The sequence below is a fragment of the Rutidosis leptorrhynchoides genome, chromosome 4, assembly GCF_046630445.1.
Source record: "Rutidosis leptorrhynchoides isolate AG116_Rl617_1_P2 chromosome 4, CSIRO_AGI_Rlap_v1, whole genome shotgun sequence".
NCBI lineage: Eukaryota > Viridiplantae > Streptophyta > Magnoliopsida > Asterales > Asteraceae > Rutidosis > Rutidosis leptorrhynchoides.
The window spans coordinates 640,805,687-640,877,775 of NC_092336.1; the positions used below are offsets into that span (position 1 = coordinate 640,805,687).

At 33.2% G+C, this 72,089-nt stretch overlaps 4 protein-coding genes and 1 non-coding gene across 5 annotated transcripts; 1 reads left to right on the plus strand and 4 right to left on the minus strand.

Moving 5' to 3' along the window:
- Window positions 1-33,313: 33,313 nt before the first annotated feature.
- Window positions 33,314-33,988, minus strand: LOC139843169 (histone acetyltransferase type B catalytic subunit-like). The gene has a single exon (XM_071833236.1). It carries the CDS (start codon window positions 33,986-33,988, stop codon window positions 33,314-33,316), a length of 675 nt encoding a protein of 224 aa, XP_071689337.1.
- On the minus strand, window positions 33,351-49,430 carry LOC139904325 (histone acetyltransferase type B catalytic subunit-like). The gene is made up of 5 exons (XM_071886260.1): window positions 49,360-49,430; window positions 49,237-49,278; window positions 34,608-34,683; window positions 34,344-34,501; window positions 33,351-34,054 (listed from the first exon to the last, which is right to left on the minus strand). Exons 2-5 carry the CDS (start codon window positions 49,276-49,278, stop codon window positions 34,037-34,039), a joined length of 294 nt encoding a protein of 97 aa, XP_071742361.1. The 5' UTR covers window positions 49,360-49,430; the 3' UTR covers window positions 33,351-34,036.
- Window positions 49,431-49,622: 192 nt separating this feature from the next.
- TRNAP-UGG (transfer RNA proline (anticodon UGG)) lies at window positions 49,623-49,694 on the plus strand. The gene has a single exon. It is a non-coding gene; the product is annotated as a tRNA-Pro (tRNA).
- Window positions 49,695-50,788: 1,094 nt separating this feature from the next.
- LOC139904326 (uncharacterized) lies at window positions 50,789-53,042 on the minus strand. The gene is made up of 3 exons (XM_071886261.1): window positions 52,931-53,042; window positions 52,315-52,503; window positions 50,789-51,207 (listed from the first exon to the last, which is right to left on the minus strand). The coding sequence occupies exons 2-3, from the start codon at window positions 52,494-52,496 to the stop codon at window positions 51,021-51,023; spliced, it is 369 nt and encodes a 122-aa protein (XP_071742362.1). The 5' UTR covers window positions 52,497-52,503; window positions 52,931-53,042; the 3' UTR covers window positions 50,789-51,020.
- A 733-nt stretch (window positions 53,043-53,775) lies between these two features.
- LOC139843170 (uncharacterized) lies at window positions 53,776-54,741 on the minus strand. The gene has a single exon (XM_071833237.1). It carries the CDS (start codon window positions 54,739-54,741, stop codon window positions 53,776-53,778), a length of 966 nt encoding a protein of 321 aa, XP_071689338.1.
- Between the last annotated feature and the right edge of the window lie 17,348 nt (window positions 54,742-72,089).

Here is a 72,089-nt window from a genome sequence, read left to right on the forward strand (position 1 = left end):
AACTGTTGTAACAATTGAAATGATTCCATCATACTTTAACGTATCCTCCTCTCAGACCAACTAAGGCTGAATCCAAACGATCATTTCATAGTTGAAATTCACTGCTTTAGCATTTACCTATACTTGTCTATGCGACTGCCAGATTATTCATGCTGAGTTCTCAAACTCTCACTATCACTTGAACGATTCAAAGTTGCAAATCTTATTTGAAGTTCTTTCATACATAACTCTAAATCCGAGGGATTTACTCATTTGATGATAATCATATTATCTTCCTTCTTACTTTAATGTTAACATTTTGAGTCCAAGAACTCATGCCCTGATAAAAGTCAATTCATTAGTTTTCACTACCTTGAAACAATTATTACACAATTATCCTCCAGAATTTTTAAAATCTTCAATCAATTTTTCTCAAACAAATAAACTCTTAAGTACCCCGTTTTTCAAAGATTTCTTACACGAGTCTTTATTTTCAAACTATCTCGGAATTTATAAAAATGATTTTTCACTTATGCGATTTATAAAATCTTATACATAAATTTAACTTTACGTACTTTGACTAGTACATATCAAATTATATTTTCGCTTCTATAAATTTCCACTTTGATTAAATCGGAATTACTTTACAAAATTTTACGTAACCCTAGTTTTACTATGAACATCATTTTGTCACCTCCTCTAAAATTACTTTCACTAATTATATAAACACTTTCGCATTTTATCAATTTACCTTTGTTTTATCAAATTAAACATTCTTCTAATCAACTCTTTTTTCGTAATGTTCAAATTATTTCACGTAAAATAATACGTGTTGTACATAACTCAAATCTTACTAATAGCTCCGCTTCGTTTATATTGTTATATCAAATGTCACAACTTTTCAAGAATTACTTTGGCTTATTATTAAAACTTTCGCATTGCTCTCCAATGTATTTGGATCACCTTTATTCTCATTCTCCGTACAAGAATGAAACTTATCTCCCTACAAACATCATCTCTTCCTTGCTGTGATAGTCATTAAGAAGTTTCTACTTCCGGTATTTCACGGATAAACCACAACACACTCGTAAACATCAATACTACGATCTTTTGAATAAGGAAGCAGAGGTTCCTTCATCTTATAATCAATTATTCACATTCGCATCCGCGTTTAAACTCATAAGTAAATAATAGGCAGACTCGCCATTTGTGCAAAAACACTTTTCTTACTCTGAAGGAGTTACCTTAAACATTTATGAAGATGCTCTAAACATTTCTTCCTTTTTTGGATTGCAACTAGATGGTATTCTAGTCAAATTTTAAACTATGATTCGACACGAAACTGAAATCATAAATCTGAAAGCTACATCCTGAAATTATTTCTAAAGACAAGTTCCCATGTATACTGAACGATGTCTTTTATTTAATCGCTCATATTATCCTGAGGTCAATGAATCCTCAACTAACATCTCATTTGTCTATTAGACATCTCTTGAAAACCAATGGTATTATGGTTACCTTTCGAAACTTGAAGCTGGTACTATCTCTAACAAACACCAGCCATACAGCAAACTACGTAACTGAAATCTTTACACACTCTACTCTATTTTATCTACCCTACTATTGTGGCATGAACACTCAAGACTCTAATGAGCTCAACGACGCATTTAATGCTAATATAGCATCAACTTTCCTTCTAAAGGAAAACTAGTCAAACGACACTCTTGTTATTCCTTGAAAAATCTCTGCATTTAATGCACTTTGTAAACGACCTATTAAGGTTAAGGATCATGAGATCAAACGTGTAAACAAAACATTATACTTATTGTTAACACTCATTCAAATTCACGTAAGGGCCCCGATTGTACCAGGGAATGTGAAAATCAAACTCTATTGTTAAAATCCGTTGGGATTCTCGTAGAAGCCCTTGATATACATGGGAACGCAAAGACCAAATGATACGGAAATACTTCCATCTCTTCTCAACTGCTGATGCAAACGAGAGCTCTACCTAAAACTTCGGGACGAAGTTTCTAATAACGGGGAGGTACTATAACGACCCTCAATTTTCCATTCTATATTTTTTCGATATTAAATGCCCAAACAATACTTAATAATTAAACTTTAATCGACAATTGTTAAGAATTATAAAACATAATAATTAACTTTGTGTAATGAACGACAAGTTAATAAAAGATAAAAATAATGAGCTAATAAACTTTCGTGAACAAAATTAAATACTCTAAAACTTGTAGCATTTAAACAATTAAATTAGAACCTTTAATGAGTCATTTAAGCTAATCTAAAGTACAAGGACTAAAATGAAAAATTTCCAAACTCCTCTCATGAAAACCCTAGCCGAATTTTTTAATAAAAAAGGGGGGAAATGACCATCCTACCCCTCAAAATTTTGGCCAAGATCACCTCCTCCCTAAACCCTAACTTATTCCCTAAGAAAATCTAACTAAACCCTAATTCTAGATCCTTCCTAGCTCAAGTATAAAAGGAGGTGCCAGGGTTTAGGTTTTCTCATCTCATTCATCACACAAAACCCTAATCTCTCTTCCTCCCTCTCTTGGAATTCGGCCAAGAAACACACCAACATCACCACCATCTTCAAGTAATCTTCAAGTGATCTTCAAGCTTGTTCATCGCATTCTTCGTGTTCATCAAGATCTTCAAGGTGTTCTTCAATAATCAAGTGTTTTAATCTTCGTCTTCAAGAGTTCTTCATCTTTTCTTGTTAATCTTCATCATCATTCATTAAGGTAAAAACCCTAGATCCAAAACTTTTAAATCTTACTTTCAATTCATGTTTATGTTCATAATCATATGCATGTTCTTGCTCTTATTCATAATCATATTTAGATTGTTCATGTAAAAAAATATAGTAAGCATATACATATACATACATACACGATTGAAAAAAAAAAAAAAAAAAAAAAAGGAAGTTTAGATCTTGAAAACCCTAAAAGATTGTTAAAGATTATGTTAAAGTTAAATAAGGAAACAAGTACACATACTTACTATAAATAAGTACATGCATAAAAAATATATATATACTTACTATATATATATATATATATATATATATATATATATATATATATATATATATATATATATACACGGCATATATATATATATATATATATATATATATATAAAGATTTTTGTTAAATCTTAAAAGCCCTAAAGATTTGTTAAAGATATTGTTAGTATTTAAAAAGGAAACAAGAATATATACACATATACATATATATATGATATATATATATATATATATATATATATATATATATATATATATTCTATTACACATATACATATATATACGGCATATATATATATATATATATATATATATATATATATATATATATATATATATATATATATATATATAAAGATTTTTGTTAAATCTTAAAAGCCCTAAAGATTTGTTAAAGATATTGTTAGTATTTAAAAAGGAAACAAGAATATATACACATATACATATATATATGATATATATATATATATATATATATATATATATATATATATATATATATATATATATATATTTCTATTACACATATACATATATATACGGCATATATATATATATATATATATATATATATACATACGATATACATACATATACATAAACATTAAATAAATAAAACCCTAATTAAATCTAACTCTAATTTATTAAACCCTAATACTACCTAAACCCTAAACATTAAATAAAACCCTAATCATTACCTAATCATTATTACACTAAACCCTAATCATTAAATACTACTTTAATTAATTAAACCTAATTAATTAATACTACTACTTACTACTTAACCCTAATACTACTTATACTACTACTTAACACTTATACACTTATACTACTACTTAACACTTACACTATTACTAACACACATGATATACTACTTATACTATAGTACTTGTATTATAAAACTTTAATCACGATTACCATAGTCATTCACGATAGCGTGAAATTACTTGAACATCGACGCTACTTAAGGCCTAGGGTGATCCTTGGTACCACTATGGGACGCTTATGGATTACGAATGCCAAACTTAGATTTTGGTCAAGAAATCCTGGGCCAACCGGTAACAATTGGTCATTCTGGTGACTCGGCAGTAGAATAGATGTTTGAGTATGGTGCACAATGTTAAACCCGACTATAGTAATCATACACTTAGTTACTTTAACACTTAATATGTGGTTGACTTATTAAGGACAACTCACTAGTGTTCGACACTAAGTTACTAAAAGTGGAAACTACTAAAAGTGGAAACTTGCTAAAAGTAGAAACTTACTAGGAATGGAACTTAGTAAAACGAACTATACTTAAAACACTTGCATACATAAACTTAAATTTGGGCAAAACACTTAACTACTCTTAAACGTCAATAGGTTGACTTTCTGCTCACGTTCATCCAAACTTTCTATTCCGAGAAATTACAATCTCTCATCTGCTTACTAAGTGAACTCATAGCCCCACTCTTTATTTCTAGCAACTTATTTAACTTTTTTTTGGGGTGAGACACATGCTACTTTTACTATTTACAATTTAGACACAAGTACCAACTGTTAAACTATGCTATACCCGGCTATGTCTGACTAAGTCCCTACAGTGATATTTTTAATTGCTCGTTAAATGCATTCTTAATTATTGGGGGTAGGCCTATCGGGAGTAACGTCCCCGATACATTTGACCAAGTCATTGTATTACTTAATAATGAAATTAAACCGACAAGTATAGACACCACTTGTCATTGGGGCAAACTTGAACGTTTAGTCTAAATATCACGAATTGGCATAACTTTTTGGTCCCTGCGAGATCAACTTTATAAACTAAATCTTGTGGTCTAAAAATAACGACATCTACTTTTGTTAAACCTATGATTTCACTCAACCTTTTTTGGTTGACACTTTAGCATGTTTGTCTCAGGTGCTGATTGATCAAGTTTACTTACCTACTGCTTATGTGATGCTATTTGGACATAGGATCTCAAGAACTATCGCATTTATTATTCTTACATTTGAAACATTTACATCATTGTAATTTAAATTCTGGTAACGACATTCTTCCGTTGCGTTATCAATAAAGTTTATTTTTATCATATAGAATTGTTCTCGTACTATAATATGTTGGTTTATTTGATATTAGTGACGTTTTCTTCCAGACCCTATCTGGAGGTCGTCACATCAGATAGAGATTCCCGATTTGTGTCTAGTTTCTGGAATAGTCTACAAGAAAATTTGGGTACTCGTGTCAACCTTAGTACAGCCTATCATCCTCAGACTGACGGTCAAAGTGAACGAACTATTCAGACTTTAGAGGATATTTTAAGGGCTTATGTGTTAGAATATGGTGGATCGTGGGATTATCATCTGCTATTGATCGAATTTGCTTACAACAACTCCTATCATTCAAGCATTGGCATGATGCCGTATGAAATGTTGTATGGTAGAAAGTGTCGAACTCCATCGTGTTGGTTGGAGGTAGGTGAGAAACAATTTGTGGGTCCAGAAATTGTGTAGCAGACTGCAGAAAAAGTGGCTATCGCACGTGAAAAGCTTAAAGCTGCTAAAGATCGACAAAAGATGTATGCAGATCCTCGCCGATGACCAGTGACGTTTACCGTGGGTGAACGTATGTATTTAAAAGTGTCACCGTGGAAGGGTGTAATTCGATTCGGCAAAAGAGGAAAACTAGCTCCGAGATACATTGGTCCTTTTAGAATTCGTCAAGTGCTGAACGATCAAACTGTTGTATTAGATCTCCCTCCAGAGTTAGCAGGTATTCATGACACATTTAACATCTGCTATATTTGTAAGTGTAAAGTGGACGATGAAAATCAAAATTCCTCCGCTCCAAGATCTGAAAGTAGATGCAAGTAAGAAATTGGTGGAAGAACCAGTGAGGATCGTCGACAGAAAAGTGACTAAGTTACGCAAGAAGCAGATTCCAATGGTGCTTGTAGAATGGAAGCATAGTTTAGGCACCAATCTGACATGGGAGACCGAGGAGTTGATGACCTCTAGATACCCTCAGTTGTTTAACCTTAACCAGATTCCGAGGACGGAATCTCCTTTAAGGGAGGTAGATTTGTAACAACCTCACTTTAGGCATAGTAGGTAATGACCTATTTACCCTTTTGTGTTATTAATGTGATTTTAATAATTAAGTGTTTTATAATTATTGTGTATGGGATAATGTGCGTTTTGTGACAAGGGTCACAGAACATATTTCTTTTTGTGAATTGGACTTAGAATGAATAAGTTATTAAAGATTTTGGGTTTCAGATAACTGGTACATACCCGTGTGTTAGACGGGAGAGCTTACCTTCATGTGAAGAAACCTAAATTTAAATATATATCTGTACGTTTCATTTCCTTACCACTTTTAGCAAGAACACAAACCCTAAACACCCTTTTGCTCTCAAATCCATAAAATCAAGAAATTCAAATCGAAGCTAGTGATTTCGTGCATCAAATTCTTTGTGATTTCAGAATCAAAACAAGGTAAAAATCTCAGGTTTTGATGAATTGAAATGGGTTTTAAGTGGGTTTGAAAAAGTAAGCTTTTTTATGTTTGATTCTTACTTGAATGTGTTTATTATGCTTGTTTGAGGTTAGAAATAGATCATATCATATATGTGTTATATAGTGTTCTTGGGTCATTGGATTTATCAAAACTTGCAAAAATCGAGTTTTTGGGTCAAAATGGCAAAAAAACAGCGAGCTGGAATGTTCTAACAGCTCCCACACTTCTGAAAGGTCACATGTACGAGTGACCACGCGTTTGAGGCTCAACCACGCAGTTGAGGACTCACTCGCACGAGTGAGGTCTCGTCCGCGCGAGTGAGCACTGGTCAGTTTTTGGTAAAATTGAAAAGGGTGTAACTTTCAAACCGTAACTCCGTTTTTGATGAATAAACTATCGTTGGAATCATCTTGAGGAGTAGCTTCTGATGATAAGGTTTTAAAACTCTAAATTAAACTTTAGGTTAGGTGTAAAAAGCTCGATATGCAATTGTGCTGCTGTACTTGCTCAACCGTGCGTCTGAGGCACTCACCCGTGCGAGTGAGGTGTCCATTCGCACGAGTGAGACACTTAACCATGTGAGTAGGTTTTATAATCACTATCATTAAGTGATAGGTCAGTCATGCGAGTGAGGATACTCACCCGTGCGAGTGAGCATAGTCAGTCGCACGAGTGAGACCTCATCCGTGCGAGTGACAGTGTTTCTATGTTTAGGTCAAGTGCAATTATGACTCATTTACTGTATTACTGTGATATTAATGCTAATTAGTAATTTGATTGAAAAGTGTACTAACTAGAGAACTGATATTCTCAGGTGATAAATGGGAAGGTGAAGGCTCAGTGATATAAGACAACTGAGTACTTGTACTTCCAGATGAGTGGGATTATCTTTATGGATGTGATTATACAGTGACAAGTATAGTGATCTGTACCATGCTTAACTACACTGTATAGTAGTCTTTGACCAGTGATGTGACTATATGTGATTATGTGCGCACCCAGTGCTAACGTTGAGGTGTTCTGTGCGACGTAGGAGGTCGAATGTGTTTACCTTTCTGGGGTAATAGAATTGGGTCCAAGCATTACTGATTAGTGGTATAGTATGAATGACGAGTGCGTCACGTCTTGAAGACTATACCAGTGATTCAGTAGTGTGGGCTATCGGTATATTTTAGCTTGATCAGCGATGGGTTGCCGGTCCTCTTGTTTATGGCCTTTAGTGATCTAATGACCAGTGCCTTAAAGCGGTGCTTGATGCTTGTAGTGATGTCCACCTAGATATTGCCATTCACTTAACATTATGCTAATTCCCCCACAGTGTTTTGCCCTGCAGGTGTGTATTAGCAGCTTTTGGTGAGTTTTGCAGGACAACCGAAGATGTTTGACATCGTGTCACTCTGATGTGTTTTGTAATAAACTATATGGTTAAATGGCTTGTAGTAATAATGTAACGCCCGTGTTTTGTGTAATCATGTGTTTGTGTTAATAATATATGATATGTAAATTAATTATTCTTCCGCTGTGAGTATTTAAAAAAAAAAGTACGGTGTTACAATATGTCGCATTCATTTCAAATGTAAAGATGTTTCAAAGTTTACAAAGTAGTTCAACAACTAGTTACGTTACAACGTTTTAAGTACAAATGCAACCTATGCGACACAATTTAAGATAAAGTCAAAAGACGCTCCAAATATGGATGTGTACTCGACATCCAAGCAAGTATCAAAATAGAGTGCGGAAGCATGTATCACTTAGCATTCAAAGACCTGAGAAAAACATAGAAAATCTGTCAACAAGTAAGTTGAACCACAAGATTTATAATGTTGAAATAATAGTAACCTATTCTAAAAGTTGTTGTTATTATCACGAGCACCCAATTATCAAGGCTTAACTTTCCACGAACCTCATTAATATAGTGTTAGAACCTACACTTATACTCAAAAATATATTTCATCCGATTAACGGTAGCGAACCGTCCGAATGAGGGTTTGTCAAACCCATATGGCCATACAGCATAAGTTCTTGCTTACACCCTGCAAGTGTAACTAAAGATAATTGAATTGAGGCATTTTTGTTCTAACTCGTACGTAGAATGGTTGTTTTCGTACTTGTGTTCACTTTGTAAAACGAAACGTTTATGTTTTCTCATCCCAAATATAAGTATAAAAGAGTAAAAGTGGGACTATGATCTCACCGTAGTTGCACGCCAAAGTATTTGAAATTAAACGTTTATGCAAATGAAAGTTTCTTAGTCTTGACCTAAACAAATAAGTTGTATCAATTACCGGTTATGACACAAGGTCGGGTGAAATGTGTTCAATTAGTCCTATGGCTCGTTACAACTCGATTATATAGTATGTGAGTCAAGTTCTCAAGTTTCATGCAAGATACAACTATAAAAGCAAGTTGGAACGATTGCATAAGTATTTGGTTAAGTTTGACTAAAAGTCAAACTTGGTCAAAGTCCAAGTCAAAGTCAACGGGGTCGGTTTGGTTTTCCGACTTTTGTTCCATGATAAGAAGTCATATATAAGCATGTTGGCCAAGTTTCTTTAACGCCATTCAAATGATAGAAAAAAAAAAAAATTTTGTTAAGTTAAGTGTCTGCCCAGACCCAGGCATTTGCCGCGGCGCGGCTTCTTATGTCGCGGCGCGACACATAAAAGGTTTTCTGATACTTTTTAACAGCCTTTCTGTCACCAAAACCAGTTCAATGCCACGGCGCGGCGCAGTTTGTTGTGGCACGACACATAACGTGTGCTGAGACTATCCTGCAACTTAATACCAAAATCCACATTTTAACCAATTCATTAACTCAAAACACATCAAATCATCATAAAGCATATTTAAACTTGATGAAACCAGTTTCTAACATCATTCGACGCTACAAACATCCTTTTAGTCAAGAAAACGCGTTTACACATTTCAAATATATCATTTGGTCCAAAAACTTGACGGAAGCATACATATCAAATACATAAAACTTGGCGTTGATAAGCGGTACCAATAGAGCTTGATTCAAAAAGAGACTTGCATTACCACTTACTCTAATGCCAATGCTCCGCTATCCTCAAACAGGTTCTTTACCTTCTCGATGACCTTTCATTCCTAAAACATAAAACAGCACGGGGGTAAGCTTTTACACTTAGTGAGTTATAGGCGAATAATATAGCATAATACTTTGGGCATAACAATCACATTACTTGTCTTTCAACCTAACGGTTGCTTACTTACTTTCGGATTCGACTCTTACTTACCATAGACATAACTTACTAGGCTGACCCTAGTAATCATGTCTAAGCTAACCATAGGCATACTCTTATGCCTAAGCTACTTTAATCACATTTCAATTATACATATGCACATAGACACCCAAGGTGTCTAAGCTAAACCATCCATAGACAAGATTACTAAGCAACCTTAATAATCTTGCCTAAGCTAAACATCAACCATAGATACAATTATTAGGTGACCCTAATAATTCTATCTAAGCTATTCACCTAGTGCACTTAGTCGTTGCTCTCTTGCACGGATGCAATCCGAGAACACTAAGCCACACTTGACCCGCCCATTATACCCCCTATAAACTCACCTTGATTAAACGAAATTCCTTGGTTACTTGAAGCTCTTTGGCCTTGATTAGCACCTATACATGAGCTAATCTCATCAATACCAAAATTCAACAAAAATTACAACTTTCACAAGCTTTCTACACATTCATATATTTACACATTGACTTAACCCCCTATATACACCAATATACACATGAACACTTATATACATAACATTTTAACTTGTCACTTCCAATACAGTCACATTAACATGCCAACATCATTTCTTCAATCACACAATTCTCTAAATCATATCTTACAATCATAGTTTGCAATTCTTTCAAATATCTCATTAAACATCAAATGTGCATAGAAACCCATTTCTACTACTAGCAACCCTAAATCATCACTTATCCAAATTCCATTACTTACAATAACCACAACAATTCACATATAAACTTTCTTCATTAAAAATTCTTAACTAAATTACAAAAACATTTCATTGAGGTATTTCATCAAACACATAGTATGCATGACTTGATTCTAAGCTAAAACATCACCAAATTCATCATATTCATATCATTCACTCAAAATGCAAGTTCATACATGAACTTACTTCCACAATTACTAACAAATTCGTTTTAAATCATACAAGTGTGCACATTTTCAACATACAACAACTTTTAAGCTTTAGATTCATCACAAACACCCAATAATAGTAATACTTAGACATAAACATTCATACATTGTCTCTAGGGGTTCAAGAACTCTAATTGTGCACAAAGGAGAAGAATTTGAAGAAATAAAACTTGCTAGAATGCTTAGAGTGCCTTAGATTTCACTAATTTATAATTGCATGAACACAATTTCTTAATTGGATCTTCCCTCTTCTTCCTCCTTGTTGAGTCGACACCCACAGCACACACACATACGTTCTGTATATTTTTTTTACAACTGATAATGATTTATCAGTATTTTTGTTCTTTTATTAAAATAACTTTGCTCAAATTGCACTTTCTACCCTCCCCACCAAAACTATAATGAGGGAGGTCCTTAGTTCTAACTTTGCACCTTTAGTCCCTTCTAACTTAACTAACAAACTTAACTCTTGTCCATTTATTTATACAAAACATACCATCCATATATATAACAATAAAATTACATAAAATAATACCTTAAATAATTGGGATGTTACAACTCTCCCCCTCTTGGATTGTTCGCGTCCTCGCGAACCATTCTTGATGCAACGATGGATAATACTTCATAAGCCATTCTTCGGGTTCCCACGTACATTCGGAGCCCTTTCTAAATTGCCATAACACTTTCAATAACATAACCAACTTATTTCTTAATTGCTTCACCTTATGATCCAAAATCTTTATTGGCTTTTCCGTATATCTTAACTTATCATCAACCTCAATCTCACTCAATGGGACATAAGTTGATTCATCCGCCAAACACTTCCTCAATTGTGACACGTGAAACGTGTTGTGAATATTACTCAATTCATCAGGCAAGGCTAAACGATAGGCTACCATCCCGATTTTTGCTACTATCTCAAATGGTCCCACAAACCTTGGACCCAATTTTCCCCTTTTTCTAAAACGAATAATACCCTTCCATGGGGAAACTTTTAACATTACCTTATCACCCACTTGAAATTCTATCGGCTTCCTCCTTTTATCTACATAAGACTTTTGTCGATCTTGTGCTGCCTTTATTCTTTCACAAATTTGATCGATCATTTCGGTGGTTTGTTGTACTACTTCCGTGCTTCCTAGTTCTCTTTGACCCATTTCACCCTAACATATTGGGGTTCTACACCTCCTTCCATACAACATCTCATAAGGTGCCATTCTGACGGTAGAGTGATAACTATTATTATACGAAAATTCAACTAAAGGAAGGTGAGCATCCCAACTACCACCAAAATCGATGACACACGCCCTTAACATATCCTCAAGAGTTTGGATAGTTCGTTCACTTTAACCATCCGTTTGTGGGTGAAACGCGGTACTCACATGCAACTTAGTGCCCATCTCTTCTTGAAACTTTCTCCAATATCGTGATGTAAATCGGGTGTCACGGTCCGAAACAATGGAAACCGGCACTCCATGCCTTGCAACAACCTCATTCATATACAATTTAGACATTGCTTCCAACGATGAAGCTTCTCTTATTGCCAAAAATAACGCACTCTTAGTTAATCTATCAACTATAACCCAAATGGCGTCGTGTTGTCGAGGAGTCTTAGGCAACTTAGTCACTAAATCCATTGTATTGTGTTCCCATTTCCAAACCGGTACTTCTAATGGTCGTAACTTACCGTAAGGCATTTGATGATCGGCTTTCACTTGAAGACAAGTAAGACATTTATGCACATACTTCACTATATCCCTCTTCATTCCCGGCCACCAATAGTCTTTCCTTAGATCTCTATACATTTTCGTAGCACCGGGGTGAATCGAATACTTAGATTTGTGAGCTAAGTCAAGGAGCTCACTTCTAACACCACTTTGTAGAGGTACCCAAATTCTTCCATATCTAAGCCTTAAACCACGAGAATCTACCACAAAATCACCAACTTGCCCCTTGATCCTTTCTTTTCTCACGTTTTCGGGGAATAATGCTTCACCTTGTGCTACTCGGATACTATCAAATATTTGAGGTGATATTACCATAGCCAAACTCGTTATCTTAATCGGTTGGTGACTCGATTTCCTACTAAGAGCATCCGCCACCACATTAGCCTTCCGGGGGTGATACAAAATTTCACAATCATAATCTTTCACCAAGTCGAGCCCTCTCCTTTGCCTATCATTTAAATCTCTTTGATTAAACAAATACTTCAAGTTCTTATGATCGGTATAAATAGAGAACTTAACACCATAAAGATAATGACACCAAATTTTCAAAGCAAAAACCACGGCCGTTAATTCTAAATCATGGGTGGGATAACGCTTTTCATGTTCCTTCAATTGTCGGGAAGCATAAGCTATGACTTTTCCATTTTGCATTAACACACACCCTAAACCTTTCTTAGAAGCATCACAATAAACCGTCATGTTCTCATTCCCTTCCGGTAAAACTAGTATAGGAGCTTGAACAAGTTTCTCCTTAAGGAGTTGAAACGCTCGTTCTTGCTTTACTTCCCATCTCCATGGCACATTCTTACGGGTCAACTTCGTGAGAGGGGTGGCTATTCTAGAAAAATCTTGTATAAACCGTCGATAATACCGCGCTAAACCTAGAAAACTCCTAACTTTGGTGGGATTCATAGGTGGTTCCCATCTCATTATCGCCTCAATCTTTGTCGGATCTACACAAATACCCTTCTTATTAATGACATGTCCCAAAAATTGAAATTCACGAAGCCAAAACTCGCATTTAGAGAACTTAGCAAACAACCTTTCTCTTCTAAAAGTCTCCAATACTTGTCGTAAATGCACCGCATGCTCCTCTTCCCCTTTTGAATACACTAAAATATCATCAATAAATACAATCACAAACCTATCGAGCATCGGTCGACAAACCCTATTCATCAAATCCATAAACGCGGCCGGAGCATTAGTTAACCCAAAAGGCATAACCACAAATTCATAATGACCATACCTCGTACGGAAAGCCATTTAAGAGATATCTTCTTCCCTTACCTTTAATTGATGATAACCCGACCTTAGATCTATCTTCGAAAAGAAACTTGCACCTTGTAATTGATTAAACAAATCATCTATTCTCGACAATGGGTATTTATTCTTAATAGTAACCTTATTCAATTCACGATAGTCTATACACATTCTCATTGTCCCATCCTTCTTTTTCACAAACAAAACTGGAGCTCCCCAAGGTGAACTACTAGGACGTATAAAACCTTTATCTATCAAATCTTGTAGTTGAGTCATCATTTCCCTCATTTCCGATGGAGCTAATCTATAAGGTGCTTTGGCAATTGGCGTGGCTCCGGGAATCAAATTTATTCTAAACTCTACCTCTCTTTCGGGAGGTACACCGGGCAACTCATTCGGAAACACATCCGGAAATTCATTAACTATCGGTACATCACTTATTTTAACAACCTTTTTCGAATTATCAACCACATGTGCCAAAAACGCACAACACCCATGAGATAAAAATCTTTTAGCCCTAGCATACGTGCATATAGGAATAGCACGCCTAGCCCGTTCCCCATAAATCCATATAACTTTCTCACTTGGTGATTGAACTAACACAATTTTCTTACGACACAAAATTATCCCTTCATTGTCATCTAACCAATCCATACCCACAATTACTTGAAATTCTCCCATATGCATGGGTATCAAATCAATGACAAACTTTTCATCATCCAAAACAATTTCACATCCCTTAAAGATACTATACACCATAACAGTTTTATTATCCGCTATCTCAACCTCTAAAGGGTGCTCTAACATACTTGGGGTCATGTTAAAATGTTTACAAAAGGAATATGAAACAAACGACCGCGTAGCACCAGAATCAAACAAAACATGCGCAGGTAAAGAGTTTACAATAAAGGTACCTGACACCACATTTTGGGACTCCTTCGCTTCAAGTGCGGTAATCTGATGAGCTCGGGCTCTTTGTTGGCTATCACTAGTCTTCGGTTCCATCTTAACCTCCTTCTTAACACTACCACTAACGAAATCCTTCTTATACTCCGGACATTCGGCTTGAAAGTGACCCTTTTCAAAACAATAATAACACTGTTTACCCTTCTTAGGACATTCGGCGGCCCTATGACCCGGCTTCCCACATGAATAACAATCAGTAGTACCCGCTTTACACTCACCCGCATGATTCTTACCACACCTATTACATGACTTCACTTCTTTACCACTACTCTTTCCCGACATGAAACCCCCTTTTGACTTGTGCGGGGACTCGGAATTAAACTTACCTTTCTTCGGGCTCATACTTTGCGTTGACTTTGAATCTTGTTCTAACCTTCGTTTAAATGCGGCTTTCTTCCTAAGTTCATGTTCTCTCACAAGAGCCCTATTCATCATCTCGGCTAAAGTCTTATACGTACCCTTATCAATGAACTCACTTATTTCGGGGTTTAACTTCTCATGATAGTGATCCATCATCAACTTGGGACTTGAAACAAAGTCCGGGCAAAACCGGGACTTATCATTAAACTTGGCATTAAACTCGGTCACCGATTTACTTCCATGTTCAATATTCATACATTCGGATTTCAACCTACTAACTTCGGCGGGTGGAGCAAATTGAGTCATAAACATTTCACGAAACTTTTCCCATGGAAAACTTGTAGCCACGTCTCGCCCATGTGACTTAACTATGAAATTCCACCATTCATAACCACTTCCTTTCATTTGGTGAGCCGCGTAGATTACTTTTAGGTTTTCGGGACATCCACACAACATAAATGTTTCTTCTATCTCATCAATCCACCTTTGACTAACAATTGGATCAACTTTCGCATGAAACTCCGGGGGATGACAATTCGCAAAATTTTTATACTCAAAACAATCATCTTTCTTCCTTGATGCTTCTACTTCTTCCGGTCTTACCTCACTTCCCCCTTCTCCTCTTAAAGTAGGGTTATTGGTCATAAGAGTCTTTAACTTCTTGTCCAATTGATCATTAATCAACGTCTTAATCTTCTTTAAGAGGGTTGGGGTGTATCGTATCAAAGCTTGTCCTATTTGTCCCGATATATCGTTTGGCATAGTAACCTCTTCGGATTCATTTTGTGAGCCTTCAATAGACTCCATTGACGGGGTGTGGACGTACTCATCGTCCTCATCATTACCTCTGTTTGGGGATACAATAGCCATTCTGAAACAAAACATCCATCTCATTAGTTCAACTACCTGCATCAAAACTTTACCATAACTAAGGTAACCGAAAGAATTCCTAACTCATTTCACCATGACCATAGTAGACGTCAATGCGTACTAAAATGAAGTAATGGCAATGGCCGGTCATCATTACCCCATCTTATTACGCATTTAATCTATCATGATCCATGGCTAATGAGTATTAGACTCTTCGTTCAAGTCATCCACAACCTAAACATTACACTAAAGGTCTCGTCAACAACTTCATCCTAGGGAGCATGGCACAATTATTCAACCTTAACATTCATGCAAGTCCTAAACCGCTTATCCTTTAACAACAATGGTTTAAGCCTAGATAATCCTCATCGTGGGTTATCCAAGTCCCTTAAACCACAGCTCTGATACCAACTTTTAACGCCATTCAAATGATAGAAATTTTTTTTTTTAAGTTAAGTGTCTGCCCAGACCCAGGCATTTGCCGCGGCGCGGCTTCTTATGTCACGGCGCGACACATAAAAGGTTTTCTGATACTTTTTAACAGCCTTTCTGTAGTGACCCGAACTTTTCCATGTTTATATATATTAATTGAGATTGATATTTACATGATTAAATGTTTCCAACATGTTAAGCAATCAAACTTGTTAAGACTTGATTAATTGAAATATGTTTCATATAGACAATTGACCACCCAAGTTGACCGGTGATTCACGAACGTTAAAACTTGTAAAAACTATATGATGACATATATATGGATATATATATAGTTAACATGATACTATGATAAGTAAACATATCATTAAGTATATTTACAATGAACTACATATGTAAAAACAAGACTACTAACTTAATGATTTTTAAACGAGACATATATGTAACGATTATCGTTGTAAAGACATTTAATGTATATATATCATATTAAGAGATATTCATACATGATAATATCATGATAATATAATAATTTAAAATCTCATTTGATATTATAAACATTGGGTTAACAATATTTAACAAGATCGTTAACCTAAAGGTTTCAAAACAACACTTACATATAACGACTAACGATGACTTAACGACTCAGTTAAAATGTATATACATGTAGTGTTTTAATATGTATTTATACACTTTTGAAAGACTTCAATACACTTATCAAAATACTTCTACTTAACAAAAATGCTTACAATTACATCCTCGTTCAGTTTCATCAACAATTCTACTCGTATGCACCCGTATTCGTACTCGTACAATACACAGCTTTTAGATGTATGTACTATTGGTATATACACTCCAATGATCAGCTCTTAGCAGCCCATGTGAGTCACCTAACACATGTGGGAACCATCATTTGGCAACTAGCAAGAAATATCTCATAAAATTACAAAAATATGAGTAATCATTCATGACTTATTTACATGAAAACAAAATTACATATCCTTTATATCTAATCCATACACCAACGACCAAAAACACCTACAAACACTTTCATTCTTCAATTTTCTTCATCTAATTGATCTCTCTCAAGTTCTATCTTCAAGTTCTAAGTGTTCTTCATAAATTCCAAAAGTTCTAGTTTCATAAAATCAAGAATACTTTCAAGTTTGCTAGCTCACTTCCAATCTTGTAAGGTGATCATCCAACCTCAAGAAATCTTTGTTTCTTACAGTAGGTTATCATTCTAATACAAGGTAATAATTATATTCAAACTTTGGTTCAATTTCTATAACTATAACAATCTTATTTCAAGTGATGATCTTACTTGAACTTGTTTTCGTGTCATGATTCTGCTTCAAGAACTTCGAGCCATCCAAGGATTCATTGAAGCTAGATCCATTTTTTTCTTTTCCAGTAGGTTTATCCAAGGAAATTAAGGTAGTAATGATGTTCATAACATCATTCGATTCATACATATAAAGCTATCTTATTCGAAGGTTTAAACTTGTAATCACTAGAACATAGTTTAGTTAATTCTAGACTTGTTCGCAAACAAAAGTTAATCCTTCTAACTTGACTTTTAAAATCAACTAAACACATGTTCTATATCTATATGATATGCTAACTTAATGATTTAAAACCTGGAAACACGAAAAATACCGTAAAACCGGATTTACGCCGTCGTAGTAACACCGCGGGCTGTTTTGGGTTAGTTAATTAAAAACTATGATAAACTTTGATTTAAAAGTTGTTATTCTGAGAAAATGATTTTTATTATGAACATGAAACTATATCCAAAAATTATGGTTAAACTCAAAGTGGAAGTATGTTTTCTAAAATGGTCATCTAGACGTCGTTCTTTCGACTGAAATGACTACCTTTACAAAAACGACTTGTAACTTATTTTTCCGACTATAAACCTATACTTTTTCTGTTTAGATTCATAAAATAGAGTTCAATATGAAACCATAGCAATTTGATTCACTCAAAACGGATTTAAAATGAAGAAGTTATGGGTAAAACAAGATTGGATAATTTTTCTCATTTTAGCTACGTGAAAATTGGTAACAAATCTATTCCAACCATAACTTAATCAACTTGTATTGTATATTATGTAATCTTGAGATACCATAGACACGTATACAATGTTTCGACCTATCATGTCGACACATCTATATATATTTCGGAACAACCATAGACACTCTATATGTGAATGTTGGAGTTAGCTATACAGGGTTGAGGTTGATTCCAAAATATATATAGTTTGAGTTGTGATCAATACTGAGATACGTATACACTGGGTCGTGGATTGATTCAAGATAATATTTATCGATTTATTTCTGTACATCTAACTGTGGACAACTAGTTGTAGGTTACTAACGAGGACAGTTGACTTAATAAACTTAAAACATCAAAATATATTAAAAGTGTTGTAAATATATTTTGAACATACTTTGATATATATGTATATATTGTTATAGGTTCGTGAATCAACCAGTGGCCAAGTCTTACTTCCCGACGAAGTAAAAATCTGTGAAAGTGAGTTATAGTCCCACTTTTAAAATCTAATATTTTTGGGATGAGAATACATGCAGGTTTTATAAATGATTTACAAAATAGACACAAGTACGTGAAACTACATTCTATGGTTGAATTATCAAAATCGAATATGCCCCTTTTTATTAAGTCTGGTAATCTAAGAATTAGGGAACAGACACCCTAATTGATGCGAATCCTAAAGATAGATCTATTGGGCCTAACAAACCCCATCCAAAGTACCGGATGCTTTAGTACTTCGAAATTTATATCATATCCGAAGGGTGTCCCGGAATGATGGGGATATTCTTATATATGCATCTTGTTATTGTCGGTTACCAGGTGTTCACCATATGAATGATTTTTATCTCTATGTATGGGATGTGTATTGAAATATGAAATCTTGTGGTCTATTGTTACGATTTGATATATATAGGTTAAACCTATAACTCACCAACATTTTTGTTGACGTTTAAAGCATGTTTATTCTCAGGTGAATACTAAGAGCTTCCGCTGTTGCATACTAAAATAAGGACAAGATTTGGAGTCCATGTTTGTATGATATTGTGTAAAAACTGCATTCAAGAAACGGATTTCGATGTAACATATTTGTATTGTAAACCATTATGTAATGGTCGTGTGTAAACGGGATATTTTAGATTATCATTATTTGATAATCTACGTAAAGCTTTTTAAACCTTTATTTATGAAATAAAGGTTATGGTTTGTTTTAAAAATGAATGCAGTCTTTGAAAAACGTCTCATATAGAGGTCAAAACCTCGCAACGAAATCAATTAATATGGAACGTTTTTAATCAATAAGAACGGGACATTTCAGTTGGTATCAGAGCGTTGGTCTTAGAGAACCAGAATTTTGCATGAGTGTGTCTTATCGAGTTTGTTAGGATGCATTAGTGAGTCTGGACTTCGACCGTGTTTACTTGAAAAATGATTGCTTAACAAATTTTGTTGGAAACTATATATTTTTAACATGTGAATATTATGTGATATATTAATCTCTTAACGCGTTTGATATTATGTGATAGATGTCTACCTCTAGAACAAGTCCCATTGACTCACCTAATAATAATGAAGAGTCAAATGTAAATTGGAATGATTCGTGGACTGATTCACAAGTTCCCGAAGAGGAACCGGAAGAAGAGTCGGAACCGGAAGAAGAATCGGAACCGGAAGAAGATTCGGAACCGGAAGAAGAAATAGAACTGGTGGGGGAAATAATAAAATGGTTAAGTAAAAGAGAATCCTCAACCAACCGACCAAGGTTAATTATGGTCAATGGTGTTTCCACCAAGGAAGCAAAATATTGGGAGGATTACCAATTCTCAGATGAATCGGATTCCGACGAGAATTCCGATGATGTTATAGAAATTACCCCAACTGAATTTAAAAAGGCAAAAGAAAATAATAAGGGAAAGGGCATAAAAATAGAGAAATCTAATTCCAACCCCGATGAACTTTATATGTATCGTCAACCCCCGAAGTCCTTAAGTTGTAACAATGACCCGGGAACCTCTAAACCACCAGGTTTTTCTAAACCAATGTGGATAACGACGGCTCGTATTAGGGGAACATCATATATCCCTAGAAACTTGGCAAAACGAACCAAAACCGAACAAGAAGAAACGAGCGAGTCGGAATAAGATAGTTATATTCGTGTGGTGTAATATATGTAATATAGTGTGCTTATGCTTTATGATATATGTAAAAATTGCTTGTATTAATAAGTATTTTTTTTTATGAATCTAACTCTTGTCTATTTTACAGTATAAAAACACAAAATGGATAGACAACCCAATATTTTAAGAGACCTACCCGGAGACATGATTGATGAAATCTTGTCTAGAGTCGGTCAGAATTCCTCGGCACAACAATTTAAGGCGAGATCAGTTTGTAAGACATTCGAAGAACGTTCCAAGAATGCCTTGGTTTATAAAAGGCTTTCGTTCGAAAGATGGGGGATATCACATTGGGAAATCCATAAGTTACGATGTGTTTACTTTGACGCATATATTGCGGGGAACCCAAATGCTATTTTACGCAACGGGTTAAGAAATTATTTTGACTCAGTATATCGGAATATAGGACTTCGTGATTTAGAAAAAGCGGCTAACATGCAACATAAAGAAGCATGTTATGCTTACGGGTTAGTAATGTTCGCTTCTCACCAAAGTGAGAACAAGAACATCGGGCTACAACTATTAAACAAAACGTTCCCACAAGTAACGGAGTCGGTAATTGGGATAAGAAATGAGGTTTTTAGGTTATTACGAGACTGTTGGTCATTACGTAACCCTCGTCCCTTTGACGACGTTACAACACGCTGTCTTATCAACGGCCATAACGGTTATGTTCCACAAGACCAAGGATGGGAAGTAGTCCTAGTAAAACCAGAATGCATGACTTGTTTCTGGACGTATGAATTACGTGTCTTTATTGCCTTTGCTGAACGACTTGTGTACTAGCTAGAATTATCTTCACAACTATCTTGTATCAAAGTTATTGTGTGCTATATTTCATGCTTTATGTAAAATAAGCGGTATTGTAAGTTTGTAAAATATTGTATAAAAGTTTGAACGTGAAATATTATTACAATCAGTTTTTCATATAGAATTGTAGTAGTTGAATTGTATATTAGCTACTAAGTATGAACTTAACGGGTAGGTACTACCCGAATTTAAACTTATAAAATGCTAATATGAAGAAAAAGCTTTTATAAATGAGTTCATATTATGCTACGAAATACTATTAACTACTCTTAATATTCTGTATGATTAACTTGTTCTATTTGACTATTTTGAAGGAAATGGCACCGACTACTCGACACACCGTGAATATGAATGAAGAGGAATTCCGTACTTTTATAGCTTCAAACATAGCCGCGGTACAGGCTGCGCTACATACCAACAATAACCTTGGATCTGGCAGTACAGGAAATCGTGTAGGATGCACCTACAAAGAATTCACTGCCTGCAAACCTTTGGAATTTGATGGAACCGAAGGACCGATCGGATTGAAACGGTGGACCGAGAAGGTCGAATCGGTGTTTGCCATAAGTAAGTGTACTGAAGAGGACAAAGTGAAGTACGCTACGCATACCTTCACAGGTTCTGCGTTAACATGGTGGAATACCTATCTAGAGCAAGTGGGACAAGATGATGCGTACGCACTACCGTGGTCAGCATTCAAGCACTTGATGAACGAGAAGTACCGTCCCAGAACCGAGGTCAATAAGCTCAAGACAGAACTTAGAGGGTTACGAACCCAAGGATTTGATATTACCACGTACGAAAGACGATTTACAGAATTGTGCCTATTGTGTCCGGGAGCATTCGAAGATGAGGAAGAGAAGATCGACGCGTTTGTGAAAGGATTACCGGAAAGAATCCAAGAAGATATAAGTTCACACGAGCCCGCCTCCATACAACAGGCGTGTAGAATGGCTCACAAACTAGTGAACCAGATTGAAGAAAGAATTAAAGAACAGACTGCTGAAGAGGCCAATGTGAAGCAAGTCAAAAGAAAGTGGGAGAAAAACGGTGATAAGAATCACCAATACAACAACAACAGCAATTACAACAATAATCGCAACAATTATCCCAACAATCGAAACATCAATCGCAACTACAACAAACGGCCCAACAACAACAACAACAACAACAACAACAACAACAACAACTACAACAATCATCCCAACAACAATAATAACCGCAACAACAACAACAATCAGAAGCAGCTATACCAAAGGTGTGAAAAGTATCACTCGGGGTTCTGCACCAAATTTTGCAACAAGTGTAAAAGAAATGGTCATAGCGCGGTGAAGTGTGAGGTCTACGGACCAGGGGTTAATAGAACGAAAGGAACAAATGGTGTCGGAACGAGTAATGGCGGAGCAAGTAGTGTCAGAGCAAGTTATGCCAATGTAGTTTGTTATAAATGTGGAAAACCGGGCCACATTATTAGAAATTGCCCGAACCAGGAGAACACGAAGGGAAAAGGCCGTAGAAGAGTTTTCAATATTAATGCGGCAGAGGCACAGGAAGACCCGGAGCTTGTTACGGGTACGTTTCTTATTGACAATAAATCTGCTAACGTTTTATTTGATTCGGGTGCGGATAGAAGCTATATGAGTAGAGATTTTTGTGCTAAATTAAGTTGTCCATTGACGCCTTTGGATAGTAAATTTTTACTCGAATTAGCAAATGGTAAATTAATTTCAGCAGATAATATATGTCGGAATCGAGAAATTAAACTGGTTAGCGAAACATTTAAGATTGATTTGATACCAGTAGAGTTAGGGAGTTTTGATGTGATAATCGGTATGGACTGGTTGAAAGAAGTGAAAGCAGAGATCGTTTGTTACAAAAATGCAATTCGCATTATACGAGAAAAAGGAAAACCCTTAATGGTGTACGGAGAAAAGGGCAACACGAAGCTACATCTTATTAGTAATTTGAAGGCACAAAAACTAATAAGAAAAGGTTGCTATGCTGTTCTAGCACACGTCGAGAAAGTACAAACTGAAGAAAAGAGCATCAATGATGTTCCCATTGCAAAAGAATTTCCCGATGTATTTCCGAAAGAATTACCGGGATTACCCCCACATCGATCCGTTGAATTTCAAATAGATCTTGTACCAGGAGCTGCACCAATAGCTCGTGCTCCTTACAGACTCGCACCCAGCGAGATGAAAGAACTGCAAAGCTAATTACAAGAACTTTTAGAGCGTGGTTTCATTCGACCAAGCACATCACCGTGGGGAGCTCCTGTTTTGTTTGTCAAGAAGAAAGATGGTACATTCAGGTTGTGTATCGACTACCGAGAGTTGAACAAACTTACCATCAAGAACCGCTACCCACTACCGAGAATCGACGACTTATTTGATCAACTACAAGGCTCGTCTGTTTATTCAAAGATTGACTTACGTTCCGGGTATCATCAAATGCGGGTGAAAGAAGATGATATTCCAAAGACTGCTTTCAGAACACGTTACGGTCATTACGAGTTTATGGTCATGCCGTTTGGTTTAACTAATGCACCAGCTGTGTTCATGGACCTTATGAACCGAGTGTGTGGACCATACCTTGACAAGTTTGTCATTGTTTTCATTGATGACATACTTATTTACTCAAAGAATGACCAAGAACACGGTGAACATTTGAGAAAGGTGTTAGAAGTATTGAGGAAGGAAGAATTGTACGCTAAGTTTTCAAAGTGTGCATTTTGGTTAGAAGAAGTTCAATTCCTCGGTCACATAGTGAACAAAGAAGGTATTAAGGTGGATCCGGCAAAGATAGAAACTGTTGAAAAGTGGGAAACCCCGAAAACTCCGAAACACATACGCCAGTTTTTAGGACTAGCTGGTTACTACAGAAGGTTCATCCAAGACTTTTCCAGAATAGCAAAACCCTTGACTGCATTAACGCATAAAGGGAAGAAATTTGAATGGAATGATGAACAAGAGAAAGCGTTTCAGTTATTGAAGAAAAAGCTAACTACGGCACCTATATTGTCATTGCCTGAAGGGAATGATGATTTTGTGATTTATTGTGACGCATCAAAGCAAGGTCTCGGTTGTGTATTAATGCAACGAACGAAGGTGATTGCTTATGCGTCTAGACAATTGAAGATTCACGAACAAAATTATACGACGCATGATTTGGAATTAGGCGCAGTTGTTTTTGCATTAAAGACTTGGAGGCACTACTTATATGGGGTCAAAAGTATTATATATACCGACCACAAAAGTCTTCAACACATATTTAATCAGAAACAACTGAATATGAGGCAGCGTAGGTGGATTGAATTGTTGAATGATTACGACTTTAAGATTCGTTACCACCCGGGGAAGGCAAATGTGGTAGCCGATGCCTTGAGCAGGAAGGACAGAGAACCCATTCGAGTAAAATCTATGAATATAATGATTCATAATAACCTTACTACTCAAATAAAGGAGGCGCAACAAGGAGTTTTAAAAGAGGGAAATTTAAAGGATGAAATACCCAAAGGATCGGAGAAGCATCTTAATATTCGGGAAGACGGAACCCGGTATAGGGCTGAAAGGATTTGGGTACCAAAATTTGGAGATATGAGAGAAATGGTACTTAGAGAAGCTCATAAAACCAGATACTCAATACATCCTGGAACGGGGAAGATGTACAAGGATCTCAAGAAACATTTTTGGTGGCCGGGTATGAAAGCCGATGTTGCTAAATACGTAAGAGAATGTTTGACGTGTTCTAAGGTCAAAGCTGAGCATCAGAAACCATCAGGTCTACTTCAACAACCCGAAATCCCGGAATGGAAATGGGAAAACATTACCATGGATTTCATCACTAAATTGCCAAGGACTGCAAGTGGTTTTGATACTATTTGGGTAATAGTTGATCGTCTCACCAAATCAGCACACTTCCTGCCAATAAGAGAAGATGACAAGATGGAGAAGTTAGCACGACTGTATTTGAAGGAAGTCGTCTCCAGACATGGAATACCAATCTCTATTATCTCTGATAGGGATGGCAGATTTATTTCAAGATTCTGGCAGACATTACAGCAAGCATTAGGAACTCGTCTAGACATGAGTACTGCCTATCATCCACAAACTGATGGGCAGAGTGAAAGGACGATACAAACGCTTGAAGACATGCTACGAGCATGTGTTATTGATTTTGGAAACAGTTGGGATCGACATCTACCATTAGCAGAATTTTCCTACAACAACAGCTACCATTCAAGCATTGAGATGGCGCCGTTTGAAGCACTTTATGGTAGAAAGTGCAGGTCTCCGATTTGTTGGAGTGAAGTAGGGGATAGACAGATTACGGGTCCGGAGATTATACAAGAAACTACCGAGAAAATCATCCAAATTCAACAACGGTTGAAAACCGCCCAAAGTCGACAAAAGAGCTACGCTGACATTAAAAGAAAAGATATAGAATTTGAAATTGGAGAGATGGTCATGCTTAAAGTTGCACCTTGGAAAGGCGTTGTTCGATTTGGTAAACGAGGGAAATTAAATCCAAGGTATATTGGACCATTCAAGATTATTGATCGTGTCGGACCAGTAGCTTACCGACTTGAGTTACCTCAACAACTCGCAGCTGTACATAACACTTTCCACGTCTCGAATTTGAAGAAATGTTTTGCTAAAGAAGATCTCACTATTCCGTTAGATGAAATCCAAATCAACGAAAAACTCCAATTCATCGAAGAACCCGTCGAAATAATGGATCGTGAGGTTAAAAGACTTAAGCAAAACAAGATACCAATTGTTAAGGTTCGATGGAATGCTCATAGAGGACCCGAGTTCACCTGGGAGCGTGAAGATCAGATGAAGAAGAAATACCCGCATCTATTTCCATAAGATTCGTCAACACCTTCAACAGCTTAAAATTTCGGAACGAAATTTATTTAACGGGTAGGTACTGTAGTGACCCGAACTTTTCCATGTTTATATATATTAATTGAGATTGATATTTACATGATTAAATGTTTCCAACATGTTAAGCAATCAAACTTGTTAAGACTTGATTAATTGAAATATGTTTCATATAGACAATTGACCACCCAAGTTGACCGGTGATTCACGAACGTTAAAACTTGTAAAAACTATATGATGACATATATATGGATATATATATAGTTAACATGATTCTATGATAAGTAAACATATCATTAAGTATATTTACAATGAACTACATATGTAAAAACAAGACTACTAACTTAATGATTTTTAAACGAGACATATATGTAACGATTATCGTTGTAAAGACATTTAATGTATATATATCATATTAAGAGATATTCATACATGATAATATCATGATAATATAATAATTTAAAATCTCATTTGATATTATAAACATTGGGTTAACAACATTTAACAAGATCGTTAACCTAAAGGTTTCAAAACAACACTTACATATAACGACTAACGATGACTTAACGACTCAGTTAAAATGTATATACATGTAGTGTTTTAATATGTATTTATACACTTTTGAAAGACTTCAATACACTTATCAAAATACTTCTACTTAACAAAAATGCTTACAATTACATCCTCGTTCAGTTTCATCAACAATTCTACTCGTATGCACCCGTATTCGTACTCGTACAATACACAGCTTTTAGATGTATGTACTATTGGTATATACACTCCAATGATCAGCTCTTAGCAGCCCATGTGAGTCACCTAACACATGTGGGAACCATCATTTGGCAACTAGCAAGAAATATCTCATAAAATTACAAAAATATGAGTAATCATTCATGACTTATTTACATGAAAACAAAATTACATATCCTTTATATCTAATCCATACACCAACGACCAAAAACACCTACAAACACTTTCATTCTTCAATTTTCTTCATCTAATTGATCTCTCTCAAGTTCTATCTTCAAGTTCTAAGTGTTCTTCATAAATTCCAAAAGTTCTAGTTTCATAAAATCAAGAATACTTTCAAGTTTGCTAGCTCACTTCCAATCTTGTAAGGTGATCATCCAACCTCAAGAAATCTTTGTTTCTTACAGTAGGTTATCATTCTAATACAAGGTAATAATTATATTCAAACTTTGGTTCAATTTCTATAACTATAACAATCTTATTTCAAGTGATGATCTTACTTGAACTTGTTTTCGTATCATGATTCTGCTTCAAGAACTTCGAGCCATCCAAGGATCCATTGAAGCTAGATCCATTTTTTTCTTTTCCAGTAGGTTTATCCAAGGAAATTAAGGTAGTAATGATGTTCATAACATCATTCGATTCATACATATAAAGCTATCTTATTCGAAGGTTTAAACTTGTAATCACTAGAACATAGTTTAGTTAATTCTAAACTTGTTCGCAAACAAAAGTTAATCCTTCTAACTTGACTTTTAAAATCAACTAAACACATGTTCTATATCTATATGATATGCTAACTTAATGATTTAAAACCTGGAAACACGAAAAACACCGTAAAACCGGATTTACGCCGTCGTAGTAACACCGCGGGCTGTTTTGGGTTAGTTAATTAAAAACTATGATAAACTTTGATTTAAAAGTTGTTATTCTGAGAAAATGATTTTTATTATGAACATGAAACTATATCCAAAAATTATGGTTAAACTCAAAGTGGAAGTATGTTTTCTAAAATGGTCATCTAGACGTCGTTCTTTCGACTGAAATGACTACCTTTACAAAAACGACTTGTAACTTATTTTTCTGACTATAAACCTATACTTTTTCTGTTTAGATTCATAAAATAGAGTTCAATATGAAACCATAGCAATTTGATTCACTCAAAACGGATTTAAAATGAAGAAGTTATGGGTAAAACAAGATTGGATAATTTTTCTCATTTTAGCTACGTGAAAATTGGTAACAAATCTATTCCAACCATAACTTAATCAACTTGTATTGTATATTATGTAATCTTGAGATACCATAGACACGTATACAATGTTTCGACCTATCATGTCGACACATCTATATATATTTCGGAACAACCATAGACACTCTATATGTGAATGTTGGAGTTAGCTATACAGGGTTGAGGTTGATTCCAAAATATATATAGTTTGAGTTGTGATCAATACTGAGATACGTATACACTGGGTCGTGGATTGATTCAAGATAATATTTATCGATTTATTTCTGTACATCTAACTGTGGACAACTACTTGTAGGTTACTAACGAGGACAGCTGACTTAATAAACTTAAAACATCAAAATATATTAAAAGTGTTGTAAATATATTTTGAACATACTTTGATATATATGTATATATTGTTATAGGTTCGTGAATCAACCAGTGGCCAAGTCTTACTTCCCGACGAAGTAAAAATCTGTGAAAGTGAGTTATAGTCCCACTTTTAAAATCTAATATTTTTGGGATGAGAATACATGCAGGTTTTATAAATGATTTACAAAATAGACACAAGTACGTGAAACTACATTCTATGGTTGAATTATCGAAATCGAATATGCCCCTTTTTATTAAGTCTGGTAATCTAAGAATTAGGGAACAGACACCCTAATTGACGCGAATCCTAAAGATAGATCTATTGGGCCTAACAAACCCCATCCAAAGTACCGGATGCTTTAGTACTTCGAAATTTATATCATATCCGAAGGGTGTCCCGGAATGATGGGGATATTCTTATATATGCATCTTGTTATTGTCGGTTACCAGGTGTTCACCATATGAATGATTTTTATCTCTATGTATGGGATGTGTATTGAAATATGAAATCTTGTGGTCTATTGTTACGATTTGATATATATAGGTTAAACCTATAACTCACCAACATTTTTGTTGACGTTTAAAGCATGTTTATTCTCAGGTGAATACTAAGAGCTTCCGCTGTTGCATACTAAAATAAGGACAAGATTTGGAGTCCATGTTTGTATGATATTGTGTAAAAACTGCATTCAAGAAACTGATTTCGATGTAACATATTTGTATTGTAAACCATTATGTAATGGTCGTGTGTAAACGGGATATTTTAGATTATCATTATTTGATAATCTACGTAAAGCTTTTTAAACCTTTATTTATGAAATAAAGGTTATGGTTTGTTTTAAAAATGAATGCAGTCTTTGAAAAACGTCTCATATAGAGGTTAAAACCTCGCAACGAAATCAATTAATATGGAACGTTTTTAATCAATAAGAATGGGACATTTCACTTTCTGTCACCAATACCAGTTCAATGCCGCGGTGCGGCGTAGTTTGTCGCGGCGCGACACATAACATGTGCTGAGACTATCCTGCAACTTAATACCAAAATCCACATTTTAACCAATTCATTAACTCAAAACACATCAAATCATCATAAAGCATATTTAAACTTGATGAAACCAGTTTCTAACATCATTCGACGCTACAAACATCCTTTTAGTCAAGAAAACGCGTTTACACATTTCAAATACATCATTTGGTCCAAAAACTTGACGGAAGCATACATATCAAATACATAAAACTTGGCGTTGATAAGCGGTACCAATAGAGCTTGATTCAAAAAGAGACTTGCATTACCACTTACTCTAATGCCAATGCTCCGCTATCCTCAAACGGGTTCTTTACCTTCTCGATGACCTTTCATTCCTAAAACATAAAACAGCACGGGGGTAAGCTTTTACACTTAGTGAGTTATAGGCGAATAATATAGCATAATACTTTGGGCATAACAATCACATTACTTATCTTTCAACCTAACGGTTGCTTACTTACTTTCGGATCCGACTCTTACTTACCATAGACATAACTTACTAGGCTGACCCTAGTAATCATGTCTAAGCTAACCATAGGCATACTCTTATGCCTAAGCTACTTTAATCACATTTCAATTATACATATGCACATAGACACCCAAGGTGTCTAAGCTAAACCATCCATAGACAAGATTACTAAGCAACCTTAATAATCTTGCCTAAGCTAAACATCAACCATAGATACAATTATTAGGTGACCCTAATAATTCTATCTAAGCTATTCACCTAGTGCACTTAGTCGTTGCTCTCTTGCACGGATGCAATCCGAGAACACTAAGCCACACTTGACCCGCCCATTATACCCCCTATAAACTCACCTTGATTAAACGAAATTCCTTGGTTACTTGAAGCTCCTTGGCCTTGATTAGCACCTATACATGAGCTAATCTCGTCAATACCATAATTCAACAAAAATTACAACTTTCACAAGCTTTCTACACATTCATATATTTACACATTGACTTAACCCCCTATATACACTAATATACACATGAACACTTATATACATAACATTTTAACTTGTCACTTCCAATATAGTCACATTAACATGCCAACATCATTTCTTCAATCACACAATTCTCTAAATCATATCTTACAATCATAGTTTGCAATTCTTTCAAATATCTCATTAAACATCAAATGTGCATAGAAACTCATTTCTACTACTAGCAACCCTAAATCATCACTTATCCAAATTCCATTACTTACAATAACCACAACAATTCACATATAAACTTTCTTCTTTAAAAATTCTTAACTAAATTACAAAAACATTTCATTGAGGTATTTCATCAAACACATAGTATGCATGACTTGATTCTAAGCTAAAACATCACCAAATTCATCATATTCATATCATTCACTCAAAATGCAAGTTCATACATGAACTTACTTCCACAATTACTAACAAATTCGTTTTAAATCATACAAGTGTGCACATTTTCAACATACAACAACTTTTAAGTTTTAGATTCATCACAAACACCCAATAATAGTAATACTTAGGCATAAACATTCATACCTTGTCTCTAGGGGTTCAAGAACTCTAATTGTGCACAAAGGAGAAGAATTTGAAGAAATAAAACTTGCTAGAATGCTTAGAGTGCCTTAGATTTCAGTAATTTATAATTGCATGAACACAATTTCTTAATTGGAGCTTCCCTCTTCTTCCTCCTTGTTGAGTCGACACCCACAGCACACACACATACGTTCTGTATAATTTTTTTTTACAACTGATAATGATTTATCAGTATTTTTGTTCTTTTATTAAAATAACTTTGCTCAAATTGCACTTTCTACCCTCCCCACCAAAACTATAATGAGGGAGGTCCTTAGTTCTAACTTTGCACCTTTAGTCCCTTCTAACTTAACTAACAAACTTAACTCTTATCCATTTATTTATACAAAACATACCATCCATGTATATAACAATAAAATTACATAAAATAATACCTTAAATAATTGGGATGTTACAGTTTCATGTTAATCAGAGGTGCGTAGCATAGTTAGAATTAAACGTGAGAACGCAGAGTGATTTTGGTCAACCGATATTGGAGCGGCGCTCCAAGTGGAGCTCAAATAGGCATATGGGGGCCTTGAGTGGTGCTCCAGGGGCCTTGAGCGGCGCTCAGGGTGTCTGATCAGCAATCTGGGCAGTTTTGAACACTTAATGAACGAATCCAACTTCAAACAACCATAACTAATGAACCGTAAACATTCAAAACACGTATCTTATATCGTTGGAAAGGTAATTTAACGAGGAATACAACTAAACACATATCATCACTCAAATTCATCATTTATAATAACCAAGTCTTCACCGAATGATCGTTAGAAGTTCATCATTAAAGTTTCAAGTTCTAAAAATGCATTTCATGATTCGCGCATCCAATTTACACATACGATATTCCGTTTCGAAGGTAATTAAACATACAATACAACCTAACACTTACAAATAACATCTCATAGCATTCAATGCATCAAAAGTTAGTTTTAAAATCTATCAAACCCTAACCAAGAATCACAAAATCAAATATCATGTTAATGTGAGATTTTCATGTCATCCAACATACCAAATTGAAGCATATGAAGTAACTAACTCTTTGAATACACAAAAATTAACATCTAAAAACATCTCATCATCCAAAATCAAAGATTTAACAAACTCATTTCAAGTGTTCATGCTAGTTACTCAAAACAAACAAATCGAGTAAACCATTTACATATACAACAACCTAGTGAGCCATAAACACTAATTAACACCATTTCAAGTCTATAAAACGAATTTAGAGAAATCTAGAGTTTTTAGAAACCTTACCCCAAGTAGTGAAATTAGTATCAAAATGTAGAGGATGAAGAGAGGATTCCAAATATGCATTTTGTTTTGTTGTAAGCTTGCTAGATTCGATTTAGATGATGATTGAGTGATGTGGTGAGGTGAGAGCAAAAATGGAAGTATGAAAAAGCGAGAAGAGATGTGTGAAATGAAATGGGTGGTGGTGGTGGGTATTGACTAGTTGACTAGTCACTAGTTTGTCCACTTGACAACATTGGTCCCTCAAGTTTGAAAGCGGGTGCGTGAATTAACCGAACGAATTATTTTAAATACGCTAGAGTAAACGAGAGATGTTATAATTAAATAACAAAAATATTGTAAACGCTAATTAACGGAAAGTACGAATCTAGATAACGAAAGATATTATCTAAAAAAAACGGGCGTTAAAATAATTTAACGAAAAAAGGCGGGTCATTATACCTAAGGTGTTAGTTTTCGTAGTGTGTTCTTTCATTATGGTTGTTTTTTTGTTTAATTATGTTGTTTAAACCCAGATGCTTGAGGTTAGTTTGTAGTTGGTGTGAATTGTTGCGCTTGTTTGGTTTTTTCATTTTACCATAGAAGTTTTTCTTTTTTATGTTATTTCTTGAAAAAAAAAATCACCTTGATAAGCGTTGTTTTGAGTATCACCGAGTAATATGGTTCTGGCTTCCGTACAAAACAGATTTTATTTATAAAGCGCTTATTCAAACATCATAATAATAAAAAAAATCATGAAATGTAGAATGATAGCATTATGTAATTGAGAAAATCACTTAAATGATTAGTGTAGTTTCACGATTACTAGTGATTGCGTTACATCCATAAAAAATTATAAATCTTGCAAGCTCAACAGAAGATTACAATAACATCTAAAGAGGTCCATAAACATAAAATATTGTGAAAATTGTCACTGTAATACCACAACCAGCATTCATAATTTTCAAGAGCTCTTAACAGATACAGTAATACTTTTTGTGCAACCAACTTTATAGCTTCAATCCTTTCATCAACAAGTTTATGTAGCTGCTTCTCTTGTTTGATCTTATCATCCTCACTTATTTCAACCTCCTTTGATTCATCACCATCTCCAGTCGTCTTTAACATCACAAACGACATTTCAGGATCATACTCAGTCCCTCGTTTCCCACTTGTACATGTATCTTTATCGATGACATCAGCCCTGATACGGTCCAACACAATGGTCTTGAAATTCTCAAGGTATTTATCAGCGGGGTCAAGAGCTATGTAGATTAGAATCTCCCAGCATTGTCGAAACTGCTTTTTGTTGATTTTAAGAGTTTTTCTCACTTCTTCAATGGTGTCCGATGGTGGGCCAAATCGGGTGACGGTGGTTCTTTTAGCCAAGTTTTCCTCCTTTAGACGACCGACGACTGAGTTTAGTGAAGGCTGAATCGAGTCTAATGCAAGTAGACGGAGTATGTCGATACAAGCCCTTACATGTTGCAATGAGTCTAGTGGCTCTTCAATAGAGAGGTCATACACGTTATCTGAAACTACCATATTTGTGAGTACTTGAAGAAGATAGCCTCCATAACCCTTGCGTTGGTATTAAGGAAATACCAATATCTGTCATTAATAAGTCCACATAACATTCAAATAAGTGGCTTTTACAGAAGAAACAGTCAAAGAAATACTTGTCCTGTTTAGACCTACACATAACAATGTCTGTGCTGATCTAAACCCATTTTGACCTGTTTCTCAATCCACCCATTTTGCAACCTAACCAGAAATTATGACTGGCTACCCATATAGACCAGCAACCCACCCATATTGCCTCCTCTAAGAAAACAAAAGGCAAAAATTTTTGTATGGTTAACGAAAATGTGTGCTTTAAACTTGTCTAAAGGGTATATACCTGACCAAGTCTCAACCTACGACTGTTAGGGTAATGAAAGAACCGATAAAGAGCTGCAAAACCAAGCAGTTTTACTGGACTATCCTGCAGATCGGTTTTCTTCTTAACTAAAAGATAGATCTCCCAGTCAGGATCAGTGACATCAATGGGATTGCTACCTGATACAAAGATGCAAACGACTTAGACTAGATTATGCTTTAAATCAGTAAGAAAGTTAGCAACGTCATATGATTTATTCGGTAGGTGACAACAGCTGGATGTTACCATCAACAAGAAGAAGAACGAGTGGTACCAATCTACAGTACAGTAGACCCATAGATGTGCCCTCAACACGAACAACCTGATGAATAAAAAAGGTATAAGCCACTGCACTTACATATACATATACATATAAATGTACATACATACATATATACATACATACATACACACACACATAAAAGGAAAGCAACAACAACAACAACAACAACAAAATCCAATACCACAATGAGTGGTGTATGGGGGAGGTGAGATGTAGACAATCCCTCCCCTATCCGAGAATAGAAACAAGTCCTTTCTCTACCCAGAAAGTAGAGAAAGTCATCCCTCTCTCTATTCGACGAATAAAGAGATTGCTTCCGAGTGGACCTCCGGCCAATGAGTAAAAAGTTTTTTTTTTTTTTAGTATAAAAAAATTAAAATAGAAATAAAAATAAAAATAAAAATAAAAATAAAATTGAGACGCCATGAAAATGGTAGAATCAAATTTTCATGGGTTTTAAAACCAGCCTGGGATTCACTTTAGGCTCTAAACGGCAGTCAAGACGCCAATAAATCGACGCTTGTTGTTGGCCCAAAAAAAGAGCCAAATAGTAGTAGTAGTAGTAGTAGTAGTAGTAGTAGTAGTAGATAGTAATAGTAATAGTAATAGTAACAGTAATAGTAAAAGGAGTGACGGTAAGGAGTAATAATAATAATAATAATAATAAGAGTACTATAGTAAAGGTAGTAGTAATATAAAAATAATAATAATAATAATAATAATAATAATAATAATAATAATAATAATAATAATAATAATAATAATAATAATAATAACAATAATAATAATAAAAATAATAATAATGCTAGTAATAATAATACAGATACTACAAAAATTAATAATAATAAGAGATAGTAAATAAAAATAATAGTAATATTAATAATATCAAATTACTACAACTAATACTAATAGTAATAGCGATAATAATAATACTAATACTAATACAAATACTAATAATAATAATAACACTAATCGTGATCATAATAATAATAATACTAACAATAATAATAATAAACATATACATGATAAAAATTATAATCCTAATAATAATTATAGCACTAAAAATAATAATAATAATAATAAAAATAATAATAATATAATAATAACAATAATAATAATAATAACAATAGTAAAAATAATAATAATACAATTAATGACAATAATAATAATAATAATGACAATAATAATAATAACAATAACAATAATAATAATAATAATAATAATAATAATAATAATAATAATAATAATAATAATAATAATAATAATAATAATAATAATAATAATAATAATAATAATAATAATAATAATAATAATAATAATAATAATAATAATAATAATAATAATAATAATAATAATAATAATAATAATAATAATAATAATAATAATAATAATAATAATAATAATAATAATAATAATAATAATAATAATAATAATAATAATAATAATAATAATAATAATAATAATAATAATAATAATAATAATAATAATAATAATAATAATAATAATAATAATAATAATAATAATAATAATAATAATAATAATAATAATAATAATAATAATAATAATAATAATAATAATAATAATAATAATAATAATAATAATAATAATAATAATAATAATAATAATAATAATAATAATAATAATAATAATAATAATAATAATAATAATAATAATAATAATAATAATAATAATAATAATAATAATAATAATAATAATAATAATAATAATAATAATAATAATAATAATAATAATAATAATAATAATAATAATAATAATAATAATAATAATAATAATAATAATAATAATAATAATAATAATAATAATAATAATAATAATAATAATAATAATAATAATAATAATAATAATAATAATAATAATAGAAAGCAACCCTACTCGACTATTCTTATTCTAGCCCTCCACGCATTTCTATCAGAAGTCATGTCCTCAGTCAACAAAAGCTCCCTCATGTCGAGCCTTATTCTATCCATCCACCTACGAGTAGGTCTACCTCTCCTCCTTACACTGTCGACCGTGAGTGCCTCGACTCTTCTAACCGGGGCAATACGTGGTCTCCTCATCACATGTCCAAACCATCGAAGCCGTTTCTGTAAAAGGAAAGCATATTGAAATAAAGTGTCTGAGAACAATCCAAAAAGACCCTATTTCTGTAATTTAAGCTTGCAAAAGATTAATCAGAAACTGCAGAAAATAATGTGAAACATACCTCCAGCTCAGAACAGTCAGCATTCAAATTCTTGCTATACTGTGGTGGGATATTTTGTTGAATTATTTTTGCACTTGAGACCATAGATCTGTGAATAAGCAAGTATTAAGAAACCAAAAAACAAAACAAATAACAGAAATTTCATGAGGAAGTCATACTTGATATAATGACTCTCGGTGGAAAATGTTTTGAGGAAGTCATCTTTTGTCTCAATAAGATTATCTGCAAATATTTTCTAGTCAGACAGAAAATAAACAGTAATCAGCATTAAACTATTGCATACATAAGAATATCAATAGTAAATAGTAAGGGGAAATGGGGGGGTTACTATAAAGTCTGATTAGGTTGACTAGAAATACTTTTGCACAGAATTTTAAATGTAAGAGTCAATAAGATTACAAAGATAATCTTCTTAACACAACAGAATTATGATATTACAATTAAAACTTTTTTAGAGGTTTTGTGTATCAAAGATACACGACATGTCATGATAGATTAGTGGAACTTTTGACCCAACTAGCCTGTATACGAGTAATTAGGCTATAATGTCCACCATATCAAATATCAAATATTAAAAATAAAAAGCTAAGTACTTGATAATTACCTCAAGGGAAGAATGTGATGGCCCGTACAAAACCATCGTGTACGAATCATCAACAACAGGATCATTACAAGGTTAAGTACTATATGCTGTAATTAAAGAAGTTGCATTCATGATAAAAAGGCGATGTCATAACCGACATCAAATGTTTTACATTCCAAAAACATGCTTCGCTAAGTAGAAGCAATAAATAAGTGTACGTGACCCCAAAGGTCGCTACATAACATAGTTTCAAAAGTAAATAAGTTTGAATGCAAGATAAGTAGTCATGCGATAACAACTCTAATCAGCGGGTTCTACAGCACGACTAGTACACAGCGGAAGCAACCTCAAGCACCTGAGAAATACATGCTTAAAAACGTCAACACAACGGTTGGTGAGCTATAGTTTAAGTATAACAGTATGTAAGGTAGGCCACGAGATTTCAGTGCTACAAGAGCGTTTCAAAACAGTATGATAAAGTATATGTTAACCGTGGGCACTTGGTAACTAACTTAACGTTTAAAATACCCCCTGAAAGTACACTTGGCGAGTGCGTATGTTACGAAGTATTAAACACTCGTTGACTGCTAGCGCGACTAGCCCGAGTGGGGATGTCAAACCCTATGGATCCATATCTAAGATTCGCGTTCACCGGTTCATAAACCAATGATTAAACGTTACCGAGCTAAAGGGAATGTTTCTGCCGTTATATAACCCACACATATATAAGTTTAAGTACTCGTGCCTAGTATGTAAAACATAAAATCCGCATGTATTCTCAGTTCCCAAAATAAGTTAAAGTAAAAAGGGAATGCTATAACTCACAATGATATGTAGCGGTAAAGTAGTAGTCGGGAAAGGTGTGCAAGTAAATGGTCCGAAGTCCTCAACCTAAGTCAAATAGTACTAAGTCAGTAAATCGTCTTAATAGGTTTAAAAGTATGTAATTAAGGTCTTAAGGGTCATCATCATTCATCATCAAACAAAAGGCGTAAAGTAAGTTTCGTTTATGAAAGTAGTTTTCAACAAAGTCTGACTTCAGTCAGTCGCCACGGCCTCTACCCTTAGTGAATTAAGGTGAGACCAGTGGCCACGGCTCCGTCTATGAGTCCCTTAAGTGTGGTAAAATTTACAGAAGCAAACTCGTCTTGGTTTGACCGTGGCGATGGTCTAAGTGCGAGTAGGTCAGAAATTTCTGCACAACGTTAAAGGACATAGTAACGATCGGAGGGCCATAAATCCTAAACCGTAACTCGGATTATGACGAGTCCTATATGAAAAGTTATCTACTCGAAAAGTTCTATCTAAAAATCAAGGTTAGAACAGCCCAGGTCTACTGGTCTGTTCCAGAAGCATAAGGTCAGTAGGTTTTGGACAGAACAGTGAGTTTAAAAGGGTTCCGGTGGTCTTGGTGCTTGATGTTCATCATGGCTCTCATCCTTGATGCATATAGCTTCAAGTGTACAACTCATTGATGTATCTACATCATCTTAACCAAGTCTTGACCATCATAACCCATGTGCAAGTCTAAGACATGAAGCACAACTCACTTAAGAGTTGTATGAAGTTTGATGAACCAAAGTTGCATCAAAGTCTTAGATCTAACACATACATGGACTTTAAAGCTAATAACAAGTTACAAACTTAAAAGTAAACTAACTAATCAAGATCATAAGTAGTAGAACATAGTTCTTAGTTTGATCTTGAAGATCCAAGACTCAAAAGTCTAGATCCAAAGTTACATTTAAAGAAAACTTGTTTGTGTGTTCTTGAACTTCCAAGGTTAACTTGATTTGTTCAAGAGATATGAGATCAAGACTAACTTGTAGTACTTGACCATATAAACTAACTACATGAAATTAAAGTGCAAGAAGAAGTAAACTTAAATAAACAAGAAAAGGTTCATGGTTGTTCATACTTTAAAGATTCAAACCAAAGTTTGATCTTTAGAAAGTAAACTTTAGAGTTTACTTCATGAACTTCAAGTAGGTCTTTCAACCATGAACTTTATAATCTTTTGAAACAAATAATGTGTAGCGACCCGACCAAAACCGTTATTGACGGCGCCGCTACTTAGGTCCCGTTGCGTGGTTATAGTCCCTATATGAGACTCGTTTGACCAAAATTATGTCGCATTCATTTGAAAGGTACAAGACTTGCAAGTTTAGTTTACAAAACCGTTCGACAACAAGTCTAAGTTTACAAAAGTCATAAAGTATAAATGAAATAACTTGCGACATAATATAAGTTGAAAAACACAGTTGCTATAAATAGCGTAAGTATGTAAACAAAAGTTTGAATCCAAAGGTGCTATCACTAGCGTATGTATGTATCTTGACTCCAAGCAAATAATCAGAGTGTATGCATGTATGCATGACCCCAAGCAAGTATGAGTGTACGCGGAAGCATGTATCAAATAGCCAAGTATGAACCTGAGAAAACATATAGAAAACTGTCAACGAAAAACGTTGGTGAGATCATAAATGTATTTGTAAAAGTATACTTTGAACCACAATAGTTTGTATAGATGATTATCCAAATCGTATTTATTCCGAAGAATGTAGTTTGTATTACGAGCACCCAATTACCAAAGCTTAACTGAATCTTCCCTCTGAATTTTGAATATAGTGTTAGAACATACACTATGCACGTTGAAATTATATTTCATCCACTAACGGTAGCGAACCGTCTGAATGAGGGTTCGTTAAACCCGTATGGCCACACAACATAATCACTCGCTTACACTTACACCCTGCAAGTGGAACTAATGATAATTGGATTGAGGACTTTTGTTCTAACTCGTCTGTATCTTTGCTCTTGTATTCGCATTTGTATCCAAAGTATGAAAGTATAAACCGTATAAATGTATATAAAGTATATGTTTCTCAGCCCACGATTTAAAAGTATAAAAGTATTTGCAAAGGTGGGACTATGATCTCACCTCGAGTGCACGAGTATAAATGTACTTCACAAAGTAAACGTGTGCATGAATGTTGCTTAGCCTTGACCTAAACAAGTAAGTTGTATCAATTAACCGGTTACGACACAAGGTCGGGTGAAATGTGTTCAATTAGTCCTATGGCTCGTTACGACTCGAATAGTATAGCATGTGAATCACGTTGTCAAGTTTCATGCAAGAATCAAGTATAAAAGCATGTTAGAACGATTGTAATAAAGTTTGAGTTGACATTTCAAAACCTTACCATTAGAAAGGAAATCTTATTACGTTTCCAACGATATTTGATTCATCGAAAACGGAGTTACGGTCAAAAAGTTATGGCCAAAACAAGTTTGCTGAAGTTCGGATGAAACAGGCAATTGTCACGGCGCGACAAATTGCTCCGCGGCGCGACAAATGCCTATGTTGAAGGTCAGAAAGCCTGAAAAACATGTTCTAAAATCACCCTTTGGGCCACGGCGCGACAAATTGCTCCGCGGCGCGACAAATAACGTGGTCTGGTGCCTGGTCAGTTTCAAAAGTTCAAGTCTTGATCCAAAATTCAATTTAGCACAAAACGCAAACCGTAAACACTTAGAATACGCATCTTATATCATTGGAAAGCTCTTTTGACAAGGAATACAATTAAATACCTTTCACAAGCACAAACATCAATTACTATAACCGAAAACTCGTCAATTGATCAAGAAGGGTTTATTTTCAAAGTTTCAAGTTCGTAAAACGTATTTTATGATTCGGGAATCCAATTTACACATACGATATGCCGTTTTGAAGGTAATGAAGCATACATTACAACTAAACACTTACTAATAACATTTCATGGCATTCGAAACATTAAAAGCTCGTTTTAAGTCTATCAAACCCTAACCACAATCCGCAAAAATCAATATTCATGTTTTTGAAGTTTCCTTAATCAACCTACGCATCAAAACGAAGCTAGTGATACTAGTAACACAATTAAAACATGAACTTTAACAATTTAACAACATTAACTCATCCAAAATCAAAGATTTAGCACACCCATTTCAAATGTTCAAACTAGTTACTCAAAACAACGAATCGAGCAAACAAAACATATATTCATGTTATACACGAGCCATAGACACTAACTAACACCATTTCAAGTCAAAAACACGAATTTAAAGAAATCTAGAGTTTTAGAAATGTTACCCAAACGAGATGAAGTTTGTATCAAAATGTAGAGGATGAAGAGAGGATCACGAAAATGTAATCGGATTTGTTGTGAGCTTCCAAGATTGAATTTAGATGATGAATGATTGAATTTGGGTGTTTGTGTGTGTGTTCTTGATAGAGAGAAAGAGAGAGAGGTGGAGGTGATTGAATGGAGGAGGGTGAAGGTTGACTAGTTGACCTAGTCATCTCTTTGCCCTCTTGGCAAGTTTAGTCCCTCAAGTTTCAAAGCGGGTGCGGGAATTAACCAAACGAATATTTTAAAAACGCTCGAGTAGACGAGTGATGTTATAATTAAATAGCGGGAATATAATGAACGTTACTCACGGAAACTATTAATTTAAATACGAAAGATTACATTTTTAAAAAAAAAAAGACGGTGTTAAAATTAAATTTAACGGAAAAACGCGGGATGTTACATTATCCACAACTCAAAAGAAATTTCGTCCCGAAATTTAGTTGGAAGTAGTAGTTGTTGAATCTTACTCGAGATCTTGCGTTGTAAATTCTACGAATAAGTGAAGGTACGTCCTTGAGTATTTCCACGAATTTTGACGGTCGGGATCATATGTTGTTTTAAGGTTTGGCTTCACGATTTATGGTTTCAACCGGTCCTCCTAGGAAGTGAGGGTTATAGTCGATAGTGAGTTCATCAAAGGAGATAACAAGTTCTCGTTTCGCAAAACACGTCTTTGAGTTGATACATCGAATGTAGGATAAACGGAGACTCAAAATGAGTCGGAAAAGTCTAAACGGCTAGCGACGGGTCCAAAACACCCCAAGAATTTAAAGGATCAAAATATCGCGGATTTAGCTTCCTACGTTTCCCGAAATGGATTGCACCTTTCCAGGGTGCGACTCTTAACGTGACGCGGTTTCCCACGTGGAATTTGAAATGTTTACGTCTAACATCGGCGTAGCTCTTGGTGATTACGAGTCGCGTAGGGTTTTACCTGAATATGAATAAATTTTCTCGGTTGCTCATGAATAACCTCGGCCCCGGTGAATTGATCATCGTTTACTTTGTTCGACAAAAGAGAATGACGTTTCCGGTCACATGTGGTTTCAAAAGGAGTGACGTTAAAACTCGAATGAAAATCATTGTAGTACGAGGATTCGGTTTAAGGAAAATACTTTTCTCAAGTAAATTTGAAGTTGGTAATACAAACTTGTATTATGGTTTCCAAGGTTTAAATCGCATGTTTGTTCGGTCCGTCGGGTTGTGGATGGTACGCGGTACTCATGTTTAAACGCGGTCCCGAGGCTTTTTGTAAGGTACTCCAAAATCTAGAAATGAAACGAGGATCTCGATCCGAAACGGGGTATATTTCCCTAAGGCATATTGAACAAGTTTGCTAGGAATTGAAAACGTTAGCTAGGACAAGTTTCTCAAGAAAATTCGCGTCGCGGAAGATTTATCGGTTTCCAAAAATGTTCATCGGGACTATTCACCCTCGAGGCGAATACTAGTATAACGTGGAGAGTCTCTCTCTCCATTGAGAGTTTAGAATAAAAGATTTCCTGAACCGGAATTTTTGAGGGTGATGCAAGAGAAGTTTCCGCCCCGATGTAAGCATAACGAGTAAATTGTAGTTAGTCAATAAGACTGCGCGAGGACGAGCTAGTATACACGTGTAACATACGGTTGAAGTCGAGAAGAATCGGTAATTCATTCGGAAGCATAAGTATAGTTCGACAAAAGTCGAAGGGGTGTCCCCGGTATGGTTGTTATCAATATTCTCGGAGTTTTCGGATGTCCAAACATGAAAAGATGAAGTCATGTACATGGCACATGGTGGTGTTTAGGTTGATCGAGTCTAACCACCATCACGCGTCACTAGAACTTTGGTATGTCTTACCGTAATATAACCACGTTGATCGAGTGTCGTTATATTACGCCAAATCATACTTCCATTCCCACATCACTCCATGAGTTCAAGTTCGTGTCATCGTGAAAATCTAAAATGAACAAAATGTAACGACGTCTCAAACATGATTCGTATTGAATCGAAAGAATTAGTGCAACTCTAAAGATGCGTTCCCCGAGGGAAGTGTATAAGTGATTGTTCACGTCAATGCGGTTCGAATCAGACAATAAAGTAGTTAGGTATGAAAAGAGTAACGAGTCATGATAGCGAGTAGTACGCAACCGTAGCGATAAATAGTGATGACGATACTCACCTAGAGTAGTGACAGTGACTTTACAATACTCATGGATAGTAAGCTAAGACGGGGTGGATAACAACCAAAAATTTGAGTTCCCGAGCTAGAGTAGCTAACGAAGTCGCGGTCATCCGTACGCGTATGAATCTTGAATTCACGTGTTTTACCAAAAATTGGCGGAATACGAGTTCGTATGATGAAGGTTGGGTACCATTAAAAAGTTTGCCTAAGAATGATTCAAGTATAATGCACAAGTAGTCAAGTAAGTGCTATCTATAGCAATGTATGTCAGAATGCAAATGCTAACTATCCGGTTGTAGTCTAGACTCACTAATGCGTCCTAACGACTCTGTTAGACACACTAATGCACGTCCTAGTTCCCTACAACCAACGCTCTGATACCATCTGTAGCGACCCGACCAAAACCGTTATTGACGGCGCCGCTACTTAGGTCCCGTTGCGTGGTTATAGTCCCTATATGAGACTCGTTTGACCAAAATTATGTCGCATTCATTTGAAAGGTACAAGACTTGCAAGTTTAGTTTACAAAACCGTTCGACAACAAGTCTAAGTTTACAAAAGTCATAAAGTATAAATGAAATAACTTGCGACATAATATAAGTTGAAAAACACAGTTGCTATAAATAGCGTAAGTATGTAAACAAAAGTTTGAATCCAAAGGTGCTATCACTAGCGTATGTATGTATCTTGACTCCAAGCAAATAATCAGAGTGTATGCATGTATGCATGACCCCAAGCAAGTATGAGTGTACGCGGAAGCATGTATCAAATAGCCAAGTATGAACCTGAGAAAACATTTAGAAAACTGTCAACGAAAAACGTTGGTGAGATCATAAATGTATTTGTAAAAGTATACTTTGAACCACAATAGTTTGTATAGATGATTATCCAAATCGTATTTATTCCGAAGAATGTAGTTTGTATTACGAGCACCCAATTACCAAAGCTTAACTGAATCTTCCCTCTGAATTTTGAATATAGTGTTAGAACATACACTATGCACGTTGAAATTATATTTCATCCACTAACGGTAGCGAACCGTCTGAATGAGGGTTCGTTAAACCCGTATGGCCACACAACATAATCACTCGCTTACACTTACACCCTGCAAGTGGAACTAATGATAATTGGATTGAGGACTTTTGTTCTAACTCGTCTGTATCTTTGCTCTTGTATTCGCATTTGTATCCAAAGTATGAAAGTATAAACCGTATAAATGTATATAAAGTATATGTTTCTCAGCCCACGATTTAAAAGTATAAAAGTATTTGCAAAGGTGGGACTATGATCTCACCTCGAGTGCACGAGTATAAATGTACTTCACAAAGTAAACGTGTGCATGAATGTTGCTTAGCCTTGACCTAAACAAGTAAGTTGTATCAATTAACCGGTTACGACACAAGGTCGGGTGAAATGTGTTCAATTAGTCCTATGGCTCGTTACGACTCGAATAGTATAGCATGTGAATCACGTTGTCAAGTTTCATGCAAGAATCAAGTATAAAAGCATGTTAGAACGATTGTAATAAAGTTTGAGTTGACATTTCAAAACCTTACCATTAGAAAGGAAATCTTATTACGTTTCCAACGATATTTGATTCATCGAAAACGGAGTTACGGTCAAAAAGTTATGGCCAAAACAAGTTTGCTGAAGTTCGGATGAAACAGGCAATTGTCACGGCGCGACAAATTGCTCCGCGGCGCGACAAATGCCTATGTTGAAGGTCAGAAAGCCTGAAAAACATGTTCTAAAATCACCCTTTGGGCCACGGCGCGACAAATTGCTCCGCGGCGCGACAAATAACGTGGTCTGGTGCCTGGTCAGTTTCAAAAGTTCAAGTCTTGATCCAAAATTCAATTTAGCACAAAACGCAAACCGTAAACACTTAGAATACGCATCTTATATCATTGGAAAGCTCTTTTGACAAGGAATACAATTAACTACCTTTCACAAGCACAAACATCAATTACTATAACCGAAAACTCGTCAATTGATCAAGAAGGGTTTATTTTCAAAGTTTCAAGTTCGTAAAACGTATTTTATGATTCGGGAATCCAATTTACACATACGATATGCCGTTTTGAAGGTAATGAAGCATACATTACAACTAAACACTTACTAATAACATTTCATGGCATTCGAAACATTAAAAGCTCGTTTTAAGTCTATCAAACCCTAACCACAATCCGCAAAAATCAATATTCATGTTTTTGAAGTTTCCTTAATCAACCTACGCATCAAAACGAAGCTAGTGATACTAGTAACACAATTAAAACATGAACTTTAACAATTTAACAACATTAACTCATCCAAAATCAAAGATTTAGCACACCCATTTCAAATGTTCAAACTAGTTACTCAAAACAACTAATCGAGCAAACAAAACATATATTCATGTTATACACGAGCCATAGACACTAACTAACACCATTTCAAGTCAAAAACACGAATTTAAAGAAATCTAGAGTTTTAGAAATGTTACCCAAACGAGATGAAGTTTGTATCAAAATGTAGAGGATGAAGAGAGGATCACGAAAATGTAATCGGATTTGTTGTGAGCTTCCAAGATTGAATTTAGATGATGAATGATTGAATTTGGGTGTTTGTGTGTGTGTTCTTGATAGAGAGAAAGAGAGAGAGGTGGAGGTGATTGAATGGAGGAGGGTGAAGGTTGACTAGTTGACCTAGTCATCTCTTTGCCCTCTTGGCAAGTTTAGTCCCTCAAGTTTCAAAGCGGGTGCGGGAATTAACCAAACGAATATTTTAAAAACGCTCGAGTAGACGAGTGATGTTATAATTAAATAGCGGGAATATAATGAACGTTACTCACGGAAACTATTAATTTAAATACGAAAGATTACATTTTTAAAAAAAAAAAGACGGTGTTAAAATTAAATTTAACGGAAAAACGCGGGATGTTACATAATGTAGAACATAAACTAGTAAGCTTAGTTCTTGTTTGTTCTTGAAAACACAAGATATTATGAAGATTTCAAACTAGTAAGTTTGATTCTTGAAAGCTAGTAATTAAGTAACAAGAAACTACAAAGTAAGTAACAACAACATGATTTAATTAACTAGTAATCAAAGACAAGTAACATTTAAATAAAAGAATGATGATGATGAAGATGTAGAATTCAGTTTTTAGAAGTAAAAAGGAGAGAGAAGTTATCTTGCTACTTACAAGATTTGAGAGAAAAGCAAGAGAGAAAAGAGAGTAAACTTGGAAGTATTTTTGTGTGTGTGTTTGAGAATGAGATTTACAAGTAACAAGTAATGTAAAAAAAATGATTTGAATCCCATCCCACCCTTGGTAACCCACGGTTTTGCTGCAGAATAATGGGGGGAGGGATTAGTTTGGTGGTCACTTGCAAGTAAAGCTTCAAAAGTTGGATAATGGGGATGCATGCATGGGAAGTGTATGTTAACTAGATTCCAAGTGAACCAAAACTAGCTAGTTAATGTCCAAGTATCACTTACACTTTCAAGACATGGGCTAAAATGTCCATTAACAATGTAGGGTGGGCTTGGTAGTCCACTAACATGAGTCCATTACACTAACAAAGCCCAAGTTCAAATAAATCACAAGTTAAACCAATTAAAGCCCAAGTAACTAACTAATAGCCTTAGTTAATTAAAATGATTAATAAATTTAATCATAAATGTAAATAATATCTAAAAATATTATTCGTGAAAGTTCCGGGTGTCACAAAGACGTTTCGGGCCCTTAAAAGTCAAGTACGGGCAATCATGGCAACATGTAAATGTAATAACGTACATTCGTTTAATCACACGTATTAATAATAATAATTTTTAATAAATAAATGTTGGAAATTCCAGGGTCGTTACAAAGAATTAAGATCTGTGATTCCTTTTCCAGCCTTTACGAGTGACATACGAAATCAACCATTGAAAACGCATTAAGTTAAATATGTAAGTACAAAAACTATCGTCGAAGAGTAAAAGGACACTTTAGAATGACAAAATGCATGGTATACAAAAGAGGTACTTACGTCAGATGTGCTCTCAAAAGAAATATCAGCATATGCTTGAAATGATATGTTGTTGATCCAAACAGTGATCTGCAGTAATTTATGCCCATACAAAATTTTGAATCAGCACACATACATCAGTCCATATAGTATGCAAACACAAATGCAAATTTGTTTTTCACAGAGCATCAAGATAACAAACAATCGGAATATATATTCAGAGGATGGTTATCAATGATAAACATCTAGATATGTATGCCATAAAGATTTTTAAAATGTGCTCTTGCATACCCTAGAGACAATACCTTTGACCCTTGGTGGCCGTATATTTTTCCATCTTCTTCAAAGAAAGTACTCAAGTCAACAGGTTCAATAGGAAAGCTTTCTGGAGATCCCACTTCATCTTCTCTAGACACTACAATATATATGTATTTATACAATATAACATGTTATCATCAGAGCAAAAGAGATCAAACGGTGCTTGAGAAAACATGATTCATGTAGAAACAAAGAAAGTAAAATAACTAGGAGTCTAGGACTATTCTCCATGTACCTTGCACTCACGTTTGCTTTGCATGTAATACATCAATAAACTAACTTAAAAATGATTTCAGAACAAACCAGGATTTCAAAATGAATGTTTCCGAAAAAATATATGATTAAAAATAGAGTATATAAATTAGTTACTTGCACATGAACTAATCTACATACATGAACTAATCTACATGTACCTTACACTCACGTTTTATTTGCATGTAATAGATCAATAAACGAACTTAAAAATGATTTTGGAACAATTTCTAGAATTCAAAATGACTGTTTCTGAGAAAATTTGAACAAAAATAGAGTATATAAATTAGTAACTTGCAAAATTTCACTTAAACTATAAAAATTCACTTCCCATGCAACTCCTAGTCTCCTACCCTGTTTCACCATATCTAATTATGTTACCCCTAGATAATCATTGTGCCAAATACTAAAAAAAATAAGTTCCAACTTCAACATTGAGTATCTTTGCATTCAAAATTTCAAATTAACAACTGGAAGTAAGTGTGGCAAAGAGCCATGCCACTTGTGACCGCGCCTCCTTAAGATCTCAATTCGAGCTAATCAAAAAAGTAAATGATAATAACAGCAGTGTATATGATGAATATTATACATTCATACACTTGATAGTCTCAAAATTTCCATATACTGTAATGCTTGAAACACGCTGAACTCAAGCTCTAACTCGGTTAATCAGTTTACCCAAACAATAAGCCAACAACATCTACAGTAACAGTGCAAAGCCTGCAACTAGCTACCTAATTTGAGCACATTTCTGAAAATAAACCCCAATATGCTCTCGAATAATAGAAATTCTCAAATAGAGATATTAAACGGTATAAATAAATAAAAGTTACCTGAGCTAAATTAAATGATTATATAGCTGGAAGTAATTAAAAAGGGAAAAACATACTGAAATAGATTTTAATGCAGTCATTCGGTTGAACACCTTCATCTATAGACGAAAACAATAAAATTATGTCAATTAGTGAAGACAAAAGTAAACTTACTATGATAAAATCAAAAGGAAACTTACAAATATTGTTGATTCCGACCTTTCGTCGCCTTTTAGGATCGGAAACGGTGGTATCAGATGATTGATGCTTCGTTCCCGCGGGAAATGGAAGTAATGTGTGTGCTACCGTGCGGGTGTGGAGTGGACTGTGCTTATATATTATAGCCTATATAAGGGTTAGTCAAGACCAAATTATTTAAACAGATAAATGACTCTTCTCCCCCATTTCGTACTGATATACTCCGTAATAATGTATACTTTACAGAACTTCTAAGATTCAATATGGGCGTTTGGTCTAGTGGTATGATTCTCGCTTTGGGTGCGAGAGGTCCCGAGTTCGATTCTCGGAACGCCCCTATTTTAATTTTTTTTTTTGTTTGTTTAATTTGGGTCATACATATTTATTTTTCCAGTTTGCACTTTCTGATTGTTTTTGTCATTGCATCCCAGAGGTGTGTTGTGAGAGATGTAAAAGTTACATTTATTTTAACATTTGTCTAATCTGACCCTCCAATGGAACAACTGGACTACTACTACATACCAACACTTCATAACCAACAGTACCAAAATTTGGGCTTATAAGGCTTATAAGCCAAGCGCTATCGAGTCGTCCCTATAACCATGAGGTTACGAGTTCAAGTATATGGTAGATTTGTGGATATATTCATGTTGTGTGAGTTATTGTTCTATAAAAAACAACTACAAAAACAATAACAAGTAACCAAAGTACAAAGATCACTGATAAGGAGCTCAAATCCCATTCCGTTCACTCTTTTCAGGTAACCAGTAACCAAATTCAGGACAATGAGTTTTGGCATCTATTAAGTTGCCATTAAATTTGAAAGAGATGCAGACTTGGTGTCTACTGTATGTATCCCACTCCAATCAATTCGACCACTCTATGTCACCATAAATTAACGTTGAATTTCTGGATACTTGCATTGGTAGTTTTTTTTAATTTTGGAGAATTAATCACCGCTATACAAAGGGAAATCAGTTGGTTAAGTACTAAATTAACTTTGGAAGGTCTCTTACCCTTATCTGCTATAGTTGATAACGGTAGAACAAGTAAGCCCTCACACTCGGTTATGCATAAAAATATGGTATGCATCTCCATAAGTTCAGATAATGCTAAACTTTTGAGTGTATGCGATTCAGTTATGGTGACGCCTAGGGTGTCAAGGTGACTTAGGCACCCCAAATCATTAAAACTTACTGCATTCCCACATTCACATTTTCACATTCAGAATCTTGAATTCTCAACTGCCATAACTGTAATATAAATTTAAGATTCTCACCTGAAATAATCCGTTTATTTCTTCACGTGGAATTGTTTGAAGACAAGTAGAGACTTTGAATCTTCTACTTCTATTAAATGAATACACAGATAAGAAGGAAAAAACACGTTTAACACAAGCATAAGATTCTTGTCATTCATTCTGCAAACACATTGATCAAACTAACAAAGTGGTTACCCTAATATGCAGATTATTAGTGAAACCAAATTACAACTGATGTCTCTCAGCTCCAAAATTTCCAAGAAAGAGTGTAGTATCTTTACACAAGTTTAATGAACGAAATCATGCTGGTCATACTCATGACATTGAAAAGCCTTACAAGTTCCTTAAATAGGTTTTTCTTTTATGTTTTGTTTCCTTCGATCATAAATAATGGCTGAAAACTCAGACATAGTAACCAGTGAATGTGAAACCTCTCCCTACAATCTCACCAGCACAAAACCATGCAAAGCATTCCAGCCCAAACAATGCAGCAATACCAGCTTGTTCAACGTGCATATCTTTTTTGTTTTTCCATATGTTCTTCACGTAATCGAGCTCCTTCCAGAATGACTCGTTGCGGTTAGGAAGGCTGCAGAAAATGCATATATGAAATTAGAAAAGTGACAGTTCTGCAGATACCTCAGTATTTTTGGTGAACCCGGCCCACACAAAAAGCTACTTTTTTAACTCATCACCCAACCCACACCTGACCCACTTATTTTGCCACCCACATCACACGTAAAGTCATTACGAGACACAGTCTCCACTTGCAGACTCAAGTAAAGATCTAAGATATAAAGAACACCAGTTTTAAAAGATACCACTTGCGACAAACGGTATTCACTAACCTTAGATCAAATGTAAATTATATAGTAAATCACGAAGAAAAAAATAAGGACGAAATCGCGCAACTATAGTACCGAACCAAAAATGTTCATACTTTGATCAGAAATAATAATTGATACCAACTGATCCTTTAATGAAACAACCACTATATCTTATATGAACTAATTCCCAACTAGAAAAGAAAAATACATTGAAGCTAAAAGCCTGATCTTGAATATGTAAAATGCAAAATTCCACATGTATGTCAAGTCTTGTAACACAAGTAAAACATGTAGTCAGATTGAATGTCAAGGAATCAGAATACATAACCTTTATTCTAACTTTATTGTGTCTTCACAAACGATTTCTCACTAGTTAGAATAACATTTCAGCTTCTTATAACGACAAAATTTTGTATTATACTTTTATATAATAAGGATTGTGCTATAAAAATACAATAACTTTGATTTCAATGCAGTTACCTTAAAAGGGTAATCAAATGTACAATGTATGAACTTATCTAAACTAAAATGGCAGCAGGTTGACAGGCACTTAAAGTGTGTTAAAGTCCTTACAATTTCCTAAGGGATAGATATAGCAATAACAATATAGTTGAAAAAAAGGGTCGGAAACGGTCACTGGAAACCCGGTTAGGCCGCATACATCTAAGTATAAATACTCACCTTCCCCAGGTAGCCTGAACAGAAAAATCTTATACGTTTACCCGTGTATGTTCTTGTAACATAACCAAATTATGGACAATAAGTGTGGCAGGTCAACCAAAGCTCGCCCATCTTAACTCATTACCAAAATTCACCTACCATAAATGGCCCAGAATACACACAGAGCAGCAAAGTCCATAGAGTATACACTAGCAAGACGAGTGTAGAACAATTGTTTAGACAACTCATTGCATTTCTCAACAGTTGCTGGTTGTTGAACATACTGCTTGTTCTGCTCCATTAACTGCTTATAGTAAGCAGATCCATGTGCAGACAAAAATTGAGATGCCTGAGTTACCTTTGATTGCAATTGCTTCAATTTTGATGCCATCCTCTATCTGCAATTGACAGCATCCAAGTAATAAAACAATTAACTATAGTTATGAAATACATCCATGTATATTCAGAATTATTATTAACAAATTCCATGAATCAATGATCAAGTCAAAAAAGCCTACCACTTAGCAACTTGATATTACCCATATATGGCATTTAATTTCGCATAAGCCATAATGGCATGTGAATAAGGGCTGATTCATAATAAGAAATGTATATTTAGAGTCAATTTAGGGGTTTCACAACAGTAACAAAATTGATATTGATAGAAACAATATAAATTAACAAAACGCATACAACGGAAATACGATACGCGGCAGCAGTAGATCTAAGCAAATCGTAAATATAAACAAAATCAAAAACGGGGAAAATAAAATGAAAATTAGAGTAGTTAGATGATGAAGATAATTAGAGAAAAGTGACGTGTACCTGAAAATGAAATTGAAGCAGAGGTGAGAGATCTGAGGACCTTGGCTTCTCTCGGCAGTGAAGCTGTGAGCGTTTTACCAGAGACAAAGTTTTGGACTTTTTGTTGTTCTTTCGATATATAGAAGAGGATATATAGATAGATACACATAAATACATGATTCGTTGTTGGTAATTTTTGTTACATTTGTTATGATTTCAAAGTTACTTTTTTACTTTCACCAAATTATAAGATATAAACCATTCCCAAACACAGTCACAGGCAGTTGAGACATTATTTGATCAAAAAGTGCAATCTGACTCTGACTGACCTTTTTTTACTTAAAATGTCAATTTTCAATGTTAGTTTCAGTATGGTTTACCATTTTTTAATTTTTGCATTTTTTATATATAATTTAACACATTATTTAATATTTGAAAATAAGATATTTATTAATAATAAAAACAAAATACAAATAATTAAATAAAATAATTAATAAAAAGCATACAATATAAAATAATAATAATCTTAAAGATTACATAAATATATAAATACTAATTCGTTGGTCGAAATGCCGTTGGAAAATTCCAAATATGTTCGATTAAATCTTCAGTCAGCTGGTCGTGCACCGCCCTATCCCTTATTTCTCTTGTGACAACGTCTTGATCACGTCCTCTATTCCTAACTCGTTGGGCACGATTTGCTCTTTCCTCGGTTATAAACCTTTCTTCCCATTTACATAACGCAAAATCATTGTCTTCTAAAATCATATAACATTCCATTACTCTTTGCATCTTGTTTACTTTCAAAGTCCGTGAAGGTTGACTTAAAATATGAAATCGCCCTTGAAGAACAACAAAAGCCCTCATTATGTCCTTTCGTGCACTTGCTTGAATCTCGTGAACTTAATCCTTGGTTCATTTGTGGGGCACGACATTCCTTTGATCAGTGTCGCCCAATCAGGATATATACCATCAGCAAGGTAATAACCTTTGGTGTAATGATGACCATTAACCTCAAATGGTGCAGATGGAGCTGTTCCCTTCTTTAGTGCATCAAAAACTGGTGACTGATTCAAAACATTGATATCGTTGTTAGAACCTGTCATCCCGAAAAAGGCATGCCAAATCCACAAGTCATATGAAGCCACTGCTTCAAGCATAATCGTCGGTTTCTTGTGATCACCCCTAGTGTATTGTCCTTTATAAGCGACCGGACAATTCTTCCATTCCCAGTGCATACAATCGATACTACCGAGCATACCCTTGAATCCATGCTTCTCCTCATGTGCACTATATAATCGTGCAACATCGGTTGCTGTGGGAGATCTCATGTATCGACTTTTATATAAATCAATAATACATTTACAAAAGTTGTCTAAACATATTACTGAGGTTTGCTCACCCATATGTAAATATTCATCGAGAGCATCGGGGCTTAATCCATAAGTCAATTGACATATAGCCGAAGTACACTTTTGTAAAGTAGTAAACGACTGCCTACCAAGTGCATCATTTCTTTCTCTAAAAAAATCGAAATGTTCAGGAGTATAATTACCATTAAAATTAGTTATACTTTGAGCTATACGTAGAAATAAGTTTATGGGCATTCGAAACCGCCTTTTAAATTTCTTAGCAGGGTAAACTGGTGCGTCGGCGAAGTAATCGTTCCAAAGACGTTGCGCTGCTGACTCCCGATCTCTCGGAATGTATCCACGAACACTTGGATTACGAGGAACGGACTCGACTTCGGACTCTTCGCCCAATTCTTGAATAAGTTGGATAATACGAACATCCTCCGAATCTGAATCGGAAGCTAGTAAATATGACGCCATAATTTTTTTGAGTAAAAAGTATAATTTTTGAGAGTAGTTGTTGTTTTTTTATTTTTTTGTGTAAAAATGATATGCATGAATGGGTATTTATAATGGAAAAAAAAGGAAAAAAAAGGAAAAAAGGCTATAAAGCCGTTGCCCAACGGCTATGACACGTGGCCCAATCCTGACGCGACACCAACCACTGACCTTTTTTCCGTCGAGATCCCGACTAACGCCCATTAGTGACGAAAACTGACGTCGCGTTAACGGCCGTCAGTTTTCGTCAGTTTTGGCCAGCAAGGACTGACCTTGCAATTCGACGCCCGGTTAGGAAAGGTCTAAGATGGCAATTAATCGAACATGAATAGGTTATTTATATTTATAAATTATAGTTATTTAGTTTTTATTCATTTATATATATATATATATATATATATATATATATATATATATATATATATATCGATATTCATCTAATTTCAAATCATGCATTTGTATCAATATTTATGAATTGAGAGGGTTAATTAATATCCATTTAATATTAAAAAATATAATCGATATTCATAAAATATTATAATATTTTTTTAATACACATAAAAAATGTTATAACATAAAGAAGTTAAAAGTTGTAATGGATATTCATTAAATATTAAAAAATATTATAATATCTTTTAATATAGATAAAAATAAAAAAGTAGTATATCAAAAATAAATATACATAACATAATTAAAAACTATCTATAAGAATGTGTAATCTTTATCGAAGCTATAACACAATTTGTTGAATTTATATTAAACATTGATTATGAAAAATTAAATACGTAATTTGTATGTTTATTTTGTTAGATATGCGTGTTTTATTGTAATACGAAGTATATCTTAGTTATTCCATTATAAGGTTGAAAACAAAATATAAATCTAACAGTAAATGCATTTGTATCAGTAAATATGTGAATACATATCTATATTTGTGCATTTATATTTATATATGTATTTCGTTACAGTGGCAAAGCTTGAACGTTGCGGTTGGAGGCCAAATTTTGTCTAATGTGTGCTATGTACTTAGCAAGAAATAACGTTAACTTTGACGGACAAAATTGCATATTTTATACACTTTTTAAGTGACAATACCGATTATAATTGTACATTATCTAAGTTAACTTCTTAACTTTAAAATTGATTTCAAGGTAAAAATGGCCAAGAGATATGAAAAATGAAATAGATTGTTGATACAAACAAAATTTGTGTGCCTTCACCATTTTCATCATATCTTTTTCATACGGACTCCGATTTAGTTGATTCAAAAACTCAAACGTCCGTAACTCAAAGGGTACAAAATTCCACTACTTACTGAAAATTTTGGAGGGGCGAGGGCCTCCTCCTTCCCCTAATAATCTCCGCCCCTGATTTCGTATGTTAATGGATATATATTCATGAATGAAACTTTTCATCAATGTCCATATCCATATCCATTTGGGTTCATTTATATTCGTATCCGTATCTATTTAGGTTCATCCATATTCATTATGAAGCAGGTGGATCAGATGGATATCTATTGGATGGGTGACCATTATCATCCCCAATCATATAGTGGATAGAGATGGCACCCGCGGGAGATGGGCACAGGTCCAAAGTACCGCGACCAGCCCGTCATGATTTTTCTTTACCCGCGGGTACCCGTTTATCCATCAATGGGTAAAAAAATTTGCCCGTACTCGCAACCCGCGGGTTTACAAAATGTGCACTTTAACTATAATTTTTAGTTACGGATACCCACTACCCGCGTATTTTACCCGCGAATAATTATAAAAATACATTAAAATTTTAAATTATATAATATATAATTAATTATATGCATTTGTGTAAACGGCTATACCCACGGGTAGCTTAAACGGGCATCACGGATACACGGGTCAGGTTTTACCCGCGGCGGGTATGAAATACCCACGACCCACCCATGACCCGCCAACGGGCACAAATTTTACCCGAATAGTGCTCGCATGTATATTTTTTCCTAAATACCCGCCCGTCACGGGTCACGAGTTTTTTCCACTCATTGCAATCCTTAATAGTGGATGCCCTTTTGGCAAGTATGTCAAATTCAGAAGAAGTATATTTTACTACAATATATAATATAATTACTCCTTTCGTCCCACCGGAAGTGTCAACTTTTACTTTTGACAGTTTTTCTCTGTTATTTTTTACTTTAAATATTTTTGTTCGTGTAAGTAATATTTGATGAATATTATACGAATCGATTCGATTTTAAATGTGTTTTCACTTTTACAACATTCATCAAGTATTCTATAACACAAATAAATATATTTAAAATAAAATGTAAATAAGAAAAACTATCAAAAGTCAAAATATTCAATTCAGGTATAGTAAAGGGAATATAATATATATATATATATATATATATATATATATATATATATATATATATATATATATATATATATAGTAATTGAGTCCTAGAATCATAAATATGGTGTATTAAATACGATTAACTCAATAAAATTTATCCATGTAATTTAATAGGCTGGTAAAAAAAGTTAAAAATTATTATGGTAAATATGTAAAAAATAAAAATAAAGACCATATTAAATAAAGCTCATAAATAAATTTTAAGTAATTAATAATCAATAAATATACAAACCTTTCATCTTCTAAGTAACGTAAGTTATTTTTTTAGCCGATAAATATGTCATTTTCATTCTATTTTTTCATATCAATCATACAAAAGAGCACACCATATTACTAATGTTGTATTCTCGATTTTTTTAAGATGAAAGTAGAAGAAATGATATATATCCGAATATATATATATATATATATATATATATATATATATATATATATATATATATATATATATATATATATATATATATATATATTATTAAACATAATATATGTTTATTTATTTTTGTAGCTATGGAAGAAAAATCAATTTCAAAATATTGTAAACCGCGAACAAGGCAAGAAGAAACGTGGTTGACTCTATGTTTGGTCGATTCATCCGAAGATCTCTTTTTTAATGTTACTATTATGATTATTATATTGTATATTTGTATAACTTATATGATTAATAATTAAGATTATGATTTACTATTATGATTATAATTCATAATTATAATTATGAATATGATTACGATTATTATTTTTATTATTATTATTATTACATTTTAGTTTAATTAATATAACTATATGAGTATTATAGGTGTAATACTTATTTTATTAATTTTCATAAATAATTATATATATATATATATATATATATATATATATATATATATATATATATATATATATATATATATATATAAACGATATATGAAATGATATCTATCAAAATAAATATGAAAAACAAAAAGTTTGAAACTATTGTTATTATTTATGTTATAGCTTAATTTTAAATTTATGACAAAATTATAATAAGGAAAATCAAACGATTGAAACTAATCATATAATTTATGACATATAAATTTTACTTATTATGAATAAATGTTTATAACTAAAGTTAAATTAATAAAAATAAAAAGATACTCCGTATCAGTTATTGAAAATTTTATAAGGTTTACTACTCTTGGTGGTGTTAGATATCTTTATTATAATAATTAATGAATAATTTTTATTCAATGTTATGAACCTTCAATTTTATTCTATTCACAAGTTTTATATTATGTGGTGTAGTAATACGTAACGATTCATGTTTATATTTAGAAGATTTTTTATGTACTACAATTATTATGTATATACTTATTGTCACATATGAAGTCATAAAGAGAGACCTTCAAATATTTAATGGTAAATTGTAAAGGTCATATATGTTTTAATATTATGAATCACACTACAATATGTAAGTCTTAGAGTGTATTTTGGCATCATTTGTTAACTCATTCAATCACCTTTAGTAAATTTTTGTTTATATATAGTTTCATAGTTAGTACATATGACCCGAATGTGCAGATTTCCATAGTGGCAAACAACACATATGCATAAAATTCTACTTGATCACTTGCATAATGGGACCAACATCAACTTTCAGTTCAAGGTAATATGTTTTCAACCAACTCCCGCCATGACTCTAACCATTCGGAACACGAATTTCAAAATAGTGAAATTTGAGACAAGTCGTGCAATGCACTGGCATTGCCTCCTAGTATATAATAATAATATAGTACTACATAATAAAGAGTTAAAGGTACATGATATTCATGTACTCTCACTTTCATTTGATGTATGTTACTCCCTCCGTCTGAATACGAGAGTCTGGTTTGACTTTTTATTGATTTTATGATATATTAACGAATTATCTGATTTGCTTTTCATTTAATGTTATTATAAATAGTAACTAATAAATTAATTGATATATTTGATGTTGAATTTTCTATAGTAAAAAAATTGAATGTTATTTAGAGTAAAAGATAATAATTTTGAAAACAATAAAGTAGTACTGTATGTAGTTTTTATGAGACGGAAGAAGTATATACTAATAAAAATAATCATTCTGGTCAGAAACTTTCAAAATTTGTTGTGTTAATGTAAACAAAAATGTTATTTGTTACATGCTAGATCGATAAAACTAATTATGTAACAATTTTTTTTTTTAATTTTATGTAGCATTTTATAAACGACCTAAACTAGGAAAATGGCGCTTACAACGGAAGGACAAAAACCGACAAAGACGAAAATCAAATCCAAAGAAAAAATCAAACTAGACAAAACGAACATAAGAGACCAACCAGTGCCTAAACAACCCAACACATTTACATATCTTTCACAAATCATCAAATTGTTTCTTCTCGGCCCCTTGAACAATCTTTTTCTTGCAAGATTTATTCAGTTTAGCCATGGTATTACGCGGGAAACTTGAATTAATAGGAATTCCTTCAACTTTTTCGCACCAAGCCCTTGCATTAACTCGTTAAAGGAGTCGAAAGAATAACCATACTTGCTACGGGAATTCTCAGCACTCGAACCATTTACCAAAGGCATTTTGCCTTTCTTTTTATCCATTTTTTTTGCCACCGACGCAAAATCCAAAAGCTATTTATCAAATATCACAAGTGCCATCGACAATAATCCTTAGTCGAACCCAAAATGCACATTCACACAAGACAAACAGGAACCCGTATGAAAACTTTTTATAGCTCCCAATCCAACTCAAACAACTTCTTCAAACCAAAATCAGAAAACTCTGCAGGATCAACAAACTTATTATGATTGTTTGGTTGGGAATATCAGAGAGTGTAGAAGGGAAGATTAATGATTGATAATGATTAGTTGTAATAGAGTAATATTATCATTGCCTTTTAATAAGTATTGTATCATTCTCCACTAATTTGAAAGTAATGAACTAAAGGAATAAGATAATTACTCCACAAAATTGCGTCGTTGGTCCATCATGTTTGTATCAAATAGCATGGATAACCTTTATCTATTTTTTTAGCGTCATTAACCTTCAACTTTCTAACTTTAGCATGGATGAACTTCAGGCTAACTTTTGTTAGTTTTTAGCTGTTAAGTTTTCTCACCTGCTAGGCACATGAGGGTATATTTGTCCTTTGTGTTTTGGTGTGTTTTGTTTATAACCTTACAGCTCATACCCAATACTTGAGTCGTTCGTGACAAAAACGCTCTCAAATATAAACCCTAATTTCAATTGCAGACAAATTTTAATTTAAGCAATTCGAAAATCGAATTTGATTTGAAGCAATTCGAAAATCGAAATCTGATTTGATTTGTTTATAACCCTACAATTCATTGTTTAACTTTAACGAACTTTCAGTTAATAACATACATTGTTTATAACCCTACAATTCAGATGTTTCTTGAAGCTAAAGTCAAAGATGGAGAAAGTAAAGAAGCAAAGATGAAGTTTTTGTTGATTTTTAGTTGGGTACTTTTTGCAGTTGTGTTCAAGTATTAAGTAGCTAGGTATTGATATACTCTGTTTTGATTTTCAATTAAGTAGTTTTTGTAAGCTTTATGTACTCAATTTTGATGATGAATGAAACAGTACTTTTATATTTATGCAATTGTGTTTGATTAATTTCCACTTAGCGTTCATTTTCAATTTTTGTATTTACATATGCAAATGTACATTCAGTATGTTAAGTAATGACCAAATAAATCATGCTTTAAGTTGACCTAAAATTGTATGGTCACTTTAAATACACAAAATTGCTATATCTTCATACCAGTTACTGTAATACTACACATTTTTTTAATACTTTATTAAAATCTTCACCCATTTTGACACCGGTATAACCAAAACCAAAAGTATTATTGTTAAGCTACTTATGACCAAAAAACCACATAAGTTGACATTTTATAAAGGATATTGTCTTTGGTCATTATAAACCATACACAGTATGGTCTCTTAATAAAGTGTCAATAATTGAAGTCTTTTAGTAAGGTGTCAAAAATTAGTACTCTTTTAGTAGGCTTTTAAGTGTCATATTGGTTAGTCATTTGGTCCAGATCAAGATGGAAGATCAGGCTCATTTGGCCATTTGGTCCAGATCATGAATGGATAATCTGCTCATTTGGTTCAAAAAAATAATAAATTTTTTTTTGCTCCATCATGATGGCATAATATGCTCATTTGGTCACAAATTGATCCTGACCTAAATTGTTAAGTAATGTTTAACTTATTTGTGTTATGGTCAATATGATTGTTGAGTAACCAGCTCATTTGGTCCACCATAAAAATAAATAATAAAATTAAATAAATAAAAAAAATCTGCTCATTTGGTCTACACACAATGGCATTTGGTAAATATGATACTGTATATGATATTGACTTAAATTTGCCTTTCGCTTAGTGCGGGGGGCAGCGGGGAGGGGGAGATTTACCGGTCATGCCTTCGGATTGGTCCGGTTTCCTCCAGGACAGTAGTTGATGGCGGGTTATGCAACTACGGGAGATGAATACGTGGGTGGTTTAGTTCCCCATGGATGATCCCAAACTAATGTAAAAAAAAAAATACATACAAATGATGACGAGAAGTCACCAATATACACAATTACATCAATTACGCAACGCAGATACTTGGATTCGCTAACCACTCAACCCACTCGATCTTCACACTAATTCAGTTGTAACGAAAATATCAAAAATTATTTAACAGTTCATAATATTAAAGATATCATAAGTCGACGTTAATAAATATTACTGTATCATACACTTATCAGGTGACGTTAATAAATATTATCATACACCTGTTTACACATGTATAACATATCTTTATCTTTATTAGTGATTATTTAAGCATACAAATTGGTATTTATAATTTCATTTAATGCTTCTTTTTAATTTTTAACTAGATTAAGACCCGCGAATTCGCGAGATTTTTTTAGGGACGAATCAGATATTAAATTGTTAAAAGAGTTACATTTTATATACTATTTGTTGGCTTATAAAGAATCAAAAGTTTCAGCAGTAGTGTTAAATTAATGATAATAAAGGAAGTAAATTATAATCTGAAAAGAACAAATAACACAAAGTTAACCATAATACTGAAAAAAAGGTTAGGTTTGTAGTAAATTTTTTAATCGAGTTTCCCACATATTATCCATATCATTGTAATTTTGGCATCTTTTTTGAATAGTTGATAATTTCAATAATTCCATTTTCTGTGTTTCATTTGGTGACAATTCTACGCAGTTCATTAATAATTACAAAGTGTATCTTTCAATTTGGCCGAGTTTCACTCCGTCATTGTATTCTCTTTATCTTCATTGTTTTGATGAAGATCGTTCATTTAATACAATCCTTTTTTCGCCTTAAAAAAAAAAAAAAAAAAAAAAAAAAGAAACATAAGAAAGCATTAATAATGAGCGCCAATCGATTAGTAGGTGGTTGCAACCAGATTACAAATAAGAACTTTATAAACAGATCTAGGTAGCATTCTGCAAATAACTACCAAATACAGGTACCTTATTCCAAATATGACACTAAAGATTAGTGACTTACAATACGACACCATAATATAGGTACCTTATTCCAAGTGTGAAACCATAATCGATTGTATGCTATTATTCCAATTTTATATTATTTGATTCCTATTTTGAATCAGCAGTTTAGACAAGTCAAAGTCTAATACCAGCAAAAATCTATATATACATAGTTGTCAGACATACAATAATATCGGGAATTACAACCACCCAGAACTATCATAGGTTATCCACAATTAACACATCAAAGTTTTTAAGAAGAAAAAAAAAACACGATGTTTCCAAGTCAAATCAACTTAAAGTATGACAATCCTATTTCGACCCAACATCCAACTCATATTACCACTTCTAGGGTGCTTAAGGAAACACACACATAATATACATGAAACATAAAATGATATAAAGGCGTCGATGTGAAAACATAATGCCGATTTGACTTCTCCGTTCCATGGGCAATGAGCAGCAAAGAATTGGTAATGTTGAATATGGACACCAGTTTGGTACCTCAAATAGCTGGAGCTTCCTAACCAGCAGTCAAACATAAGCATATCACACACCTTGTAAACATGAATTGTTACTTCTTCATACGATACATTATACACTTGTGACAAATGAATAATAAAAGAAAAAGAAAGAATGAACAAAAAAAGTAAACTTCCTGAATTACCTTTGTATTGGGGACAAGCAATGTCTGTGAGGTAGCAAACTGTTGTCTATATTAAAAAAAAGTAAACATCAGATTGAAAACACAAGTTAAATTAGGATAATTGTTGCATACTATATGCTAATGAACAAAGTACATTATCTGTGTTACCAACTTGACCAACATCACTTTAATTCACTTTGGACAACTCAACAATGTATGAAAATGGTGGATCCATCAATTTTTGTGTTAGATTTATCACGACCATTCACTTTGGGTCACCTTTGACATGTTCGACCCGTTTGAACAATCATATAAAACTATTCTTTAATTGTATCTTTGTAATTAATATGGTGGTGGATGAAAACAAAAGAAAGAAAGATCAAAAAGGTTAACATTAAAAATTACCTTTGCACAAAAAATTTATTTTCAACATCACAGAAAAGTTCCTTAAGCAAAGAAATATATCAACCAACAAAAAAGAAACAATTTTCCAATACCCACAGATTTTAAAGTTCAAATATCACACAATTAATGTATTTCGGCAACAAAAACTGACCCATTCAACCATTCTAAAAATGCTGGCTGCTCTAGAGTGAACCCATTTGTTATCTCTTAATACTTTGATACCACTAAAGATTAAGATAACATCAAAACGAAGAAATAACCTGATGTTGAATCTGGAAAACAAAAGATTGGTGACAAGATTCTGTGATGTAAAAGATGGTTGTGTAAACTTTCGTCTATACCAGCAGCCAAGATCAGAAGCATATCTCTTCATTTCAAATATAACTGATGTCCTTCCAACAATAACAAATATTGAAAGAAAATTCATGGTTAACTATAATCCTTCAAGTTAATTAAAGTACTATAAATTACACAAAAAGTCTAGGAAGTTTACTTACAATTTAATTAATGTTTGTTGGATGAGATTCATATTGCCATATAAAATCATCAATGAATTAAGATTGAATTCGATTCTATTTTAATCTTTTCGATTCTACATAGAGGGCATGGAAATATTTTCTCATCCAACAAAGATATATAATTATCCCTTTAGTTTTAATTCAATCAGCTTTTGTTTTAAAAATTGACTTACAATGAAACCAACAAAGATAGAATGGAAATATAATTTTTAGGAAGTGAAGTGATACTTGCAGTATGAGTGCCAATCTACATCCAAGATTGTTTAGTCCAAGAATGACCATAATGGTCCACCCAAGATTTCCTTGAACAATAACAAATTGAGATTGTTAACAAAATATGAGCAAAGGTAAATAATTCAGATTGTTAACAGTTCATAAATTAAATTCATATTACTAATGTAGCTCAGAAAATTACCCTTGATATCTAAACCATTTCATATTCAGATTGAACACACTTAATATCCGTTGAATCATTTCATTGATTTAGGTTTTGGTAATATTGGATATGGACACCAGTTTGGTACCTTAACAGATGTTAAGTGTGTCACGTCAAATATGATTACAAAACCTATCTTCCATTTTCAATCATTTCAACTATTTATGCTCAATAAAACTATATAGGAGTAACTGCTAATGGTAAACTGATTATGTAACAAAGTTGCCATGTTGATTTTGTCTTCAGGTTATAAAGCGAATGACTGATGGTGGGGAAGACTATTATTTTGAATGTATTGGTGAAACTGACATGATAGCTACTGCTTTACAATCTTATTGTGACGCAATGCTCGCTATTGTAATCAAAATCTCATTAATATATATATTTATAATAATGTATTGACATGAGATACCTGTTATATGTAGGGCTGGGGTGTGACCATTACACTAGGGGTTGCAAAGACGAAACCCGAAGAAACAACTCATTACAAATTATTTCTTACCAGTAAAACACTAAAAGGATCTCTTTTTGAAAGATGGAAACCAAAGTGAGATCTCCCACCCTTAATTTATATGTACTTAAAAGAGGTAAGAGTAGAGTGTATTAGTCGATAAACTAACTTTTAGTTGAAAGAAAACTCAAAGAAACTGCTAATAAAATAAGTAAACGGACAATAAAGGAAGATCGAAAACCTCACCACACACGTTAATCGAACAAAAACAACTGCTCTTGGTCTACAAATGTAGCTCAAAAAATTGAATTCATATTACTAATGTAGCTCAGTAAAATTACCCTTGATATCTAATGTACCAAATTGGTGTTTTATCGAGCAAAAATATCTGAACCATTTCATTGATTTAGGTTTTGTAATCATATTTGACTGTGACACACTTAATATCCATAGAACAGAATAAAAATTATTTCTTTGGCCAAGAAAAATTAAAGTTAACCCGACCCAACCCATCCATTGTGCAACCCATACACGACTACATGATAAATCCTTAAGATGGTGAAATAGAAATACAAACCTCAACAAACGGAAAAATACCTTCGTCAAAGTGAAAAGATTCAACGATGTGTACCAATGACGAAAACACCCTGAAATTAGTTTAAGATCAGATGTATACCACAACATAAAAAACCTATCAAGAAAGTTATTACACCATAAAGATCTAATCTTTAATCAAATAAATAGACCTTAAATAAACATCAACCACTAAAATAGATTTATTAATCTACCTGTAAATTGTATCAAGAATTAGTGAAGAATAGATTTTAATGCATTAAATTCTTGAACTTGTAAGATGATTTTGCAAGGGTTATAAAGTCACAAAATCAGAAGCATCCATACTCATAAGTCATAACCACATGATATAAAAAATGTATCGAGTAAAGAATCATCTTTACTCATAAACATAAAAGATACAAATCTATGATAAAGAAGCATTCATATTCATAATCATAGCATATGAAATTTTGTCTTCAAATCTAGGATACAGAAGCTTAAAACACATATAAATCATAGATTTGTGATGGCCATTATCTACCCTTTAATCATAATCATAATAATTTTGAAGACTAACCTGATTATCGTTTACAGCGGCTAGTCTGATTACAAATCTGATTATCGTTTACATCGCGTTAATCATCATAATAATTTTCAACACTTACCCGTATATAGAGCAGAATCTAACTCAAACCCATTAATCTTTCTGTCATCGAAATCGTGGATGAAATTCAGATTTGATTTTGTTTTTGGTCGACTATTTTGGGGGTAGAAAGTTAGGGTCTTTTTTACTCTGAAAGCAAGTCGTGGATAAATGATATGTTCTAGACCCCTAATGTTATTTTCTCCCGTCCTTTTTTTAATCTCGAGGGTATTATAGCCTTATTACTGCAAATCAGGTTGATTATGAGGTTATAATCTTGATTAGAAAATTTAGATGGTATAGATTATGACTATTAATGACAATGGAAGACTAGGATTAGTGGTTTGAATTTTGTGGCTAATATTAATACAAAGTTGCTTTTCAATATATATATATATATATATATATATATATATATATATATATATATATATGGGCAGGATCAATGGAGAAGTAACCAATCGGGGGGAAGCAAAAAAAAAATTCGTTTTTTTTGAATTTTTTTTCCGGCATCAAGATCACACGAAAATATATACATTTAGAAGAGACACTTCGTGATAAATGTTATTATTTAGGCGGAAAAACGATCGACAAAAATAACATTCAAGATAATATTGTTCGTGAAGAATATGAACGTTTTTTTTCTTCATGTTTTGTGAAGTAAAATTTAGCCCGATTTAGAGTTTAGGGTTTAGGGTTTGGTGTTTTGGGTTTATTCCATAAACCCAAAACACCAAACCCTAAACCCTAAACCCTAAACTCTAAACCGTTCGTGTTAAAAACTCAATCTAAATACTAAATCTAAACCCTAAACCCTAAATTTCTAAACCCTAATATCTAAACCCTATAAACCCTAATATCTAAACCCTAATATCTAAACCCCAATAGCTAAAACCTCAAAATACGCTCGAAAAACACGATAATTGTTATATATTACTTCTTCGAGCGTTTTTCCGCCAAAATAAAAACATTTATCACAAAGCGTCTCTACTAAATGTTCATATTTTCATCTCATCTATAATGTTCGTGAACAAAGTTTTTTCAAATAACGAAAAAAAAAAGTTTTTGCTTCCTCCCGCTTCCCCCCGAATGGTTACTTCCCTCTTGATCACATATATATATATATATATATGACCAAATTTAAACTTAAACTTTATATAATTCCGACACGATAAGCAAAGACCGTAATGATGAGTCTCGAAAAGTTTTGAACTGTCTTTATGAAACCATTTGACCGGTGACTATTCTCGACGATTCGCGAACCAATTGTGTGTAGATGAATGTGTATATATATATATATATATATATATATATATATATATATATATATATATATATATATATATATATATATATAGTAATATGTATAAATATTCTATATCCGATAAAGGATATTATATAATAAATATATTACATACTCATTGAATATTACATTAAAGTATAGTTGTTATACCTATTACTTTCATTTTATTAATAATAATATTAATATTAGTATCGGTATCAATATATACATAAAATTGTTATAGTAAATTTAATTACAAGTTTGAATATAATTGTTATATTAATATTATCAACACTACTTTTATGATTATTACTAACATTAATGATTAATATCAGTATTAGTTATATTATTAAAGATAATATATAAACATGAAATTTAAGGCATGTAATTTGTTAATTTTACTAATAAGTATTATTATTATTATTATTATTATTATTACTTTCATTACTATTATTAACATTAATATTAATATTAATATTAATATTAACATCAGTATTATTAATATTATTATTTTTAATATATATAGATAGGAAATTTGATACATGTAACTTGTGTATCATAATTATTACTTGTATTATTAGATACTATTATTATCTCCATCATTAAGAATCATTATTTATATTATCATTATCATTATTTCTGTTAATAGAAAATAATACAAACTTTTGTTTTTATCATTTATAAATTAGTATATTCTATTATTATTAGTGTTTTTATTTTTTTATCTGCATTATTAATATAAATATTACTAATCAATATTATTATTAATATTAATAATATACTTATTAATTATTAATAATAATTCTATAAAATTATATAAAAGAATTTCCAAATCTGTTAGGGGTAGCTGTCAAATGTTACGTAATTCGTTTTCTTTTCTTTTAGCCAGTACAAATTAAGATTTCCAAATCACAAAACAATCCAAAATCAGTTGGAATCGTACACAGCTTTTTATTTTTTTTATTTTCTTCTTCTGTTCCTAATATTGAAAACTGTCGATCAAATTGTCTATATACTAAGTGAATGATTCGATGAATTGGATGGAGACATTCAGTTCCTTTATTATCATTATCAATTAAAACCTTTATAGTCATTATCAGATGGAAATTATCAAAGAAAAACCCAAGGAAACCCGTCGGTTCCCTGTTTTAACTCAATTACTCAAAAGTTTGAAATCGAATCAAATTTTAAAATCCATTAATGCAGAGTTGTTTGAAATCTTCTACTCAAACAATCTGGAAAGTTTCAAAGTCGAATTCATCCTATAGAGTTTAAATTTTAGAGTCAAACCTTATTTCTAAAAAGTCAAATCTCGTGTTCTTCGTAAAATTAGAATTCGTGGTTATGTTTTAGGATCAATTAATGATCCAAAAAGTTTCTAAGAACGTTTTAATACCTATTTTGTGTTATAAGTTTATGCTAAAACGTGTTAAAATTCGAGATTGGATCTTGGGTTCATACGCGAGTTATACATCAGTTTTATTTTTATTTTATTTTTTAATTTTTGTCGTTTGTTAAATAAAGATGTTCAATAAAGATTAGTTATAATTAAAATTCAAAACCAAACTCAATTCAGTAGTTAGATATTGGTCGATTCAGAGTTTGAGTTGTTTTTATTTTTTTGTTCTTCATCCGTCGAAACAGCAGCAGCACTTGAATATATATATATATATATATATATATATATATATATATATATATATATATATATATATATATATATATATATATATATATATATATATATATATATATATATATATATATTTTCTTCTCTTTCAAATCAATTAATCACCCAATAAATGTTTTTGTTTCAATTCCTAATATAATTCAAACCTTAAAACTTGTCATCTATTTGGATTTGATCCTTGGTCGACTAGAAATTTATGAAGAAGAAGAACAACAGTTTATACGGATTATATAGTTTAGGAGGAAGGTTAAAACAGAATAAGCAGGACAGAGCAGATGGTTAATGGTGTGTCGGGGTAGCGAGTGGTCTCGGGTTCGAGACTCATATGGGGCAATTATTTTTATAAATGCATTTTAAAGGGTATATACTCTTATTTTCATTTCCTTTATCATTATTATTATTATTATTATTATTATTATTATTATTATTATTATTATTATTATTATTATTATTATTATCATCATCATCATTATTATTATTATTATTATTATTATTATTATTATTATTATTATTATTATTATTATTATTGTTATTATAACTATTATTGTTATTGTATTTAGTGTTATTATTATTATTATTATTATTATTATTATTATTATTATTATTATTATTACTAGTAGTTGTATTATAATTATTATTATTATGATTGTGATTATGATTACTATTATTATTATCATTATGAAAATAACACAAGTTAATAATATTTTCATTAATATTAGTATTAGTATCGCTTTTGTAACTACTAGTATTATTATTATTATTAAACGAAAGTATTATTATTAACAATATCATTCTTATTATTAATATTATCATTTTTTAATAAAGTTGTTATTATTATTATTATTAGTAAATCATTAATATCAAAAATATTTTTTTTTAAAACAAATAAATGTTTTTGTACATAAAATATACTTAATACATATACTACAAATATATTAATATTCCATAAAACTATACATGAATCATATTAACATTACTTGTATAAAAACTTACATACAACAAATTAGGTATTTTTTAATATAATCCTAATATATATATATATATATATATATATATATATATATATATATATATATATATATAGATATATATGTATATATAGATATTAATATAACTATATTAATCATTTTAAATACATATACAAGATAAATACATAAAACATATAAATTAAGATATAACATAAAGTATATGTTTTAAATGAAACCTAGTATAAATCTTATATAACTATAAATTATATATAAATAATATATGTTAATAAATGAAATTATGATATTTCTATTATATGTTTTAATAGAAATGCAATTAATATATGTTCGTGAATCCGAGGCCAACTTGCATTGTTCTAAATCGTCATATGTATTTTTACTACAAAATACAGTATGGTGAGTTTCATTTACCTTTTTACCCTTTATATTTTTGGGCTGAGAATACATGCGCAATTTTTATAAATGTTTTACGAAATAGACACAAGTAATTGAAACTACATTATATGGGTGAATGATCGAAGCCGAATATGCCTCTTTTGCTTGGTAGCCTAAGAATTAGTAAACTTATCTACTAATTGACACGAATCCTAAAGATAGATCTATTGGGCCTAACGAACCCCATCCAAAGTATCGGATGCTTTAGTACTTCAAATTCGTTTTTATCATGTCCGAAGGATTTCCCGGAATGATAGGGGATATTCTTATATGCATCTTATTAATGTCGGTTACTAGGTGTTCACCATATGAATGATATTTTTGTCTCTATGCATGGGACGTATATTTATGAGAAATGGAAATAAAAATCTTGTGGTCTATTAAAATGATGGAAATGAATGATTATGATAAACTAATGAACTCACCAACCTTTTGGTTGACACTTGAAAGCATGTTTATTCTCAGGTACGAAAGAAATCTTCCGCTGTGCATTTGCTCATCTTAGAGATATTATTTGGAGTCATTCATGACATATTTCAAAAGACGTTGCATTCGAGTCGTGAAGTTCATCAAGAATATTATCAAGTCATTTATAGTTTAGATATATTATGAAATGGTACGCATGCCGTCAACTTTCGCTGTAAAAAAAGTTTGTCTTTTAAAAACGGATGCAATGTTTGTAAAATGTATCATATATAGGTCAAGTACCTCGCGATGTAACCAACTATTGTGAATCATTTGTAATCGATATGGACTTCGTCCGGATGGATTAGGACGGGTCGCTTCAGTTGGTATCAGAGCTGGTATAACGCCGTCCATGTGTGGCGGGTTAGTCGTAAAGGAGGTTCTCACAGTGTTACCTGTGACGAAGCATTGGCTCTTACTCCTTGCGATCCCTTACGAAGGTTGGCAGTAGCCGAGAGGCAGGCCCTAAAATCAGTATCTGAGGTACACTCAGTGGTCACCAGGCGGTTAGCTGGGAAGGCACTTGGTGGGACGTGTGGTGTCCCCAACTGAAGCTTTCAGTTGGTATCAGAGCGGTGGTCTTAGCGAACCAGGTCTACATTAGTGTGTATAACTGATAAGTCGTTAGGATACATTAGTGAGTCTGCACTTCGACCGTGTCTGCATGTCAAAAGTTTTGCTTATCATTAGTGTCGAAAATTATTTGTTTATCATCCTTAAAGTCTAGACACGTCTTACTGCATCTATTGCATAGACAATGCATAGATAAATTCATATCTTAGCGTATCTGTTATTGTTACCTTTACCTGACAGCTTCCGTAGATTCCTCCGTAACTTATGGGATTTTAGTATTATATATGCATATGTAAATTATGTATTGCAGGGTAAT

Coding starts and splice junctions, on each gene's coding strand:
- LOC139843169 (XM_071833236.1), bottom strand. CDS start 33,988: ATGGTAGTTTCAGATAACGTGTATGACCTCTCTATTGAAGAGCCACTA.
- LOC139904325 (XM_071886260.1), bottom strand. CDS start 49,278: ATGAAGGTGTTCAACCGAATGACTGCATTAAAATCTATTTCA. Junction 34,684..49,236: donor CTGCATTAAAATCTATTTCA/GTATGTTTTTCC, acceptor TTTATTCATCAG/GTTGTTCGTGTTGAGGGCAC. Junction 34,502..34,607: donor CGTTCTTCTTCTTGTTGATG/GTAACATCCAGC, acceptor TCTTTGTATCAG/GTAGCAATCCCATTGATGTC.
- LOC139904326 (XM_071886261.1), bottom strand. CDS start 52,496: ATGGCATCAAAATTGAAGCAATTGCAATCAAAGGTAACTCAGGCATCT. Junction 51,208..52,314: donor TTCTACACTCGTCTTGCTAG/TGTATACTCTAT, acceptor CATTTTCTGCAG/CCTTCCTAACCGCAACGAGT.
- LOC139843170 (XM_071833237.1), bottom strand. CDS start 54,741: ATGGCGTCATATTTACTAGCTTCCGATTCAGATTCGGAGGATGTTCGT.